The 68193-nt window shown below is 43.9% G+C and overlaps 1 protein-coding gene across 3 annotated transcripts; it reads left to right on the plus strand.

Annotated features, from left to right (window-relative positions):
• Positions 1-14646: 14646 nt before the first annotated feature.
• LOC124015571 (homeobox protein Meis1-like) lies at positions 14647-53630 on the plus strand. Of its 3 annotated transcripts, none has more exons than XM_046330887.1 (13): positions 14647-14711; positions 18773-18993; positions 19859-20000; positions 20216-20266; positions 20693-20743; positions 21307-21453; positions 23699-23810; positions 28548-28699; positions 37602-37678; positions 47969-48027; positions 49376-49465; positions 50034-50136; positions 52477-53630. In XM_046330887.1, exons 1-12 carry the CDS (start codon positions 14709-14711, stop codon positions 50111-50113), a joined length of 1185 nt encoding a protein of 394 aa, XP_046186843.1. In that variant the 5' UTR covers positions 14647-14708; the 3' UTR covers positions 50114-50136; positions 52477-53630. The 3 variants fall into 3 exon arrangements, with proteins under 3 accessions (XP_046186843.1, XP_046186842.1, XP_046186841.1); XM_046330886.1 differs by lacking the exon at positions 14647-14711 and adding an exon at positions 16758-17379 and having other exon boundaries at positions 52474-53630; XM_046330885.1 differs by lacking the exon at positions 14647-14711 and adding an exon at positions 16759-17379.
• The last annotated feature ends 14563 nt before the right edge of the window (positions 53631-68193 follow it).

Consider the following 68193-nt stretch of genomic DNA (forward strand, 5'->3'; position numbering starts at 1 on the left):
GAAAGGCACACACCTGTTTATATACACAGTTGACAGTGCATGTCAGAGCAAAAACCAAGCCACGAGGTCGAAGGAATTGTCTGTAGAGGTTCGAGACAGGATTGTGTCGAGGCACAGATCTGGGGTAGGGTAACAATAAATGTCTGCAGCATTGAAGATCAGCAAGAACAGTGGCCTCCATCCTTCTTAAATGGAAGAAATTTGTAACCACCAAGACTCTTCCTAGAGCTGGCCGCCCGGGCCAAACTGAGCAATCGGGGGAGAAGGGCCTTGATTTAGGTAGGTGACCAAGAACCCGATGGTAACTAACAGAGCTCGAGTTTCTCTGTGGAGATGGGAGAACCTTCCAGAAGGACAACCATCTCTGCAACACTCCACCAATCAGCTCTTTATGGTAGAGTGGCCAGATGGAAGCCACTCCACAGTAAAAGGCACATGACAGCCCTCTTGGAGTTTGCCAAAAAGGCACCTAAAGGACTCTCAGACCATGAGAAACAAGATTCTCTGGTCTGATGAAACCAAGATTGAACTCTTTGGCCTGAATGCCAAGCGTCGCGTCTGGATAAAACCTGGCACCATGCCTACGGTGAAGCATGGTGGTGGCAGCATCATGCTGTGGGGATATTTTTCAGTGGCAGTGACTGGAAGACTAGTCAGGATCGAGGGAAAGGTGAACGGAGCAAAGTTCAGCGAGATCATTGATGAAAACCTGATCCAGAGTGCTTAGGACCTCACTGGGGCATAAGGGTCACCTTCCAACAGGACAACAACCCTAAGCACACAGCCAAGACCATGCAGGTGTAACGGTTTTCATATGATGAAGGAGAGTCGGACCAAACTGCAGCATGTATATTGTGATCCATGTTTAATAAAACAAACGTAACACGAATCAATACAAAAACTCAACAAAACGTAATGAAAACCAAAACAGCCTAAACTGGTGCAAACTAACACAGAATAAGGATGTCAAGACACTAAGGACAATCACCCACAATACAACCAAAGAATATGGCTGCCTAAATATGGTTCCCAATCAGAGACAACGATAAGCACCTGCCTCTGATTGAGAACCACTCCAGACAGCCATAGACTTTGCTAGATAACCCCACTAGCTACAATCCCAAATACATACACACCAAAACCCCAAGACAAAACACACCACAATACAAAAACTCCATGCCACAACCTGGCCTGACCCAATACATGAAGAAAAACACAAACTACTTAGACCAGGGCGTGACAGCAGGAATGGCTTTGGGTCAAGTCTCTGAATGTCTTTGAGTGGCTCAGCCAGAGGTGCTTCAACAAAGTACTGAGTAAAGGATCTGAATATTTATGTAAATGTGATATTTCAGTTTTTTTGTATTTATTATTTGCTAAAATTTCTAAAAACCTGTTTTTGCTTTGTCATTATCGGATATTTTGTGTTTATTGACGAGGGGGGAAAAAACAATTTAATACATTTTAGAATAAGGAAAAATGTTGAGAGTCAAGGGGTCTGAATACTTTTCTGAATGCACTGTAAATCTGCTTGAAACTCTATGACAAGACCTGAAAATGGTTGTCTTAGCAATGATCAACAAACAATTTGACAGAGCTTGAAAAGAATAATGGGTAAACGTTGCACAATCCAGGTGTGGAAAGCTCTTAGAGACTTACCCAGAAACACTCAGCTTTAAAATCACTGCCAAAGGTGATTCTAACCTGTATTGACTCAGGGAGCTGAACAATATTCTAAGGATTGATCACCCTGTCGCTGGCCGCCTTTGAGGAGGGTGTATAGTGTGAAAGGCCGAAACACCCTAGGAAACACCCTAGGAACCAAAGGTACACTACTGACGATGCGCTCCCCAAATTTCACCACGCTCACTGTTCATTAACTCTTGGAAGTGCTTGCACAAAGGATAGTAACATCTCATCCTGTGTTCTTGGGAATCTGAATATCTGGACTTGTCCAGTGACTGCTGAGAAAGATCAGCTTTTAAATTCCGGAGTTCTAAATTGAGCAGCTGCTGAAAAATGAGCTCCTGTATTTATTGGGATTTAAATGTTTTTTTAGAGTGAAGTACATCGAAAAAATCAAGAGAAAACTGCAAGATTCAATAGAAGACAAAACAAGGAACAAACTAAACAAGACAGGCTTTTGAAAAATTAACTATTTTTTTCATAAAATTGTACAGTTATCTTAGCTAGGTGAATTGCTAGCAGAATTGTTTACTTGTTGCTAAGCAGTTGCTAGGGACTCTCCTGGAAGAAGCTAGCTAGCTTACAAAGAATAACAACAAAAAATATCTAGTTAACAGAAGAAAGGAAGACAAAATAAGGACAAAAGAAGGACAGAAGAAAAAGGAAAAGAAAGAGGACAACAAAGTGAAACAGTCAGCACTTCTATTGCAACTTCGATTTCGTCGTCCTAACGTAGTCTACACTGCTATCTGCCCAGCAGCTAGCCAGCTAGCAAACGTCCACCGTCTACCGAATAGCAGCACTGTAGAAACTATTACACTCAACTGAACGACTTGATTAGTGTAGTGTTAGCTAGCGACATAGTTGTCTTTGCTGTCTTCGTATCCAAGATAATTGTGTAGTTTAGAGCGTGTAGTCTTAGAGTGATTATCTTAATTTACCGAGGTTAGCTAGCCAGCTATTTGTCGTCCTTAACGTAGGAGACACTGCTAGCTAGCCAACAGCTAGCCAACGTCTACTGAATAGAACTTCCGCACTCAACAACCGGTTGCATTCCGCTTCGCTCCACAGGTAGTATCACATTTTTCATTTCATTTCATTACAGCACAACGGTTTGATTTGTTTGATCGTAGCTAGCTACATAGCTAGCTACATAGCCGTCTGTGTATCAAAGATAATTGTGTAGTCTAGAGCGATTTTCTAGGTTAGCTAGCCAGCTATTGTCGTTCTTTTAACGCAACGTAACGTAATCAACACTGCTAGCTAGCCAGCTAGCCCCGAATAGCAGCACTGTAGAAACTACTACACTCAACGGAACGACTTGATTAGTGTAGTGTCAACAACGCAGCCACTGTCAGCTAGCCTACAAAGTCAACAACGCAGCCACTGCCAGCTAGCCTACTTCAGCAGTACTGTATCATTTTTAATAATTTTAGTCAATAAGATTCTTGCTACGTAAGCTTAACTTTCTGAACATTCGAGACGTGTAGTCCACTTGTCATTCCAATCTCCTTGCATTAGCGTAGCCTCTTCTGTAGCCTGTCAACTATGTGTCTGTCTATCCCTGTTCTCTCCTCTCTGCACAGACCATACAAACGCTCCACACCGCGTGGCCGCTGCCACCCTAATCTGGTGGTCCCAGCGCGCACGACCCACGTGGAGTTCCAGGTCTCCGGTAGCCTCTGGAACTGCCGATCTGCAGCCAACAAGGCAGAGTTCATCTCAGCCTATGCCTCCCTCCAGTCCCTCGACTTCTTGGCACTGACAGAAACATGGATCACCACAGATAACACTGCTACTCCTACTGCTCTCTCTTCGTCCGCCCACGTGTTCTCGCACACCCCGAGAGCTTCTGGTCAGCGGGGTGGTGGCATAGGGATCCTTATCTCTCCCATGTGGTCATTCTCTCTTTCTCCTCTTACCCATCTGTCTATCGCCTCCTTTGAATTTCATGCTGTCACAGTTACCAGCCCTTTCAAGCTTAACATCCTTATCATTTATCGCCCTCCAGGTCCCCTCGGAGAGTTCATCAATGAGCTTGATGCCTTGATAAGCTCCTTTCCTGAGGACGGCTCACCTCTCACAGTTCTGGGCGACTTTAACCTCCCCACGTCTACCTTTGACTCATTCCTCTCTGCCTCCTTCTTTCCACTCCTCTCCTCTTTTGACCTCACCCTCTCACCTTCCCCCCTACTCACAAGGCAGGCAATACGCTCGACCTCATCTTTACTAGATGCTGTTCTTCCACTAACCTCATTGCAACTCCCCTCCAAGTCTCCGACCACTACCTTGTATCCTTTTCCCTCTCGCTCTCATCCAACACTTCCCACACTGCCCCTACTCGGATGGTATCGCGCCGTCCCAACCTTCGCTCTCTCTCCCCCGCTACTCTCTCCTCTTCCATCCTATCATCTCTTCCCTCTGCTCAAACCTTCTCCAACCTATCTCCTGATTCTGCCTCCTCAACCCTCCTCTCCTCCCTTTCTGCATCCTTTGACTCTCTATGTCCCCTATCTTCCAGGCCGGCTCGGTCCTCCCCTCCCGCCTCCGTGGCTTGACGACTCAATGCGAGCTCACAGAACAGGGCTCCGGAAGGCCGAGCGGAAATGGAGGAAAACTCGCCTCCCTGCGGACCTGGCATCCTTTCACTCCCTCCTCTCTACATTTTCCTCCTCTGTCTCTGCTGCTAAAGCCACTTTCTACCACTCTAAATTCCAAGCATCTGCCTCTAACCCTAGGAAGCTCTTTGCCACATTCTCCTCCCTCCTGAATCCTCCTCCCCCTCCCCCCCCTCCTCCCTCTCTGCAGATGACTTCGTCAACCATTTTGAAAAGAAGATCGACGACATCCGATCCTCGTTTGCTAAGTCAAACAACACCGCTGGTTCTGCTCACACTGCCCTACCCTGTGCTCTGACCTCTTTCTCCCTCTCTCTCCAGATGAAATCTCGCGTCTTGTGACGGCCGGCCGCCCAACAACCTGCCCGCTCGACCCTATCCCCTCCTCTCTTCTCCAGACCATTTCCGGAGACCTTCTCCCTTACCTCACCTCGCTCATCAACTTATCCCTGACCGCTGGCTACGTCCCTTCCGTCTTCAAGAGAGCGAGAGTTGCACCCCTTCTGAAAAAACCTACACTCGATCCCTCCGATGTCAACAACTACAGACCAGTATCCCTTCTTTCTTTTCTCTCCAAAACTCTTGAACGTGCTGTCCTTGGTCAGCTCTCCCGCTATCTCTCTCAGAATGACCTTCTTGATCCAAATCAGTCAGGTTTCAAGACTAGTCATTCAACTGAGACTGCTCTTCTCTGTATCACGGAGGCGCTCCGCACCGCTAAAGCTAACTCTCTCCTCTGCTCTCATCCTTCTAGACCTATCGGCTGCCTTCGATACTGTGAACCATCAGATCCTCCTCTCCACCCTCTCCGAGTTGGGCATCTCCGGCGGGGCCCACGCTTGGATTGCGTCCTACCTGACAGGTCGCTCCTACCAGGTGGCGTGGCGAGAATCTGTCTCCTCACCACGCGCTCTCACCACTGGTGTCCCCCAGGGCTCTGTTCTAGGCCCTCTCCTATCTCCTCTCGCTATACACCAAGTCACTTGGCTCTGTCATAACCTCACATGGTCTCTCCTATCATTGCTATGCAGACGACACACAATTAATCTTCTCCTTTCCCCCTTCTGATGACCAGGTGGCGAATCGCATCTCTGCATGTCTGGCAGACATATCAGTGTGGATGACGGATCACCACCTCAAGCTGAACTTCGGCAAGACGGAGCTGCTCTTCCTCCCGGGGAAGGACTGCCCGTTCCATGATCTCGCCATCACGGTTGACAACTCCATTGTGTCCTCCTCCCAGAGCGCTAAGAACCTTGGCGTGATCCTGGACAACAAACTGTCGTTCTCAACTAATATCAAGGCGGTGGCCCGTTCCTGTAGGTTCATGCTCTACAACATCCGCAGAGTACGACCCTGCCTCACACAGGAAGCGGCGCAGGTCCTAATCCAGGCACTTGTCATCTCCCGTCTGGATTACTGCAACTCGCTGTTGGCTGGGCTCCCTGCCTGTGCCATTAAACCCCTACAACTCATCCAGAACGCCGCAGCCCGTCTAGTGTTCAACCTTCCCAAGTTCTCTCACGTCACCCCGCTCCTCCGCTCTCTCCACTGGCTTCCAGTTGAAGCTCGCATCCGCTACAAGACCATGGTGCTTGCCTACGGAGCTGTGAGGGGAACGGCACCTCAGTACCTCCAGGCTCTGATCAGGCCCTACACCCAAATAAGGGCACTGCGTTCATCCACCTCTGGCCTGCTCGCCTCCCTACCACTGAGGAAGTACAGTTCCCGCTCAGCTCAGTCAAAACTGTTCGCTGCTCTGGCTCCCCAATGGTGGAACAAACTCCCTCACGACGCCAGGACAGCGGAGTCAATCACCACCTTCCGGAGACACCTGAAACCCCACCTCTTTAAGGAATACCTAGGATAGGATAAAGTAATCCTTCTCACCCCCCTTAAAATATTTAGATGCACTATTGTAAAGTGGTTGTTCCACTGGATGTCATAAGGTGAATGCACCAATTTGTAAGTCGCTCTGGATAAGAGCGTCTGCTAAATGACTTAAATGTAAATGTAAATCAGCTGACAACAGGGGAAAGTCCTTGTGGCGGCACGGAGAGACGGCTGACAGGAGGGAATAGACCCCACTGGGTCAGTCATGGGGTAGCTTCCCATTTCTGTAGTTTCCCATGCTTCGCAGTATGTTGGAAACACCCGCTTTAGCTACAGAAAGTCAAAATACGAGAATACCCCTAGAGTCTGCGAGAGCGGGGGCGGAAGATGACTCATCGGCTGACAACATGGTAACGACTGGACTGGAAACGACTACGAGTAATGAGAGCACAGCACAAGAGAACACCACAGCAACTGTCACAAGTTCTGCTGCAACAGTGGGCCATAAACAGATGCAGGTATGTGTCTGTGGTTGGAGGAAAGTTACATCACACCATGGGTTGAGGATCCACCAGGGGAAGAAGGGGTGTTTGGGTAAAGAGAGACAGAGAACTCGCATTGATTACTTTCTGCGAAAGCGATCAAATCAGTCGAATGAAGCACAGCAACTGGACGCAAACCATAGTTTGCAGTGCATCAGTACCACTGTCATGGAGGACGTAAACTCAAGCACCGAAGTAGCAACTGAGGTGGAACCAACAACAGGAGTGGAACTCACCCAGCCTCCCAGACCTGCAGTCGAGAGGAGACTACCAGGGCACAGACCGTATGTGAAGTGGCCTGGCGCCAGTGACAAGAAGTTGTGGGAAACAGTGAATACTGACCTTACCTTGACCCTCGAGAAACTTCAAGGCACAGTGGAGAAGAAGTTGGAGAGGATGGGGGACATCATCTATGAGTACAGGACAGAAAGATTTGGAGTGGAAGAGGCAAAAGGCGGGAGAAAGGTTCCAACCCCACCAGTTTCCAGAAGGCAACAAGAAATCAAGCGCCTCGTTCAAGAAAGGCGGCAGCTTAAGAAACAGTGGAAGAAGGCCTCGGAAGTGGAAAAGGAGGGCATAGAGGCACTTCAAGCTGACATCAAAACCCGGTTGGCATCCCTCCGTAGAGCAGAGAACCTACGGAAACGCAGAAGGAAAAAAGAACAAACTAGAACTCGATTCTATAAAGATCCCTTCAAGTTCCTTAAAAGTCTCTTCACAAAAGAAAAAAGTGGAGCTCTAAAAACAACAAAGAAAGACCTAGAGGAGCACCTGAGAATAACAAACGTTGACTCAAAGCGACATGAACATCTGGCCATCCCATCAGATATCCCACCCATTGAACCCCGGAACATCATATTGAGACCAGCCCTCCGACATGGAAAGAGGTGGAAGACACAGTTCGACGGGCAAGAACAGCATCAGGCCCGGGGCCAAATGGAGTCCCGTACAAAGTGTATAAGAACACACCAGACGTCCTGAGGTTCCTCTGGAGGCTTATGAGAACAGCTTGGCAGAAGAAGATAATACCCAAAGTGTGGCGTAGGGCAGGCGGGGTCCTGATCCCTAAGGAGAAGGATGCAGTGAACATCAGCCAATTCCGCCCAATCTCCTTACTGAATGTCGAGGGAAAAATCTTCTTTAGGGTCATTGCCCAGAGGATGGCCGAGTACCTACAAAGGAATACGTACGTCGATGCATCTGTACAGAAGGCAGGAATATCAGGGTTCTCTGGCTGCTTGGAACATTCCAGCATGATCTGGCATCAGATCCAAATGGCCAAGGTGGAGAAAAGGGACCTCCATGTAGTCTTCCTCAACCTCACCAATGCATTTGGCTCTGTGCCCCATGAACTCCTGTGGTCTGCCTTCAGATTTTTCCACATACCGGACACCATCACAAACCTGGTGAAGTCGTACTTCCAGGATCTGCAGTTCTGCTTCACCACCTCAGAGTTCACCACCTCATGGCAGTGCCTGAATGTAGGTATAATGGCGGGATGTACCATTTCTCCGTTGGCATTCACAATGGCAATGGAGGTTATCATCAGATCCTCAAAATGGGTTGCTGGTGGACAGCGAGTCGACTCTGGTTTCCGCCTCCCTCCACTCAGAGCCTACATGGACGACATTACAACATTGACCACCACTGTCCCATGCACCAGGAGACTGCTCAGAAAACTTGAGGAGAACATCAGCTGGGCCCGTATGAAGATTAAACCATCCAAGTCACGCAGCATCTCGATTGTGAAGGGAGTACTCTCTGACCTGAAATTCTTCATCGGAGATGACCAAATCCCAACAGTGTCTGAGCAGCCGGTAAAAAGCCTTGGAAGGTGGTATGATGCAAGCCTGAAGGACAAAGACCAGGTGCAACAGCTGCGCAAAGACATCAGTAGTAGCCTACAGTCCATCGACAACACCCAGCTACCTGGAAAGTTAAAGGCCTGGTGTCTGCAGTTTGGTCTCCTACCCCGGGTGTTGTGGCCCTTAGCACTGTATGAGGTTCCAATCTCAACAGTGGAGAAGATGGAAAGAGGAGTCACAGGCTACTTAAAGAAGTGGCTTGGAGTTCCATGATGCCTTACCACCATAGGCCTCTATGGAGATGGTGTCCTCAAGCTGCCCCTCACCAGTCTAACAGAGGAATTCAAGTGTGCAAAAACCAGGCTCCAAATGACACTGAATGAATCTCGAGACCCAGTGGTGAGCAACAACGCGCCGACCTTGGCAACTGGGCGCAAATGGAGGCCAGGAAAAGCAGTCCAGGAGGCAACAGCAGCCCTCAGACATGCTGACATTGTGGGTCATGTTCAGCAAGGGAGAGGAGGCCTTGGGCTAACTAGCCGTGCTGCTTGGAGTAAGGCCACTGCACCAGAGCGGCGGAAGATGGTAGTGCAGGAAGTACGCCATCAGGAGGAGGCTGCAAGGTGGGCCAAGGCAGTCTCTCTTGCCAAACAGGGACAGTGGACTCGATGGGACAGTGTGGAGAAGAGGAAGATCAGCTGGAAGGATCTGTGGGCCATGGAAGCGAGGCGGTTGAGCTTTTCCATCAGAGCAACATATGACGTCCTTCCAACACCAGTTAATCTTCACCAATGGTATGGTGAAGATCCGGACTGTGCCCTCTGTTCCATGCCAGCCAACCTCAGGCACATTCTCACAGGCTGTAAAACAAGCCTCGCCCAAGGACGCTACACTTGGCATCACAACCAAGTCCTTAAAAACCTTGCGTCCGCCCTGGAGGACAAGCGAGCTGCCACCAACTCCCTACCACCCACAGCAGCATCACACTCCTTACGGACAAACTTTGTCCGCGAAGGGGCTAAACCACCGAAGAGCGGCTCTACACCATTAGAGCGAGACCAGCTGCGCTTGGCCCGCGACTGGAAAATGCTAGCTGACATTGGCCGGCAACTTGTGTTTCCTCCGGAGATCGCAACCACCACCCTAAGACCTGACATGGTGCTCTGGTCCCGTTCACTCAATAAGGTCTTCATCATTGAGCTCACAGTACCCTGGGAAAACTCAGTAGATGAGGCTTATGAGCGAAAACATCTGCGCTATGCTGATCTAGCTGCCGAAGCACGGCATCATGGCTGGAACACAGAAGTCCGACCAGTGGAGGTGGGCTGCAGAGGTTTTGTGGCAACATCTACAACCAGACTGCTTAGAGACCTGGGAATTAAGGGCCAGAGCCAGCGTTCGGCAATCAAAGCTGTATCAGAGGCGGCAGAAGGCAGCAGTCAGTGGCTCTGGATGAAGAGGAAAGACCCCAGCTGGGCCCCGAAGTGAGAGGGCCAGGAGGTATGCGGTCAACAATGATTGACTCAGGGAGGAGGACGCCCCTGCCATGCATAGTCCCATGGGATGTTTGCTATCAACAACAAGGCAACTACTATGACTAATTGGGAATGGGACGCAAGCGTAGGATTGATCACCCTGTCGCTGGCCGCCTTTGAGGAGGGTGTATAGTGTGAAAGGCCGAAACACCCTAGGAACCAAAGGTACACTACTGACGATGCGCTCCCCAAATTTCACCACGCTCACTGTTCATTAACTCTTGGAAGTGCTTGCACAAAGGATAGTAACATCTCATCCTGTGTTCTTGGAATCTAATCAAGATATTAAGGAACACCTTCCTAATACTTAGTTGCACCACCTTTGGTCCGTAGAACAGCCTCTACAAGGAGTCGAAAGCGTTCCACAGGGATGCTGGCCCATGTTGACTCCAATGCTTCCCACAGTTGTGCCAAGTTGGCTGGATGTCCTTTGGTTGGTGGGCCATTCCTGATACACACGGAAAACTGTTAAGCGTGGAAACCCCAGCAGCAACACTCAAACCGGTGCGCCTGACATCTACTACCATACTCTGTTCAAAAGCACTTAAATATTTTGTCTTGCCCATTCACCTTCCGAATGGCACACATACATATTCGGTGTTATTCGGTGTCTCAATTGTCTCAATGCTTAAAATCCATCTTTAACCTGTCTCCTCTCCTTCATCTACACAGATTGAAGTGGATTTAACAGGTGATGAGGGATGATAGCTTTCACCTGGTCATTCTATGTCAAGGAATGAGCAGGTGTCCTTAATGTTTTGCTAACTCAGTGTTTTATTTTGTTTTCAAATGTTAGAATATTCTTCCACTTTGACATTACAGAGTATTTTGTGTAGATTGTTGGCACAATGACAATTCAATCCTTTTTAATCCCACTTTGCAACACAACAAAATGTGGAAAAAGTCATGGGGTGTGAATACTTTCTGAAGGCACTGTATGCATGGGTGTATTTGTCTGTGTGCACGCAATGTTTCATAATAATATATGCACAAACTGTCCCCATTCAGGTTTATCCTCAGCAGAAGCCTTTTCCGGGTAGCCTATTCGTATCTTTACACATTTTTATGATTCTTTAAAAGTACGAGAATAGCTACCAAGTCAGCCCATGGGGGTAAAGAAACATTGTCCATTTGGCCCCTAAAACAGCAACAGCAAACGACAACAGGAAGAATACCAGGCCTGCTCAGCTGTCCCTGTCAGGCCAAGGCCAGAGATAATTGTGGCTGTGACCTTTTTCTGTGGCCCTTAACTCACTCTTTTCACATTCCAGGGCAATCGGAATTGTCCCGCGGCTTGCGTCCAAAATGGCACCCCTATTCCCGATGTAGTGCACTACTTTTGACCATAGGGATCTGGTAAAAGGTAGTGCACTACATAGACAATAGGGTGCCATTTGGAATGAATCCCCATGTTGTAATAATAACAACACTGCAAACTCACCCACCTTGTCACTAGAATATCCCAACCGTCATTATCCACCCCTTGGGGCTCATTTTGTGGATGGAGGTGGGGGGTGGAGGATGTAAAGTCAAGGACATAAATAATACTGCATGAGTACAAGGCAAGTTGTATCTGTCTGTGGATTGTGACTGATGTACGTTTGAGGATTGTGTATTCTGATCATTTATTTGTACATGATTTTGGCACTTATCTGTCTCCATAAATGAATACTAGTGTGACATATTGCAGAATGAAACAGATACCATGTGTTGCTTGAGGCCACCTGTATTTAGCTCTGATGATGCAGTTTAGTTCACAACTTTGATCAGAGAACAGTCAATGTGGAAATCGTTCAGTTTAGGTCTTGACTATCTATGTATAATGAAATAATATTTTTATTTGAAATGTTCAGAGACAAGAACAATACCTACCATTTGTTGAAATTATTATTTTGGACCAGAGATAGGATATGCTGTGGTAAAATGGGATTCATGCATGTATAAAATGCATAGCTCATAAAACAGGGACATTCTTACTGTAGTATGCTAACTTTAGGAAGGAGGAATGTTTAACAGTTTTGATGGGTCCCCAAAAACACTTTACAAGTTGCTCTTATGCCATGTAAAAGCGTCTGTAGTTACACAGCAGCTGTACATGGTGAAAGCAAATACAGTTGAAGTCAGAAGTTTACATACACTTAGGTTGGCGTCATTAAAACTCGTTTTTTCCAACCACTCCGCAAATTTCTTGTTCACAAACTATAGTTTTGGCAAGTCGGTTAGGACATTTACTTTGTGCATTACACAAGTAATTTTTCCAACAATTGTTTACAGACAGATTATTTCACTTACAGTGAATTCTATCACAATTCCAGTGGGTCAAAAGTTGACATACACTAAGTTGACAGTGCCTTTAAAACAGCTCGGAAAATTCCAGAAAATGTCATGACTTTATAAGCTTTTGATAGGCTAATTTACATCATTTGAGTCAATTGGAGTTGTACCTGTGGATGTATTTCAAGGCTTACCTCAAACACAGTGCCTATTTGCTTGACATCATAGGAAAAATCGAAAGAAATCAGCCAAGACCTCAGAAACATAAAATTGTAGACCTCCAAAAGTCTGGTTCATCCTTGGGAGAAATGTCCAAACTCCTGAAGATACCACGTTCATCTGTACAAACAACAGTACGCAAGTATAAACACCATGGGACCACGCAGCCGTCATACCGCTCAGGAAGGAGACACGTTCTGTCTCCTAGAGATGAGCGTACAAACAAACAAACAAACAACAAACCGTTTCTACAGAAATGCTACGGGCAATAATGGGAATCATACAAAAACCCCATAGAAAATAAACCTAGAACCCCACATAGAAATAATAAACTAGACTAAAACCCCCTAGTCACGCCCTGACCTACTCTACCATAGAAAATACAGGCTTTCTATGGTCAGGACGTGACACATGGGGACAAAGATCATACTTTTTGGAGAAATGTACTCTGGTCTAATGAAAAAAAAATAGAACTGTTTGGCCATAATGTGACCATCATTATGTTGGGAGGAAAATGGGGGATGCCTGCAAGCTGAAGAACACCATCCCAACCGTGAAGCACGGGGGTGGCAGCAGCATGTAGTGGGGGTGCTTTGCTGCAGGAGGGAATGGTGCACTTCACAAAATAGATGGCATCATGAGGAGGAGAATTATGTGGATATATTGAAGCAACATCTCAAGACATCAGTCAGGAAGTTAAAGCGTTGTTGCAAATGGGTCTTCCAAATGGACAATGACCCCAATAATATTTCCAAAGTTGTGGCAAAATGGCTTAAGGACAACAAAGTCAAGGTATTGGAGTGGCCATCACAAAGCCCTGACCTCAATCCTATAGAAAATGTGTGGGCAGAGCTGAAAAAGCATGTGCGAGCAAGGAAGTCTACAAACCTGACTCAGTTACACCAGCTCTGTCAGGAGGAATGGGACAAAATTCATCCAACTTAGTGTGGGAAGCTTGTGGAAGGCTACCCGAAACATTTCAACCAAGTTAAACAATTTAAAGGCAATGGTACCAAATACTAATTGAGTGTATGTAAACTTCTGACCCACTGGGAATGTGATGAAAGAAAGAAAAGCTGAAATATATCATTCTCTCTACTATTATTTTGACATTTCACATTCTTAAAATAAAGTGGTGATCCTAACTGACCTAAAACAGAGAATTTGAACTAGGATTAAATGTCAGGAATTGTGAAAAACTGAGTTTAAATATTTTTGACTGAGGTGTGTGTAAACTTCAGACTTTAACTGTATATAAAAAATTATGTAATTGTTTTGAAAGGGAACTTTCCAAATTATGTTTCAAATGTGAACTAGTGCAGTTACTATGCATACCATCACATCAAGATATTACAATTCCATAGTGGTGTAAAGTACTTATGTAAATGTATTTTTAACTACTTAAGTAGTTTTTGAGGTATCTGTACTTTACTTTACTATTTATTTTTTTGACTACTTTTACTTCACTACATTCCTAAAGAAAATGTTGTACTTTTTACTCCATACATTTTCCCTGACACCCAAAAGTACTCGTTATATTTTGAATGCTTAGCAGGACAGGAATTGACCAATTTACAGGAATTGACCAATTTACATAGTTGTCAAGAGAGCATCTCTACTGAGTGTTGGAGTGTGCCCCTGGCTATCCATACATTTTAAAAACATGAACAATTATTATTTATATTTTACTTTTGATACTTTAGTACATTTTTGCAATAACATTTAGTGTTGATACTTAAGTATATTTAAAACCAAATACTTTTAGACTTTTACTCAAGTAGTATATTACTGGGTGTCTTTCACTTTTACTTGAGTCATTTCCTATTAAAGGTATCTTTACTTTTACTCAAGTATGACAATTGGGTACATTTTCCACCATTGCAATTCCATGTTGGCATAACTGTCTGTGGAACTCAGGTGTAACACCTGTATTTTGCTATACGTTTTGTCTGCATAAAATACGTTTCTATAAATTGAAACGTATATTTTCCGTCGCAAAGTGGCTACAACAACTCTATAACAAACCTATTACAATAAATGCCACAACTCAACACACATCTTAGTTGAACTTGCACTTGCCTAAGACTAGATGGCGCGAATGGTCCAGTAAACGACCAAACAAAATGATACCCAAACAGCATCAGTGAAAAACAGTGAGAACTTGTTAACCCATCTTTTGGTCGCAGAAGATATTTCATGGTAGGTTATGCATGCCTAAATCAGCTAGACCTGTGATGTAACAGATTGCTTCATTTGATAGTAACATTTTCTATAACATTATTAAGAATGGAGTAATTGTATAAGGGGAAGATACCAGTTCCTGTTAAATATTTCTTCCCGTACATACTTTCAGCTGTGAAAGGCTAATTTCATAAGCTACGTTTGCGTTTTCTGTGAAATGCAAGTTCATTTTGGCCTGTGTGTAAAAACATTTGAATGGTTTTCAAAAGAAAATCTGGTCACTCAACAGAACATTTGAGTTTGTTCAACAAACATTTGATGAGCTATTCCGAGATATAGATTCTTAAACAAACGGTCAAATGCGGGCTACTGTAAATTATGTGAACTTACAGTGTCTACAGCTATGTTTTTTTCTTGACCACAATACACGTGGGTCTTCCAAATGAGCTAATTAACGTTTTGGTTCGCCTAGACATGAAATTATTATATATATATTTTTATTTATTTTTATTTAACCTTTATTTAACTAGACATGAATAACCCTGCCGATTGTGGTCTGAGTAAATCTTATATCAAAACATGTTAGGGGTGTTAATAACGGCTGTAAAAGTAGCCTACAGACACAGATAAACGTTAATTACCTTTCTTACACTTTTGGTTTAGGCTCCTTCAAGTCCTTCCATAACTTCCAGAGTTTAGTCTAAGATTGGCAGAAAAAATACATGAATACTGGTACCTTCAAGAAATATATGTCATTATAAGGACATAATTGGATCGCTTCTTCATGCAACCAATTACAGAATAAATCAAAAGTTTGGTTTCAAAGCGGTTTTGCCTGCCTGCACGTCCTGCAGGCTAAGCTTCACTTCATCAAATATATTTTATAATCTGAAATAGCTTTAATATCCTACCGCCGAGGTATCTAATTCATTTAAAATGAATGAGATATGTTCTTAACCTCACATATTCCAAGTATTTAAGAGGTTGATAAGATTCCATCTACTCATAGGTAAATCCTCGAGAGAGATAAGGCCAAATTAATTTTCTATGGACAATGTAGCCACTCTCTCTGGGTAAAGCTACGGTATTTTGAAGGCAACCACCGACCAGCCTCCCAGTTTGAATCTTGGCAAGGCTATGCGTCTTTGGATAACACGTTGGACAAACTCTATACGGCTTTCATGCCATATTTAAATCACTGCTCCTCCAATCTTCATTTAAAGTTGACCCGATAACATTAATACTCTGTTGGTTCCCTACGTAAACGTCAAAGGGTTTACAGACCTCAACGTACAGTGAATAAAGACATTCTTCATTTTATGCACGGTCGGCGAGGGAACGTTAGTTATTGAACTTGATAGGCTGTAGTTCAGTGACTGTCTTTTGACACTTACAAGCACAGTAATCTATTTGCAAGCTCTCATTACACAATGTTGTCCATGTCCCCAAAGCACCAAACCATCAATGTTTGTATTGGAGAACAGAGGCCTGTGGCTTGATGTACGCTTAATTGCGCCCATTCTCTTCACACTTCTACTGTCATATTGGACAGAAGGTCTGTCAATCAATTATGCGAAGTTGTTTCAAATTCTGACACACAACCTCCAATAAAATAAATGTTTTAGAGTGCTATTATAAACCTGAGAAAATAAATAAGTGAATAGCTTATTTGTTAGACTACAATTATTTTTTTGGGGAAAATGGACAGCTGTTTCTATTCATGGTCAGTTATTTGCTTATTTATAGCCTATCTTTTGTTAATATGTATATGTATTTTTTAAATAACCTAAGGCGTGCTCGTTATTGCCACAGCAAAACTTCCAGTTGAGCACCAGATAATGCAACCCCTATCTGCGATTGAATATCTGCGATTGAATATCTGCTATTTTTACAGTTATCAAACGCCCCCACCTGGTTCTCCACTTGATGTGGCCCATTCCAATACGCGACCAGTTATGTCCACCACTACTTCCGGGTTTGCACAAATTGGTCAAAGCTACCCTCTCTGCGTTATGCGCCCTGCAACAACACACACACACACACACGCGCGCGCATTTGGAGACCCAAGCACGACATTCGCACTGCACATCGGGATCCACCAACACACCCACGGACAGTCGACGGCTCCTTTAAGAAAAACTAAGTAAGAAAATATCACCCCTCCTTCTTCAGATCTCCACTTGGATGGTATTGCATCAAAGAAAACCTTCACTGGAGTTGCAAGTGATCGAGGACACGATGGGGACTGTTTTTGAACATCTACATGAATATCTGAAGAATTCCAAGTGAGGGAAGAGCGCGACGAGTCATCATTAATTAAGCAACTTGACAACCTCGATATTGATTGACAGCTTGCTTGTTGAGCGAGACTAGAGTATCAATGTTTTTTTTTCTTCTGTAAGGGGCATTTTACACCAGTCTCAAGCGTGAAGTCGTAGCCGAGTGTCGCTTGTCTATGAACGGTCTCCAGGAGAAAGAGAAGGAGCTCTGTACTGGATTGTGGTGTTTTTATCTACTGCTGGATTTATGCTTGCAGTCTAGCAACCACCCTCTCTGGAGAGACGAGCACAATATTCTTAATCTTGCATTTGGAGTTAGGTGTTTATTTTCCCTCAGCCCTGGCCTCGTAGAATACGTTTAGAGTCCGATTGGAATCGGCGAGAGTGACAGGCCGATGGCGCAACGGGTGCGTATTGACAGAACTTTTAGCAATGGCAATAAAACTACAATTGAGACGTGACTTATTACTGTGCGCAATTATCCATTTGTATGGCAAAACAAGCAGGCAGCTATGCAATAAGAGGTTGTTTCGGCCCTTTGGTAGAGCTATACATGGTCAAATATACTTCTGCTACGTGCTAGCCTATACTATTCAGCATTTGAACGTGTGTGAGTAGAATAAACAATTGCATTTTCATATTGTCTAAAGAGCTATAGACTACAGACTGCAAACTTCATCGCATAATTCATTTTTACTATTATGACATGTGTTTTGATATTCTGCATTTCATAAACGCAGCATCCGTCTTTTTTGGGGGGGCAGTGTTTAATGTTTAATGTTGGGGGGGGCAGTGTTTAATGTTTAATGTTGGGGGGGCCAGTGTTCAATTTAAAATATTACAAAAAACATTATGTAGGTTTGGTAACAAGAACATGGACGACAATTCACAAATGTTTTGTGTGTATGCAATTTCAGTCTTTACAGATATGCGAATTATGTAAAGAATGTTCGCTTTGTGTTTCGTTTGTTGATATCTGTATTTTTCAACATTTCATAATATTTATACATTCTTATCTGATATATGACATACAAATAAATCAATTCAAGATTTAGAATAACAAATATTTGATTACTTCAGATAGATAGGCCACGTATAGCCATGCAGGAACAATTAGCCTATCTAAAAATGCATCTGTCATTTTAAATGTTTCTTTAAGCTATTAGTTTTGTCAAGATAACCAGAACAATATTTGATTTCTTTGAAATATTAGAAAGAATACAGACTGAAAAGTGTAGACATTTGTGATATTGTTTTGTCTAAGCAAGACCCTGTAGTTCTAATCGCCTGAAAGAATTACGCATACCAAAACCGTTTGAAAGTTGTAGACACATAAAAGTGAACTTCTTTTTTCACAACGTTTTAACATGTTAATGATTCAACACGAATCCACAAACAATGAACATTTTCCATTGATATTTAATTAGACGATCAACATAGGCTTTTATTGCCACTAATATTATTCCTACCACTAAACATACGATAGGCTACTATTAGCATCATGTACCTAACACATTAGCACTTATTTTATATACTAATTTAAAAGGCCTAGACTTAATTGCTATAATTAGTATAGACTGCCAACAACATAATTTAAGCTATTTTACCATTTTTGTTAATAGATTTTTCTCGTTATTAGTCTTTATAATAATATAATTCGTTTTTATTGTCAGTATTATTACATTATTACATTTAGTTGAGCTATTATCAACAAAGGCCTTAATTCAAAATCAGGAGAGGTAGCACAACAGTGTCATTGGTTATTCTTTTAGAATATTCTCTATCTTTCACTTTTGACAGTATGAAGACCTTCCCCACTATGGAATGGACGGAGTAGGGCTGCCCTCGACTATGTACGGGGACCCTCATGCAGCGCGCTCCATGCAGGCGGTTCACCTGAACCACGGGCCCCAGTTCCACTCGCACCAGTACCCGCACTCAACACACGCCAGTGCCATACCGCCCAGTATGGGCTCCTCCGTCAACGACGCTATAAAAAGAGACAAAGATGCCATTTACGGGTACGTTTATTTTACTGCCAACATAAAGTGTATAACCATTGGTTATATCAAGCACCACAAATGTGAGCGATGGAAGTTTAAGAGAGAGGGAGGCTTTGAGAAATTCTCGCTAATTATAACCTCTTCCGTGTTCGGTCATTACGCATGGTGCTATATAGGCTTGTTAAAAAGTATATCTGTTTTGAAATGTTAAATTATGACATTGTCCCCTGAGTTTTCGAAAAAAGATGCATAGGCTATGTTTGCATTTGGCTTTCAGTCTAAACTATAATGTTATTTCTCATTCACAAAATGAATGATTTGGATATATCCCATTGTTTAGCCGGAGTCAGTGGTCGAGATAGATAACCTAACTCCCTAAGTGTTTCTAAATCCAACTCTCAGAATTAAAAATTGTACATCAAACACATTCTCAAACTACCCTGCCTATACTTCAAAAAATGTATAGGCAGTGTTGTTTATATTTGTGTGCCATAATATAGGCCTATTTTCAGGCCAAGTTGAATAGTCGTATACTCTATTGGAAAGTTCATCATGTATTTCTTTGCCTGAGCTAATCTCACTGAAGAATGTGGCGTTATTTCGTTGTCCTACAATGTTGAATCGTGTTCTAAATAAGGCACTCGAGAGCTGAGGATGCCATACAGTATTTCATGCAGCAAGACTAGGCCTGCTTTTACGCAATTATTGTGCTGATACATTTCTGAATGTTTTATTAGTGCAATATTTATTCAATTTACAACTGAAGACAGTGGGCAATGTGAGTGAAAGTCGATGTAAACCTACTTTCTTAGTTTGGGCCTATACTGACTCGCAAACTTTCCAAGGCGGCGTACAGCGTTAATGTCCTCCCTCTTCCTTTTAGGCACCCTCTTTTCCCACTTCTAGCTCTGATTTTTGAAAAATGTGAATTAGCAACTTGCACGCCGAGGGAAACTGGGGTCGCTGGAGGCGACGTGTGTTCCTCGGAGTCTTTTAATGAGGATATAGCAGTATTTTCAAAACAGGTTGGACATATCTATTTACTTGTTTTGGTTGAATTTCAAATTCGTTCAAATTCGTATATTCTAGGGTAGATAACAGTTGTGCATATATAGATGTTTTGTCATTCTGCATTGTGGAAACTATGTAAGCGACAAACTGTCCTATGCATGTGAGCACCATGGTTATGAATGATGTATGACACTCAGTGAACAGTGAACTGCTAACACGTTTGTTTCAGATTCGATCAGAGAAGCCTATATTTTCATCAAATCCAGAAATTGATAACTTGGTAAGAACTCACTTGCTTTAGGCCCTTCACAGAAACAGTATCAAACCTATAAATACATTCACGAATTGTTTACAGTAGCCAACACTCTAGTGTGAATTGGACTTCATCACAGTCCATGTTGGTCTAATCGTAATCTGTCAAAACGATTTTCTTGTCATTAAGTTTGTTTGCGTTCATGCTAATTATTCTAATCCTAATGATCACACACACACACACACACACACACACACACACACACACACACACACACACACACACACACACACACACACACACACACACACACACACACACACACACACACACACACACACACACACACACACACACACACACACACACACACACACACACACGTAATGATAATAATAATGTGACGCTCCAAAATGTGAATAAGATGTTTTAATGCAAACGTTTTCCTTCTAGATGATACAAGCAATTCAAGTATTACGGTTTCATCTGCTCGAGCTGGAGAAGGTATATTTACTCATACCCATCTCATGCACGGTATATTTTATCACCATCGATTGCGACGATGCATAGCATTAGGCTATAACTCCGTAGTAGAGGTGTAATAGTGGTGGTAGTATATTTGGTTGCCCAAGTAAACGTTCATGTTGCGGAGTTGATAATGTTGTCATTGGTGGATGCGCTTGCAGAATATTAGGCGAGGGCGTTTATATAATAGTCGCCATATTGCTCATGTTAGGCCTGTATTGCAACTTTCATTAGTGAGGAGAATAAGTTGCTAAAGTAGCCTACAGTTCTCGCTCAATTATATACAAAAAATAAGACAAATAAAATAATCATTCGTTTTTCTACAAGTAATGTAAAATGCATGTGATGCAATGTAGTTCTGCTATTTTTTAAGCCAATGTGCTTGAATAGTATCTTAGGCCTGTCACAAGGCCAGGGATAGGCTATTCTTTATCATTACCATTCATTGCCACCATCTACATTTGATTTTTTAGGGCTTTCCCATATGGTATATAGTGCTCACTCAGTTTCCATACATGTTTGTTTGTCCTCTGTGTTTGCAGGTACACGAGTTATGCGATAATTTCTGTCATCGATACATCAGCTGCTTGAAAGGAAAAATGCCCATTGATTTGGTCATAGACGACAGGGACGGTGGAAATAAATCTGACAGTGAAGATTTTACAAGGTCGTCTGGGCCTCTTGATCAGGTAAGCTCTTGCCTATTACGTGCGTATTAATACAAGTGTCGTCTATTAAGTGCATTTGAATTGTAGGCCTATACAGAGAACATGTCGCACGCGTTTTATGCTGTCCAGATCGTTTAATCAAAATAGATAGGCCTATGGAAAACATATAATTCAGGAAATTGTTGGCCTCCTCTTAGTGATATAGATTAGCAAGCGATTTTAAAATAAATCAAATATCAAATGTAGGCCTAACATTTGACAAAATGACCACGAGAACAAAGTTTCTATTCCATTTCATTTCAAAGCATAATAAATTGTCTCATCTTTTTTCGGACATGAACATTAATATGTTTTGGAAAAAACGTGTTTGAAGTAAGGATCCCAGAAAACGGTTGCTTGGCTTTTATTATATAACGTCTTGAATGAGTGTTTTTGGGGGACTATGGGAAACATTTGAATTGTTATTATGCAATTTGATGGTGTTTTTATGTGTTAATTATGTTCATTGTGCTGCATGTGCTTGAAAAAAGATGCCATTGATCAAAAAAGGGACAAGAGGTGAAAAGTCAAGTCTGCTCCTTTTTCGTGTGAATGCAACCAAGCCAGTTTTCAAGTCACGTTGCACCCACTCTTTGAGCAAGGCTTTAAGAAAATGGAATCCCTTCCTCCGAGTGCAATGTCGGCCACACAGCAACTTGTTAACCATTTAACCCTTTAATTTACCAAAGCAACAAGCATAAACTCAGGCTTCCCCTAGCCTATGTTAGCCTGTTGTTGAGATGCTCTGAGTGTCCCATTCACTGTACTACAGGGTTCCAAGCTCTGTATTATAAAATAATCCTCTATCCAAGTCTATGTTGTATTCTAGTGTGAATCACACTACTCTATATCCACTAATGAACACGTATCCCCTTCAGTCCTCTCATTTCCATCAGATAGGGAGACTTCCATCCAGTAGTACTTCTGTCACATCTGCTGATTTGCACTTTGACGGTCATCTTTGACGGTGTGCTGCCACCTGCCAGAGTGTTTTTTTATTACCGATCAAACACCGCGATCAATGATGAGCACAGGTCCCCTGAGTCTTATAAGCACTCTTGATTTATGCTTTTGATTTAACAAATTGTGTGGCTCAGTTGGTAAGAGTGTGGCGCTAGCAAAGCCTGTCGTCGGCTCGATTCCCGCTGGGGTTACATATACTAACATGCAAGTCGCTTTGGATAAAAGTGTCTTCTAAATGGCATATGTTATGAAGCAGCACACTCAAGTGTAGCCCCTGGATGTGGAGGTCAACCCAATAACCAGTCCCACCAGCCTCTACTCTCCCACCCATAAGTCCATACATGGTACAGCACCCGCCCGACACCCACCCTACCTTACAGGCACTTTGTCCCCTCACCTCTAGCCCAATAGTGTACCCTTTTCACACTTAATCCCACACTTAGTTTCTCTTCTCAAGTGGGGCTGCATAGGCAGTACCTAACACTGATTATGGGTGAATAGTGGGAGGTGGTTGGCGGTGTGTGTGTGTGAATATGCATGTGTGTGTGTTCGTTTACATGCATGTGTGTGTGTGTGTGTGTGTCTCGGGTCTTGCCACCCTCGGTCTCTCAGGAGCGGTTCCATTCTGACTGAACCAATCTCTTCAGTCCTGTACTCACTTCCCTCTCTTCTATCCCCCTGGCTCGTTTCGTTGGGAGCCCCTCTTGTTGGAGTTGGCCATTGCTGCTTTAACCATTTGTGTTCCGAGCATGTGTTCTAGATTACCACAGCCTGACGGCATTCTCTTGGTATGCAGCGTAATACATGATATATATTTTTCATTTTTTTTCCTTCCCAAAGAGGACTTATTATTATCAATTTGCTGGTCAAAAACAATTCTGAGTAATAGGGTTTGCATTCTGACCTGGAGTTAGCATTGAGTTGGCCGCGATGCGCCAACTGAGGAGAGTAGCTAGCCAGTGTGTACAGGGCTGTTTACTACAGGCTACAGTGTTTCTCCTTTTCCCTCCACATGATATGTACTGCGTATGGTATGGATATGATATGTAAGGAAACTAAGAATGCGGCTTTCGTGCCGACGTACCTAGGGTCTCCATCCACATCTCTTTTAATCAGTCGGCCGTGGATGATTCTTTATGACTAACTCCTGTTAAAAGCCCTTGGTTTCTACATGGCGCATAGACAATTGGCGCGCTCTCTGTGGTAAATCGTATTCATACGGTAGTTTTTTTGGCTGATTGTCGGTGTCATGTCATCCAATCAGATCTCGTGGAGCAGAGACCACGATGACACGGCGTCAGTTCGCTCGGCGGGGACGCCCGGGCCCTCCAGTGGGGGACACACGTCACACAGTGGGGACAACAACAGTGAAGAAGGTAAGGACTCACTGATAGGTAGTAAGATAACAGGATAGGTGTCCATCACTATTGCTTTTGTCTTTCAAGTATACTTTCATATCAGTGGGAGGAACGAGGAAGCTATTTTAGAGTTCTGGGACAGATCAGATTCACCTACAGGTAGAAATACTAGAAAGGTGTCCACCATTATCGCTTTCGCCTATCAAGTACTTTCCGGTTAGCGAGACAGTGTTGGGACGGATCCGATGTCAAGCCAACGAGTGAGTGTCACGTGTTGTCGAGTTTGGATTGGATGTAATGTTGAACAGAAAGAGAGACAGCACAGAGAAAGAGAGAGTGAGTGATGAGGGTTGACAGAAAAATGTGAATGCGGAGCTCAGCCTGGGACTGGATCTGGAAGAAAGGGCGCATTATGTTCTTGTCGACTGAGCGACGATTTATATACCAGCCTCTGTGCCTCTTTTATTTGGACATGGGGAAAGAGTAATAACAGAGAGCAACACGCACACACGCACACACACACACACACACACACACACACACACACACACACACACACACACACACACACACACACACACACACACACACACACACACACACACACACACACACACACACACACACACACACACACACACACACACACACACACACACACACACACAAAATGCTAGGCTAGCTCCTAATGGTTGAGGTAGAGAAGAAGACTAAAAGGGACTCTCTCTCCTCTGCTATTGGCCGTCTTTATGAGCAGGGCTCTGTGTTTGTGGACTCCCACCACACTGTCCAAATAGTTTCAGTCAGATGTGTGTCACCTATTACCAGGGCCATTTGCAAAGTGCTGTTTGTGTGCCAAGTGCAACAAGCGTTCAGGGGTTTTGTTATCTCCCGAATACATTTTCAGTTTAGCACTGCCACGGGTGGACTGCATTGGGGACATCTGTGTGTTTTAACTCCCAAACACAAATACAGATACACAGCCAGAACACAAGGCCCAGAATACAAGGCCCAGAATACAAGGGAATACAAGGCCCAGAATACAAGGCCCAGAACACAAGGCCCAGAACACAAGGCCCAGAATACAAGGCCCAGAACACAAGGCCCAGAACACAAGGCCCAGAACACAAGGCCCAGAACACAAGGCCCAGAATACAAGGCCCAGAACACAAGGCCCAGAACACAAGGCCCAGAACACAAGGCCCAGAATACAAGGCCCAGAATACAAGGCCCAGAACACAAGGCCCAGAACACAAGGCCCAGAACACAAGGCCCAGAACACAAGGCCCAGAACACAAACACCCCTAATGTCCTTTTTATTCCCCATTTGGATGGTTGGGGAATTGTGGCTCCATCAAAGGAAGTATTTGACAGAAACGTATTGGTTGAGCTTCTGTTGGAAAGTGGATTCTTGGTTGATCCCTATTGGGGTATGTCGTCCAGGGATACCCTAACACGGGTTCCTTGCATCTCGTAGATAGTCCTACAGGACCAGAGAAGCTACCACTGGATAGTCATGGTTTTCTGACTTTTCAGGAAAAACCTGATTTACATACCTGAGGAGAGATTTGTTATCTCCCACTTTAACTGAAAGAAAAACCATCTCTCACCTGTAGGGAGGGGAGGTGTCATTGCCGGGAAAAAGAGGAGGAAGAAAGAAAACAAAGGGAAAGCTGGTAAATAATGTCCCAAAGAAGGCAAACTGTTTCAACGACTTAGTTCATCGCTATGGGGATGTCTGCGGTTTGGTCAAACATTTAGCTTCTGTTCATTTGAGCTTGCAGGTAGCCAATAGAGAAAGTCCATCCCAAGACAAGTGGTCAATTAATCTCAATCTTTTCTTTGTGCATTGTCCGTGTTTTGTTGTTTATGGTTGCCTGAAGTTATCACAAGCCTGGCCTGAGAAGCGAGGCCGTTCTTCACAGACCCTTGGATTGGCCAATGGTCAATGGACAATGGTCACATGGCTACCTTGCTCCTATAGGGAAGTGCGTCTTGCAAGAAATTACCAATGGTGGAAGCCTGGTGCAAAATTAAAGGTCCTCTCTCCTCCCAGGCCCCTTGCACCAGACCATGGCCAATAACATGTTGTGCAAACACTTCTGAAAGCTCAGCAATTGAGCAGGCCAGCAGCCGCTGCGAGCGCCGAGCTTTGGGAGCTCGACTTATAATGTGTGCGTGAAAAGTGCAAGTGGATTTTTGTGCCCCTTAACCTTGACGCTGGAAGAGAAAGGAGTAAGCAGCGATATTGAATGGTAAGCAGAAGAAAAAAGGCTGGGAATGGAATGAGGGCAAAGGGAATAAAAGAAAGAAGAGGGAGAGAGAGAGAGCGAGGGAAAGAGAGCGAGGGAAAGAGAGCGAGGGTGAGCAATGCATCCTTTGGTTTGGCGTGTGCATGGTCAAGGCTGCATAACCACAGCTGAGCTGACTTCATGTTCAGAGTTTTTTTTTTCTTCCAGGGGCAACACATTCCTTTGTATGGCCTCACTCCTCCACTGGATGCCAGACAGGAAAGCAGAGCGTAGCGGAGACTTCCCTTTGCCACTACCACTTTCTCCGGACCTCCCCAAGTCACTGCATTGCCTTGCTCCTTCCTTCGTCTTTTAACACAACCCCACCCCCCCCCTTTCACAGTCACACACAGCTGGATGTAGAGGAGGAGGAGGATTTGACATGTGCCGCTCTAGTCACTGTAGAGCGCGTGTCTCCCCGTCTCCGTCTCCACCCGCTACCCAAGTTGTCCCTGTGAAGCTCGGAGCTCTCACAAACCATTAGCAGGTTGGGCCCAAAGTCACCCCAGCGGCGGCATATCTCTCCTCGTGGCGTTTGGGCTCGAAAACGCTGCCGCAACGCGGCGCAGTGCGGAGTGTAAATCAGCCTGAGGGAGCCCGCCGTCGTCCCCCTAATGAGGCCGAGAGCTTGTTTATGGACTTCAGCATCATTTTTATGATTATTTCCACCTTCTCAGACTCTTGTCGGTCCCAGTAGAATCTCACCTCTGTTTTGGCGGTGGAGGTAATGGCAGGAGAAGCCTAAGCGAAGTCAACCTCCCAGCTAGTGAAGTTACCACTGATATTATACTCAGGTGGTCAGTAGTGGCTGCCATATGCCTGCTCTGCTCGGCTTTAACTGACTGTCTCTAACCTTGCCTGTTGCTGTTAAAAGGGGGGAAGGGGGTTAAATCAAATGAACCTCATTACATGGCACTTGACAAGAATACTGCGTACGACATGATTCGGAATTGCATTTGGGTGAAGAGGTTTGCAGTTAGTGGGGGCTTTGCTAAAGTTGAAATGGACTTAATGTTGGATCGAAGGAAGCCCGGTCCCAGATATGTTGTGCTGTCTTGCCAACTCCTATGATAGAGTTGGCAAGACAGTACAGCGTGATCCAGGGCCAGGCAACCTTCAATCCAGCATTTCATCCAGTTCGTCTTTAGCAAAGCCCTCGGTGTGCCCTAAACAATGACCATAGGAGTTGGCAAGGCAGCACAAACCGATCTGAGACCAGGCGAGATCGAAGGAGCATTCACTTCCAATGAGACATCTTGGATTATGAACCCAGGGCCAGCAGTGTAGCTCCCTCGGGCCAGATGGGAGCTAAGTAAACATAAGAGGTGGACTTTAGAGGAAAAAAACAGCGAGAGGAACAAACTGGGTATGAAATCATTGGCTGGTTTTGGACTGCGGGTGCATCCCAAATGGCACCCTATTCCTTACAGAGTGCAGCACTATGGACCCTGGTCAAAAAAGTAGTGCACTACGTAGGGAATAGGGTGCCATTTGGGACACACTCTAGGTCTGTGGTATCTTGGAGATGTACTGTATGGATTTTGGGGGTGGATAGATGGTGCTCTGGGTGGGTCATATCAAATCCACAGTACAGTGAGTCAGAGAGTTCAACCCCACAGTACTGTGAGTCAGAGAGTTCAACCCCTGGCTTAAAAGCTTTCTGAGATATATATATATATATAAGGATTTATGAATATACATATATTTGTTCTGGGGAGGTTTGGTGCATCACGTGTACAGTACATGGGAGTGTTTTGTATGGAACATTGAAGACTCAACCTATTCGTTCAGACACTCTCTTCTGATAAATATGTGAAGGTTTCTTGGATGAAGATGTTGATGAGTCAATCGTTTGAAATGTGGAGAGAAATAGATTTTTCCCCAGATCCATCCATATTTCAACTTTAGAGCTTTTTCTCCTCGCATTCTGAAAGACTGTGTAGCAGTAACTCTATTACGGCATCCTGCAGTTTGATCCATATGTTCAGAGCTGTGATGAAACTGTGTAAAAAGGGTAGAATGTCTGTAGAAAACATGATCAGTTGCTCTTTTGCCCCAGGATGCTGCAGCAGAATTCTCTCCTTTTGGTTGAAAACGTTTATCTTTTAATGCACTAACTCAACACATTGAGCTAAGCAAGGCCAGGAAAGCACGATCGCTGGCTAATCATGCAAAATATAAAGTTTGTCATTCCACAACAAGCAAAATGAGCAGTTGACTATTGTCCAAGAGAAGATAGTCGGTTGCCAGGTTGTAGCAGAATGGTCCGTCCTTATTCCCTACACAACCTGGGGAAATTTGTTTAAAAAAAATACAATTTCTGAAGTTAAACTAGAAGTTGTTTTCTGTTTGCCCAAGAGGAGATAGTCGTTTGCCAGGTTGGAGCCGAAATGTCCCAAACCTCCCTCCTTAGCTCCCCAACAGAACCACTCACCCACACAAACTGTCGCCTTTGTTTGTACAGGTGACTGCATGGACAACGGGGTGGCCTCTCCCAGCACTGGGGACGACGACGACCCTGAAAAGGAAAAGAGGGATCGTCACAACAAGAAGCGAGGCATCTTCCCTAAAGTGGCCACCAACATCATGAGGGCGTGGCTCTTCCAGCACTTAACGGTGAGTAAAGTGGTGGATCACCGTTACACTTCTTAGAAGCCAAGCAAGGGAGACCTCAATACCGGCGGTCATTTTGAGCTCCAAGTCATGCCCTTTAGCCTCAGTTATACTTTACGGGTGTTTAGCGTTGTTGTGACAAGTCTGAAATGTAGCAATGAGGGAGGGATTTTTCCACTGCTGCCTAGCAGGTTCAGAAGGATTTGGCTGTTGAAATGACTTTTGAATTGACTCCACCGAAGTTGTCATGCGGGTGTGTGTACGTGTGTGTGTTTGTTTGACAAGGCATATCAAAGCTATAGTGAAAGTTATTTTGTAGAGAACTTCTCCCCTAACTCTCCTGTCAGTCGCTACGAGTGAAGTGAGTTGTGATAAAAGACTTTGGTTAACATTCACATCAAATCAAACTATATTTGTCGCATGCGCCAAATACAACAAGACCTTACCGTGAAATGCTTACTTACAGGCCCTTAACCAACAGGGCAGTTCAAGAAGAGTCAAGAAAATATTTACCAAATAAACTAAAGTAAAAAATTGAATAAAAAAAATATAAAAAGTAACACAATAACATAACAATAACGAGGCTATATACAGGGGGTAGGGGTGAAGTCAGTGTGCGGGGGGGTGGGTGGGGGGGTGAAGTGACTATGCATAGATAATAAACAGCGCGTAGCAGCAGTGTACAAAACAAATGGGGGGAGGTCAATGTAAATAGTCGAGTGGCCATTTGATTAATTGTTCAGCAGTCCTATGGCTTGAGGGTAGAAGCTGTACCGAGCAGTTGCCATACCAGGTAGTGATGCAACTGGCCAGGATGCTCTCAACGGTGCAGCTGTAGAACATTTTGAGGATCTGTGGACCCATGCCAAATCTTTTCAGTCTCCTGGGGGGGGGAAAAGGTTTTGTCGTGTCCTCTTCACGACTGTCTTGGTGTGTTTGGACCATGATAGTTCGTTGGTGATGTGGACACCAAGGAACTTGAAACTCTCGACCCGCTCCACTAAGGCCCTGTTGATGTTAATGGGGGCCTGTTCGGCCCGCCTTTTCCTGTAGTCCACGATCAGCTCCTTTGTCTTGCTCACATTGAGGGAGAGGTTGTTGTCCTGGCATCACACTGCCAGTACTCTGACCTCCTCCCTATAGGCTGTCTCGTCATTGTCTGTGATCAGGCCTACCACTGTTGTGTCATCAGCAAACTTAATGATAGTGTTGGAGTGTTGGCCACGCAGGCAGTACAGGAGGGGACTAAGTACACACCCTTGAGGGGCCCCAGTGTTGAGGATCAGTGTGGCAGACGTGTTGTTGCCTACCCTTATCACCTGGGGGCGGCCCGTCAGGAAGTCCAGGATCGAGTTGCAGAGGGAGGTGTTTAGTCCCAGGGTCCTTTGCTTAGTGATGAGCTTTGTGGGCAACTATGGTGTTGAACGCTGAGCTGTAGTCAATGAACAGCATTCTCACATGTCCAGGTGTGAAAGGGCAGTGTGGAGTGCAATTGAGATTGCATCATCTGTGGATCTGTTGGGGCAGTATACGAATTGGAGTGGGTCTAGGGTATCCGGGAGGATGCTGTTGATGTGAGCCATGACCAGCCTTTCAAAGCACTTCATGGCTACCGACGTGAGTGAGAGCTAGAATGTAGTAGCAGCAAAAAGGGAGGCAATATTATCTGTGTCCATAGCCTCACAGATACAGACTGTTAAAGGGAGACATATCTGACATACACAGACATATCTGATTTGCAGCTTTGGCAAAAGTTAGCAAGCTAGTCAATTGGCCAGCAGGCACTGGGAGAGAAACACTGAGAGGATTTTGCTATGTAGGCATTTCCCCCCCTTTTCTGTCTGGGCTCCATACAAGGAGAGGCTAAATCGGGATGTCTCGATGGGGGTCAAGGTGGCCGCCAGGACCTACCACTGAACCTGGGTGGCTGCAGCCTGCAGCAGATGGGATATGGGAGAGAGGGAGGAGAGATAACTCAGGTAGAGATAGGGGGAGAGGAAGAGAGGTAGGGAGAGAGAGTTGACCATAGACATTCCCAGGTTCTCTAGAGAGTAAAATGTTTGTGTGTGTGTGTTTGTGTGCATGGTCAGTTAAGTGGTATTTAGAACTATGAGCACAGTGTCTTCCATTTACACTGTATCGATTCTCAAGGACTTGGTAAAGGTTCATGTATGAGGTCTAGCAAGCTGGCTGTGGATGTGTGTGTGTGTGTACCAGGAATCCTGGTGAGAAATGGGGCAGCACTCTTGCCCCTCCAGCAGGGAACCACAGGCCTTTTCTTCCTTTCACACCCCTATCTCCTCCACTCCCTCTCTTTACCCACTCACACAAATGTTCTTTTTCTTTTTAATTGATCAAGAAATTAGTGGTAAACGAAAGCCGTTGCCCCGAAAAGCCCAAAGGAGACCCTGATTGCGTCCCAAATGGCACCCCATTCCCTATACAGTGCGCTACCTATAACCAGGGCCCATAGAGCTCTGATCAAAAGTAGTGCACTATGTAGGAAATATGGTGCCATTTAGGAAACAGCCCCCTCTGCTTTTTTTCTGCACACGGGGCTCCCCAAAGAAAAGGTAATTATGTGATAGGGTAATGGGACGAAACCCAGGCGTTCAGATTGTTGCCATGCCCACTACATTGTGGGAGGATCCACTGGGATTTGGCGTGTCGTTACCACGGTGAGGGGGATCAGAGGCGGGGTGAGGAGTGAGGGAGGGGTTAGCAAGTTCCCTAATTTTTTATTCATTTTTTTTTTTTTTTTTTCATTTGAGATTTTTTAAACTTCTCTTAGTTGTGAACAGAATATTTAAGCCTGCGAGTGAGAGGGGAGCCACAGCTTGTAAAAGAGAAACCACCGCAGAACGTGCTGTTTTCTTCACATGTTTTTGCTTCTCTTTTTTACAAAGTGTTTCATGTAAAAAGCAAAAACCAAGTGGAAGGCATAATCCCTGTTAATGCAATTAGAGGCTAATTTGCCACCCTCTTGCTCACAGATGTGCTGTAATAATGACGCGTGCTCCAACCCTGAAAGCGCATTCTACCCAAACCTGAGCAGAAACGGGTGGGAAAGAAGTTGTACTGGGTCGCTAAGTGTACGGTAACTTTGTTCATTGAAGTTGGGTTTGAATAAATGTCAAGTTACCTGTAATTTAAAAAAACACCCACTTCTGTGAGTTATGGAATGCTCTGGTTACACAGAGGTGAAGAGAACTTCTGAACTGGGGTGGAGATGGCCTAATTCCCGAACCTTAGAGTTCGTAACCCATGCAATGCAGAAACATTTTCTATCCTGCTTTCCTGTCCTCTGGAAGAAAAAAAAGGAATGCCCTCCTAAGCAGAAAAAAGTGGAGTCTGGCTAGCGTTTCACAGGAAGCCCCTGGAATGACCTCATCCTCTCTCGCCCCGGGATCGTCAAAGGTCAAAGTTCGACAGGTCATTTGAACCCATTCGTCATTGGTTGTTTATTGCCAGAGCCCCCTTGGATGTTGACGTGCCAATCACCCATGGCAAACTATGGTGTGCCACACAGCAGCCTATATATACGCTGGCTGGGAATCCCTGTCCCATGGCAACGGCAGCCAGCCATACCCATCCCCGTTCCCCCTCCCCCCGTCTACACAGAGGCTCATTTATAATGCGGTCTTGCCCTGATGTCATTAGATCTGGGACATGAAATGATACAAATTAAATATTGACTATAGCCTGACTGGTCTCTCCTGCCCCCCCCCCCCCCCCCAAAAAAAGAGTCCCTGGACTTCCCAAGCTTTCCCCCTGTGTATTTACTGTCCCCCCCCACCCCCAAACCACCCCGACTAGCACCACTCATATACGTGTGACGAATCCATCTATCCATATTCATATTTGTAAATTCAATTTAGTCCCGGGACCTACGGTTCCTGATTATACCTTAATTCTATCCAAGCAAGCACTCAGAATCGTTGGCGCCACCCAATTAAAGAATAAAGAACATTACACATGGTGTATAATCACGTCTTGGCTTCTCAGAATAAAAATATGACCCTCCCTTTTTAGCTGAATGCGCCTCTTTGTTGGGGTAGTTGAAGTTCTTCTTGCCACTGTTTTTAAACCTTTCTTTTAGATCCTTTTTGTTCTCGATGCCCATTTGAGTTATTTGAGTTATTTGAGTTATTTGAGTTATTTGAGTTCCAGGGAAATATTTGGATGTAATGAGAAGACGATTATTGGAGTCGGTGGCAATCCAATTCCCTACATAGTGCACTACTAGCCTATATGGCTTTGGTCAAAAGTAGTGCACTATGTAGGGAATAGGGTACCATTTGAGACACATACAAAGAAGGGAGGAGCAGAAAGATAGGGCAGCCAAACAGGGTATTTTTAGGAGACCTGTGGGGCATCTGAGTTCATTTATCCAATGCTGGCGCCCCATTGTGTCAGGGGATGGTCTTCGCTCTTTCTCTGGGTCCCTCACCCTGCAGTGAAAACATCATCCATTACCTTTTTGACAGGTCCCCAAGGACCTCCAGGGGCTTGGGACTCAGCGCCCAGCGGGGGTCGCCTTTATTGACCTCCCCAGAAATCCAGCATGTGGTCACATACATCACTGGCTGGGGCCTTTTTCTCTGACAAGGTAAATGGACAGTGTTTAGTCCCGGAAGGATAATGAAGTGAGGAGAAGAGGGCCAATGGACCGAGGACGTTGGAGGAGATTGGCAGATGGCAGTACACAGTGAACGGGGGAAGCTTTAGTTTGATTGGGGATGCACTAGAGACGAGTTCAGCAGTTAAACCTGACTCGTTGGTGTTGCTCTGCAATTGATGTTTTGTCTTGATTGCTTTCCCCTACAGCAGCTGGACACACATTGGATATATTTTTTTGGAGTGTCCCTCTCCTTACCCATCTTTATTTTGCCCTTGCCAAAATGCCACAAATGGCAAAATGCTAACAAATCTGAGTTTGTTAAGATTTCGAATTCTTTGTGAAGTTTAGAATTTGGCCTTACTGTAGTTCAATTACACCCAGTCTAAAGCTAGCGCTCTCTCTAGGGATGTAGTGTTAAATAAAGATGGGTGAACTCTGCAGTCCGAGATGATGGTTCATATACAGTACGTTTACCCTCCTCTATTTTCGCCGCTCCTCTCACCTCACACCTCTCGCGCCCCGTCCTACTCAGCTGTGTCCGGTTGTGGGCGCGCTGGGCCGACCGCCCCTTGGTTAGCGGCTCCTCACTCCAAATGAGGAGTAATTACAACCTCCTAACAGGTTTACTGGTCCAGTAAACAACATAATCACCATCCCAAAACGTCCCCTGAATTGGCCCGGGCTGATCGTTCAGTCGTGAACTCAAAGAGCTCGCAGCTCAAACCCCCATTTGCTCACAGCAACCCTTCCCTCCACCCAGCTGGTGTGGAACAGAGTGGCAAGCCCCCTTGCCTCCCCTCTTACCCCATAGCCGTGAAATGCCACGTATTCTGTTACTGTCGTTTACTAATGAGACTGGTCAGTAGTAGGTACTCCCACTCATTAGAGGCCCTTGTTTGGGGGGGGTTGGGGGGTGGGGGGTTGGTTGACGTGCTCCATTGCTGGGGCTAGCAGCAGAGGAATGTAGCCTGGGGCTTTGGGCCCTGTTTAAGGCCTATATTGGCCTGCCTGCCTGCCTGGCTGGATGAATGGCTGCTAGGTGGGGGACTGGTACAGCTGGCCTGTCACCACCTAGGCTGCCTCACAACCCACAGCCCAGCGGCAGCCACTTAGTGGTCGACACCAGGCAAGTCAGGGCCCACTATGTGAGCTGTGGTGTAGTGTGTTGCAGAAGGGTGGAAGAGTGTATGATGTGTTTGTGCGTGTGCGTATATGTGTACATTATGCCCATGTGTGTATGTGTGAGTGCATTCTCGCACGTGTGCATGTGTGTGTTTACAAACCCCTCTGACCAACACCCCTCCAACACTGACTCTCTCGCCAGTTTGACAGTAGAGCCCCCTTTCCATTTGATGTGTTTAGACCTGCCTGCTAGGATTGGCCTGGTCGACGGCGCTTCCCTCTGTTGCTGTTAATGTGGTGCTGAAAGGCATGGCGACGAGGTGTTCCCCTCGGAGTGGTCAGGCTGGCTGTAAGTGGAGAGGGAGAGGGAGGGAAATAGAGGCCTGTTGACTGTTGGTAGTCTCGGTATCCCATGCTAACAGTTGAAAAGAAGTGACATTCATTTTGAGGTAGAGTCAATAGTGTTCGAAGCTAAGATAAGCTACGTTACATTTTCAGGTAGAGTCCGTTATTTTGGATACTAAGCCAAGTTATATTAATTATAAGGGAGAGTTAGTTGTTTGTAAAAGCTAGTTGCTTGGAAGATAAGACAATTTTGCTTTCAGTTTCAGGTAGAGTCAGTTGTTTGGAATTCTAAGCCAAGTTAGGCTCATTTTCAAGTTAGTTGTTTGGAAGCTAAGTCAAGTTACATTTATTTTCAGGTTAGTTGTGTCAGCTAAGCCTTAGCTCAGCTCTGATGCCCCTGAGTATTTGTGTTGCTTTTGGTGTCTTCTGTCTCCTTGGAGATTTGGTGTCTTATTAGCCATTCACCTGGAGGACATGGTTTCATTCTGTCCCAGCATGCTAGAGAGCAGTTCTTGCCTGAGCATGGAGTGGCTGCTAGCTGGCGGCAGACCTGTGTCGCCATTCATGCCAGAGTGCTCCGAGTATAATGTCCCTATAGGCACAAATCTAGGATCAGCTTTAAATGCTATAATCCTAATGGTAACCGTTATAGTGAAAAATCACAAACTGACCTTGGATCAGCGTTGAGAGGCAACTTCGTCTTCCTTGTGTCAGAACCAAGAGTCATGTCCAGTAGAGAGAAAGCTTTTGAAACAGAGCAAAAAGGGGAGATACTGAACTCGTCCAATATGGACACATATTTTACATTTTCGGTTGCAATGCGTTTTTCCACATGGTACCCTACTGAACAGGACCGAGGCCTCAGTGCTGATTACAGGGTTGGGGATGGCCCGGCCTTAACTCTGGGGCGGTTAGAGCCGCTAGTCCTTGCTAACAGGATTATAATTCATAATGAGCGGGTGGGTCGGGATTGGGGCCCAGAGTGGAAACTCTGAAATTAGGCCTGAGGTTACCAGCCTTTCCCATGTGTGTGTGTGTGTGTGTGTGTGTGTGTGTGTGTGTGTGTGTGTGTGTGTGTGTGTGTGTGTGTGTGTGTGTGTGTGTGTGTGCGGGTGTGTGTGTATGTGCGTGTGCATGTGTGTGACTGTGCGGGAGTGTGTGTATGTGCGTGTGCATGTGTGTGACTGTGCTTTCACTTTTGTGTTCCGGGAAGATGTTATGGTATCTTAACTTGCTTTTCCTTATGGATGTCATTGTAGAGATTGGTTCAAGGCAAGTTTTTAATTCACATTTTCTCAAAAATGTTTTGCTGCTATTTTTCCTTCTCTGAGTTGATAGAATTATCCACGTTATTCAGGAACAAAGGCCACTTGGAGGAACATGGAACATGGCCGACAGACAGCGAGGGACAATTTGATGAGGCGACACTGAGATTATCCCTTTCTGTGGCGAATTAGACTCCGTTTAGGCCAATGACCTACAATCAAATCACATGGAAACAAGAGGGAAAGGCATCCATTACCACTTGATTCAGCGTCAATGGGGAAAATAACTCAGTAACATCAAAGAGCCTCTCCCTGTCGCCACAGAAAAAGGATGTGGTAGATAAATGTTCTCCAGGTGTAAAGTGTGTCATTTATAGCTTTGTGCCCATGTGGAATTGGCCTGCATCTCAGATGGTTTGAACTGGTCACAGTGGAGGTCTGATTTCTGATTTGATGTTAAATAGCATTAGATGTCATTTTTTCCATTTAAAAAATGTAACCTATATTTAGCTAGGCAAGTCAGTTGAGAACAAATTCTTATTTACAATGACTGCCTACACCGGCCAAACACAGACGATGCTGGGGACAATTGTGCGCCGCCCTATGGGACTCCCAATCACGGTCGGATGTGGATACGGCCTATGAAGGGTTGGGACAGTAGATGTTTTCCTCTTCTGGTCAACCCATAGTTTGACCTACTTTCCTATATCGTAGCTCCCTTATTCTCACTGACTTGACAGGTCTGGAGGTGGTTGAAAACCATAGGCTTCGGTTTAGTTACTGACATAGTGCTCCCCTATCCAGTTCTGTCAGATTAGGGAGTAGGAGGGGAAAGTAAATAGAAAAGGGAGCGCTGTTAAATGCATTGGGATTCTTCCCGTGTGACTTACACTCCCATCTATACACACACACACACACACACACACACACACACACACACACACACACACACACACACACACACACACACACACACACACACACACACACACACACACACACACACACACACACACACACACACACACACACACACACACACACACACACACACGCCTGTATCTATATCCCCCCCACTGCTAAGAGAGCCAGCTCAACCTACTCTAGGAGCTTGTGTGTGTGTGTGCTGGTGTGTGTGTGTGTGTGTGTGTGTGTATGTGCAAAGCACTAGTATCACCCCTAATTAATATAGCTGTTTCTCCACTCTGGTAAACTCTTTAATTGGCTCACACACACACACACACACACACACACACACACACACACACACACACACACACACACACACACACACACACACACACACACACACACACACACACACACACACACACACACACACACACACACACACCATTAATTATCATTCCTTTTCATATTGCCCTAATGAGTCTTTGGAGCCACACCTCCATTTGTTCACACTAATTAGCAGCTGCCGCTGCTAGCACAGCCACAACGACACAAACAACACAAAAGCCATTTTTGTTTTCTTTCAGTTACTATTTCCTTTATATTCATATGGTCTTTCTTTTTCTTTTTCTCGTTGAAACAGCATCCTTACCCTTCGGAAGAGCAGAAGAAACAACTGGCCCAGGACACGGGGTTAACGATCCTACAAGTCAACAATTGGTGAGTTGGATCGGGGTTGTTTGGCGTCTGCGTGTGTTTACATGGCAGTAATACTTAGGCCGCGTCTTAAATGGCAACCTATTCCCCATAGGGCTCCTGTAAAAAGTAATGCACTATATAGGGAATGGGATGCCGTTTGGGATGCTGCCTTAGTTAGTTTACTCCACCCCAGGCAACCTGCATCTAATGATTTGAATGATTCATTCCTCGGGGAACACCCGGAAATATCACCCCTTACAGTCTGTTGGCTTCAGTTAATTGGAATGAGAGGAAACCTGTAGAATAGTTCCAGTGGTGCGGGGTGCATTTACTACAGTATTTACATATTTACTCATCTGAAAGAAGAAAGTAGGACATTTCACTGTACTTTGATCTATTTTATGAATAATTATCCACAGTTATTAACAAAGTATGAGGTAATAGCCTGCAAGGGGTTTAATGCTGTCTGGTTATGGAGGCAAAACATAGACAAGAATGATGATTCAATTACTCTATGAGAAATCTCAGTCTTCAGATGTACAGACATCCTATCCAATTGAACCCCAGCCTAGGCGAATATACGCAGCAATATACATGAGCAAATACAGAATACAGAAAATGCAATCAGTGGTTTGTGGTTTAACTCTACACCATTCCAACTACTGTTTAGCCTTTATATGTATGCACTATGCACAGTATTTCCCAAATATGTATCTGTCACAATCAATACCCACAGAACAATCCTCTGTCAATTCTACAGCTGTTGTATGCGCTAATCATCTGCCTATGCGCTAATCATCTGCCTAGTTATATTGTGAGCACTGAGGTAGCGTGCCCTAGTAGGGAGTCCACTGTGTGCAAGCTCACCCTGCACTATCAGCTCCAACAAAAATATCACTGTCATGTCGACCTCTGATAAGCCTCCCAGTAAAGCAATAAAAACAATCACGAATCTCAGAAGTGCTAAAAATAGCCCGCATCAACATGTGTAGCCTACCCTGATGACATTCAAAATCAAATCAAATCTATCAAATCAAATCAAATGTATTTGTCACATACACATGGTTAGCAGATGTTAATGCGAGTGTAGCGAAATGCTTGTGCTTCTAGTTCCGACAATGCAGTAATAACCAACGAGTAATCTAACTAACAATTCCAAAACTACTACCTTATACACACGAGTGTAAAGGGATAAAGAATATGTACATAAAGATATATGAATGAGTGATGGTACAGAACAGCATAGGCAAGATGCAGTAGATGCTATCGAGTACAGTATATACATATGAGATGAGTAATGTAGGGTATGTAAACAAAGTGACATAGTTTAAAGTGGCTAGTGGTACATGTATTACATAAAGATGCAGTAGATGATATAGAGTACAGTATATTCATATACATATAAGATGAGTAATGTAGGGTATGTAAACATTATATTAAGTAGCATTGTTTAAAGTGGCTAGTGATATATATTTTACATCAATTCCCATCAATTCCCATTATTAAAGTGGCTGGAGTTGAGTCAGTGTGTTGGCAGCAGCCACTCAATGTTAGTGGTGGCTGTTTAACAGTCTGACGGCCTTGAGATAGAAGCTGTTTTTCAGTCTCTCGGTCCCAGCTTTGACGCACCTGTTTCTGATGGTGAACAGGCAGTGGCTCGGGTGGTTGTTGTCCTTGATGATCTTTAATGGCCTTCCTGTGACATCGGGTGGTTGTTGTCCTTGATGATCTTTAATGGCCTTCCTGTGACATCGGGTGGTTGTTGTCCTTGATGATCTTTAATGGCCTTCCTGTGACATCGGGTGGTTGTTGTCCTTGATGATCTTTAATGGCCTTCCTGTGACATCGGGTGGTTGTTGTCCTTGATGATCTTTAATGGCCTTCCTGTGACATCGGGTGGTTGTTGTCCTTGATGATCTTTAATGGCCTTCCTGTGACATCGGGTGGTTGTTGTCCTTGATGATCTTTAATGGCCTTCCTGTGACATCGGGTGGTTGTTGTCCTTGATGATCTTTAATGGCCTTCCTGTGACATCGGGTGGTTGTTGTCCTTGATGATCTTTAATGGCCTTCCTGTGACATCGGGTGGTTGTTGTCCTTGATGATCTTTAATGGCCTTCCTGTGACATCGGGTGGTCCATTCATCGCTATTGCAGTTGTTAATGTATATTCTAACTTTTTTTGTCATTGCAATTTGTATTGTTTTCATTTCAGTCAATAGTCACGGTGCTCCCCCTATGGTCATTCCACCCCACCACTCCCCTTCAACAGTCTTTACTCTGCCTCCACCTCAATGTATTAATCGCTGCCACAGTTGTTATTATGCATATAGTGCTATTTCTATTTCTATCGTTGTTGTTTTATTGCCATTTTCATTATTTTATTTCACTAAGTCCTGCATGTTGAAGCGCGAAGCCTAAGATTTCTTTCACTGTACCCTGCAATCACACCTGCAATCACACCTGCAACCCTGTACATGTGACTATTAAACACTGCATATTTTTCATCTGAATCTGAAACAAGGTTCATGAAATCAATAACTCCCTAGTAACAGATATCATTCATTTACTGACTATCTCTGGAAACTCACTTAGATAATACCTTTAATTATACAGTGGTAGCAATACATGGTTTCAACATCTTCAGAAGAGACAGGAATGCCACTGGTGGAGGTGTTGCCATTTATGTTCAGAGTCATATTCCTGTAAAGCTTAGAGAGGATCTCATGTCAAATGCTGTTGAAGTAGTATGGCTGCAGGCTCACCTGCCTCAACTAAAGCCCATTCTTTTGGGAAGCTGCTATCGACCACCAATTGCTAACAGTCAGAATGTGGATAATATGTGAGAAATGCTTAATAATGTACAGTATGTGATATCAACAAAGAGGTCTATTTTTTGGGGGTGATGTAAATATTGACTGGCTTCCATCAAGCTGCCCACTCAAAAAAATATTCAACCTGGTTCAGGTTATCAGTCAACCTACCAGGGTATTTACAAACATCACAGGAAGGAAATCATCCACATGTGTTGGTCACATCTTTACCAATGCTGCAGAAATCTGCTCTTAAAGCAGTATCCAATTCCATCAGATGTAGTGATCATAATACTCTATAGTGGCTATATCAAGGAAAACCAAAGTTCCAAAGGCTGGGCCTAATATAATGTATAAGAGGTCATACATATATGTAAATAATATTTTCTGTTTAATGAGGAGCAACCAGATGCTGCACTTGACACATTTATGAAATTGCTTATTCCAGTTACTAATAAGCACGCACCCGTTAAGAAAAGCACTGTAAAAACGGTTAAATCCCTGTGGGCTGATGAGGAATTGAAAAATTGTATGGTTGAGAGGGATGAGGCTACAGGAATGGCAAATAAGTCTGGCTGCACAGCCAGAAACGTACTGTAAATTGAGAAATCATGTGACTAAACTGAACAAAAACAAGAAGAAACTGTACTATGAAACAAATATAAATTATATAAAGAATGATAGTAAAAAGCTTTGGAGCACCTTAAATTAAATCTTGGGCAAAAATAGTAACTTGGCTCCATTCACTGAATTAGATGGCTCATTCATCACAAAACCCACTGATATTGCCAACTACTTAAATTAGTATTTCATTGGCAAGATTAGTAAACGTAGGCATGACATGCCAACCACAAATTCTGAACCTACACATCCATGCATAACTGAACAAATTATGAAAGACAACTATTGTCATTTTTAATTCCTTAAAGTGAGTGTGGAAGAGGTGAAAATAGTATTGTTGTCTACCACCTGGGTCTGACAACTTGATGGAACATTTCTGAGGATGATAGCAGACTATATTGCCTCTCCTCTTTGCCATCTTTTCAATCTAAGACTACAGGAAAGTGTGTGCCCTCAGGCCTGGAGGGAAGCAACATTAATTATACTATCAAGAATAGCAAAGCACCCTTTACTGGATCAAACAGTCGACCAATCAGTCTGTTACCATTTCACAGTAGAGAAATTAACAACATATTTTCAGCACACTTATAGGGAAGGGCATTCGACATGTACGGCACTGTAACAAATGACTGATGATTGGCTGGGAGAAATTGAGAATATAAAGATTGTGGAAGCTGTTTTTTAAGACTTCAGTGCTACTTTTGACATTATTAATCATAATCTGCTGCTGGGAAAATGTGTGCGTTATGGATTTACATCCCCTGATGTATTGTGCATCGAGTTACCTGTCTTAACAGAACACAGAGGGTGTTCTTTAATGGAAGCCTCTCCAACATAATTCAGGTAATGTCAGGCAATCCCCAGGGCAGCTGTCTAGGGCCCTTACTTTAAAAAATCTTTACTAATGACCTGCAACTGGCTAATGACTCAACACTATACATGTCAGCTACTGAAATGACTGCAACACTTAACAAATAACTGCAGTCAGTTTCAGAATGTGTGGCAAGAAATATGTAAGTTAGTCCTAAATATTTAAAAAACTAAAAGCATTGTATTTGGGACAAATCATTCACTAAACCCTAAACCTCAACTAAATCTTGTAATGAATAATGTGGAAATTGAGCAAGTTGAGGAGACTAAACTGCTTGGAGTAACCCTGGATTGTAAACTGTCATGGTCAAAACACATTGATGCAACAGTAGCTAAGATGGGGAGAGGTCTGTCCATAATAAATTGCTGCTCTACCTTCTTAACAGCACTAGGGCCTGTAGCCAGGTCCTACAGGCCCTAGTTTTGTCACACCTGGACTGCAGTAGTGTGGCCAGGAGCCACAAAGAGGGACTTAAAACTGGCCCAGAACAGGGCAGCACGGCTGGCCCTTAAATGTACACAGAGAGCTAACATTTATAATATGCCATGCATAAGTAGATGAGAGATTGACTTCATCATTACTTGTACTTGTGAGAAGTATTGACATGTTGAATGCACCGAGCTGTCTTTTTAAACTACTAGCACACAGCTCAGACACCCATGCATACTCCACACGACATACCACCAGAGGTCTATTCACAGTCCCCAAGTCCAGGACAGACTATTGGAGGTGCACAGTACTAAATAGAGCCATGACTACATGGAACTCTATTCCACGTCAAGTCATTTGTGCAAGCAGTAAAATCTGATTTTAAAAAACCGAATTAAAATACATCTTATGTTACAGCCGGGCCCGTGAAGAGACACACACATACACACACATGATAACATACGCACTATTCAGACACTTACACATGGATTTTGTGTTGTATATGATATGTGGTAGTAGAGTAGTGGCCTGAGGGCACACACTTAATGTGTTCTGAAATCTGTAGTGAAATGTAATGTCATGTTTTTAATTGTACATAACTGCCTTAATTTGGCTGTAACCCAGGAAGAGGGGATCCACGATAAATACAAAATACATGCGCCACAAAGATCTGAAATCTCAAACTCACTCTTACCTGAATAGTGCAGTAATAATTAGCAAACACTGCCATGGTTATGCGGTGTGCCACACTGCCATGGTTATTGGGCGGAAGGTAATGGCTCACACAGAGAGGCCAGGTGCTGTAGCCAGGTAGAGAGGAGAACCCAGCATGTTCCTGCTCACTCAGCTGCAATCAGCACTTATGCCTGCCTGGGTCCTGTTCAGTCAGGCACACCGTAGAAAAATGTTTTACAATGGAAACGAAAATCTGCATTGCTATTGGACAGTTCACAGTAGTACCTTTCCGATTCACTCTGTTTCAAAACTCATACAGAAAGGACATGTGCTGTAGCCAGGTAGAGCGGAGAACCCAGCTTGTTGCTGGTCCACACTCAGCGACACACTTTTCCTCTTTCAAGGACGGCGAGGTCGTGAAACATTGTGTGTGTTCCAAATGGCACCCTATTCCCTTTATATTGCACTACTTTTGACCAGTGCCCCTTACACTCCTTTTGACCATAGGCTCTGGTCAAAAGTTGTGCACTATATAGGGAATAGGGTGCCATTAGGGACACAATCAGGATAGGTTCTCAGGGGCATTGGTTAGCTGCTCATCCTAGCATGCAGGTAGTAGTACCACACGGGCCCCATGGGAATCAGGGGTGTGAGAGAGGTGGGGTGGGGAATGGAGGGAGAGGAAGAATATAAATAGAGGGGTAGATAGGATGCTTGCACATTCTGGATGGGTGGTGAGGGGTGGGGTATGGGAAATATTGTTTCATTTGATGGAGATTGATGACTTCTTGCTATTAGTGTAGCAGCAACGCTAATATTGTGTCATATATTATTTGTCTGTTACCATGGTAACTTGGCTGGCGAGCTGATTTTCAGAGGGAGTCCAGGTTTTTCTCTTGCATTATGCTGAGAAATACAAATGAATTTGCAAGTTTAGCCAACTTTGCTTTCAGAAAACTGCAAATGAGGCCTTCTTGCTGGTGTCTCTCCCATATATGCTTTTAAGTGGACTTGTGCGTGTGTGTGTGTGCGTATTTCTATGTTCTACCAGTATCTGTGTGTGTGTCTGTCTGTGTATGGAGAGATGGCGGGTTCACAGTTTAGTTAATGGAAACACTCCTCTGAGTTTGGCGAGAGGTACCCACTGACGGTTGTAAGGGGGGTAAGGGGGGGTTTAGTGATGAGGTAATGGCCTCCCACTGTTCAACAACAGAGCCTAATGTTGCCGTGGGGAGTTGTAGGTGACGCCCGCGTATGTCCTTTTCGTTAAAAGCACCAACCTTTGAATCACACACAGACACACAAATGTGCACACTCACACACAGACACATGCATGGTTGTGCGTATGCACGTATGTATGTGTACAAGCACGCTGGCACACATGCGCACACACACACACACACACACACACACACACACACACACACACACACACACACACACACACACACACACACACACACACACACACACACACACACACACACACACACACACACACACACACACACACACACACACACACACACACACACACAAGTACTGTTCTTGGAATCGCCGGCTGCAGTGGAACGTTACACATATTCGAGCGTGTGTGTAGGAATTCAGAGCCGTTTGGCCTCTCAACTCAGCGGCTGGCGCTGACGTTTTTTCTCCCATTTCTTTCTATGTCCTCTTTGGAATTTATGTGGTGGAAAAAGTACTACATTGTCATACTTGAGTTAAAGTCAAGATACCTTAATAGAAAATGACTGAAGTAAAAGTGGAAGTCACCCAGTGAAATACTACTTGTGTAAAAAGTGTAAAAGTATTTGGTCAAAAAAATATACTTAAGTATCAAAAGTAAAAGCATAAAACATTTCAAATTCCATATTTGTATATAAATACATATACTTCTTCTTAACCAAAGAAGGCGACACCATTTTCTTGTTTTTTATTATTATGGAGAGACAGGAGCACACTCCAACACTCCCAACATAATTTACAAACAACGCATGTGTGTTTAGTGCACCAGATCAGCGGCAGTAGGGATGACCATGGATGTTCTCTTGATAAGTGTGTGAATTGGAGCATTTTCCTGTGCTGCTAAGTTTTCAAAGTACTTTTGGGTGTCAGGGAAAATAATGTATGAGTAAAAACTATATTATTTTCTTTAGGAATGTAGTGAAGTATAAGTAAAAATTGTCCAAAATAGAAATAGAAAAGCAAAGTACAGATACCACAAAAAACGACTTAAGTAGTACTTTAAAGTACTTTTACTTAAGTACTTTACACCACTGAGTTAAATGAAGCAGCAGCACATTCCATTTCCTCGACACACACATGCATTGCATAGTCATCGTTCAATTGACATTGCTGTTAGTGCTTTGAATATACTGTACATGCATGGGCTCGTTTATTAGTCACATACTAAGTGCAGTAGGATAGGTTGTGGAGAGGTCGTGGAGAGGTTGCTGAAGCGTTTAAGTCCCCCTACCTCATAACAGGGCCATATGCTGATTGGAACAGGTGAGAAGGGGGGGGGGTGATGTCAATGGCGTTTTCACGGCAAACAGCTGGACTGGTTTAATCAAACACACCCAAGGGCGGGCGTGCAAGGGGGGAGTTGTGGGGGGACCGAGGGGGAGGGGAGGGGGGTAGGGGGAAGCTGACCTGAGAATGACACCCGGGGAGGTGGGTTTAGGGGCCATTTTACGACCAGGGGAGCCCAGACTGGAGGGGAGCGCTCGTTTATTTTAATCCTCACAGGAGAGGCGTTTCACCGTGCTGAGGCTCCAGCTCTGCAGCCTGCAGTGGACGAGAACAGATGCCACCGCACCAAATTAGCTAAAGGATATTTCAGTTGTTGGGGTTGTCCTTTCTTGGGGGCATTACTTTAAACAGAAAATGCTTTTCGGTCTGTGTTTTTATGTGTACATTTGATGGTGCTTGGTGGTCAGGTAGTATTTATAAAGTTGTGGATCAGGGTTGGGGTCAATTCCATTTCAATTCAGGAAGTGAAAGTAAAGGGAAGGCTTTTCAATGCAATAGTTCCTGAGATGATTGAATTGAAATGGAATTGACCCTAACTCTATTGTGGATACCCTGGCTGAATCTAGAAGTGCTTACTTCACTACACGCTAAGCGCACAAGTTCATATCACACAAAGCCGTCGTAAAATAATGTTTTTCTTCAGAAAAACAACGCTTTTCAAAAGTGGAGGGTTTTTACAACACGTCTAGTCAGAAGAATAGTGGAAGCCAGAGAGGGGTGGATGGTCGCACTTATTGTACGGTGGGAAGAGGAGGGCTGAAGCAGGGCCATAAACGCAGTCCCATGGTGTGAAGGGTTCGCGGAGGGGTGAAACTTTTAACTCCCTAACAGAGGACGCAGCCTTGGCCGCGCCACATGGCGCTCTATTCCCCCTTTCATTGGCTGCTTAAAAGGCGGAGCTAGGGGGTGTGTGGTGGCGCCCGGGCTTTCACACAAACAGTGCGCCCCACAGCCTCTCCACCCCTTTCTCTCCCTCTATCTCTCTCTCCTTTGAGACCCCTAACACGACATACACCCCCTGTGCTCACCACCATGATTCGTCACAGTATCATCAAGGAAATGTCCTTCTTGTGGTTTTTTGTGGAAGCACTCTGGCCTAAGGGACTTTGCGCCTCATTTGTCAAGGCTTTGTTGATATGAAAGTAATTGGTTCCCCTTTATCTTTATGGTTCTATAACCCAAAACATCACCTAATAGCCACATTTTATTGTCTGATAGATATACAGTATGTTATTACACTGAAAAAGCATGCAGCTCTAGATAGGCTTCGTCATATGACTTGGTTTTTATCGTTCAGTTTCGGCCTCTTCTCCTCACTTCTCTCTTAGTGTCTTCTTCTCCCCCTCATCTTCACCCCCCCCACTCCTCCTCCCACTCCTCCGCCCCCCTGCCACCCCCTGCTTCTGCCTTTTTTCAGGCCATGCTGAAAGGAGTGTTGTGGCTTTTGTTTCCCTGAAAAGGAAACCCGTTCCTCCCCTTTTCTCTTCTCTCTTTTTTTTCCCGAAGAAAAAGATGAAATGGAACCATCCCGCCAGGGGTAAAAAGGCAGGGGGACATAAATCAAGTTGGAACCACTGAGCTTTCACTCCCTGGGTCGGCAGGGGTCACGGGGCGGGTTCACAAGGCTTTAGGCTGAGCAAGACCAGAGTGCTCCTCTGCCGAGGGCGCTGGGTCACGGGGCCGCCAGGGTCAAAGGTCAGGGATCATGCATACCAGAATGATGGCTTTCAAGAGCACATTTATACTTAGAGGGGACGTGTATGAATGTAGGACAACTCTCTGCAAAGGGGATAGTACACTAAAAAACTACACTAGTACTTGAGGACTTTACTGAATCAGTGCTTGATGTATTTTATGTATTGAAAAGCTAAATAGATTTTTGCTGTGACATGAAATGTTTTGGACTTAAAGGACCAACATTTTCAGAGACAGTATATCAAGTGTCTACTGTATTGGTGGATATCAAAGAAGTGTCTGCTTCCACCAGCAGCGGCCGTTTGCTATGAACTCATAGATATTCTAGGTGTTTGGTTTGATAAGAATCACAGTTACTGTCCAAGAAGCCATTTTCTTTTCTTTGAAAGCCACAGTTTGAGAGGAAGTTGAGGTTTCCGCGTTCTTTTAGTGAAGTGTTGACCAGACGCCTGGACAACGTCAGGCAACCATCGCTGACAGCGAGTCTTTATTTTCTTCTCGTAACGCCAAAGTTGAATGAATGCTTTTCCTCTGTGGTCCCAAAACAGTACATTGAAATCATATGCCGCTCGCCAGGCCTCATTTATAACGTGTTGCTGTCTTCTCTCTCTCCTCCACTGCCCTCCCCTGTTCCCTCCCTCCCCTGTTCCCTCCCTCCCCTATTCCCTCTCTTTCAGGTTCATCAACGCGAGACGAAGAATTGTACAGCCCATGATCGACCAGTCCAATAGAGCAGGCAAGTCTCCCGTCAAATTTGAGGGGTTTCAATTCATGCGGTACAGTTGTTTCACTTCAAGTCAACGCAGGAATATGAACTAGTCAAGTAAACAGGTCAACATAGATCAAAATAAATCTTCAAACATCTCAACATTTTTTTACATGAATTAAAACATAAGTGGTGTACTTCTCCTGCTTCTATCTCCAGTCTTGCCCATTCTGGTCTTCGATGTGTTTAACTGAACGAACGGACTTAACTACGGGAGTGAAGGGACACTAAAACCCAGAGGATTAGCCCAGACAAAGACGCTATAATCACCTTGACTAGCCAGCCCATTGAACGTTTAACCTTAGATTAAAAACAAACAAGGAGCAAGTGAAACTGAAGCTAAAATATGACCAGTCGTTTTCCTTAGCTATTTTACAAATTGAAATTTAATTTTAGAATTAAAACTTTTGATAAAAAAAACACGTTGTCTACTGTAAAAAAGTTGTTGAGTAGGTTTACTTCGCTAGTCTCTCTCTCTCTCTCTCTCTCTCTCTCTCTCTCTCTCTCTCTCTCTCTCTCTCTCTCTCTCTCTCTCTCTCTCTCTCTCTCTTTCCCCCTCTCTCTCTATCTTCCTCTCTCTCCCTCTCTGCTAAAGACAGAGCAGTCCCCTGGCACATGCCTTGTTTTGGAGCTGCTGTACAATTTATGACCTGTGATGAGGGTTAGGGGTTAGGGTTGCATTAGGGGGACTCTGTAAAGTTCAAAGACGGACCGAGGAGCTTGAACTGTTGCTCTGGCTCATGTAACCAGAACCAGCTCTCTACCTGAGGCTGCCTACACTTTATGATATGAGGGAGACAGAAAGCCGAATCACAGCCCCTTCCTCTGCCACTAATTGTTCCATAAGCGATAGTGGATGGATTAAATAGTAACCTGGTGGAAAAGTAGTTCCTTAATTACGTACTATAATCATGGTTAAGTGGTTCGCTTAAACGCGTGTTTAATGAGTCAAAGTGTTGTTATAAGTTACTTATCTCCCATTTACAGTGCTGCTGTGTATTTCGAGGTAATTACGTTCAAGTTGCCAGAACAGTAATCTATTTGCTGATATCAAGTTGCTCTTTCACAGCATAAGCCATAAGGACAACTTGATATTAACTCTTACCAATACAAACAAAGTCATTTGTTAGTAATTAAGCCTGTTGATGAAGAAAATTACCTACCAAATAATCTTGTAATTAGAGGATAATAGTGAGAGAATAATGAGGACAGACCAAACCGGGAGAGGGAACGTTTTATGGGGGCGCACCGGTAATTAAAACTTATGCAATATTCTAATTAGCAATTCCTTCTGTCTCGGCCTGTGTTTTTTCGCCAGTGACTGGAGGAGGGCCCTACACCCCAGATGGTCAACCAATGGGAGGGTTCGTTATGGACGGCCAGACACACATGGGAATCAGACCACCTGGTAAAGACTCCTATCTTTTAACTCCTACATCCCAGACACACACATACACACACGCGCATGCATGCACACATGCACGCACACACACGCAGGACCACACACACACACACACACACACACACACACACACACACACACACACACACACACACACACACACACACACACACACACACACACACACACACACACACACACACACACACACACACACACACACACACACACACACACACACACACACACACACACACACACACACACACACACACACACACACACACACACACACACACACACACACACACACACACACACACACACACACACACCATGGACCTGACTGTTTCCCATTCACCCCTCCCCTGTCACAGTATAGTTTACTCACCCTATCTCCCCTGCCCTCCCTCTCCCCCTACAGTCTTGACCAGGTGTGACCAGTCACATTGCAATATTTGCGTTGCCTCACCTCACTGACCCAAATAATAAGTCTTTGTCCTCCTCATCTCTATCCCCCTTCTCTTCCCCCATCCTCACAACTCTCTAATTTGTCCCTCTTCTCTCCCCGTAGGGCCCATGGGTGGGATGGGATGGGTATGGGTATGGGCGTGGAGGGACAGTGGCACTACATGTGACCCCTTGCGGACTTAGCACAGAGCCCAAAGGGACGCACTGTAAGTATCAAGCATCCACATTAATGTAGACGTGTTTAGAAACCTATTCTATTTGTATTTACAATAAAAGTGACTCCAAAATATCAATACATGATTTACCATTCATTTGGGCACAAAATAATCTTAAACACAATCAAAACAAACAGCAAATGCATCCAGTTTGTAGAGTCACAAGCTTGATGTAATCGTCGCGTACTAGGAATATGGGGCGAAATACCAAACTTTTGACTACTTCACATATAAGTGAATTTGTCCCAATACTTTTGAATTTCTAAACGGTTCGCCCGATATGGATGAAAATACCCTCAAATTAAAGCTGACAGTCTGCACTTTAACCCCACAGTCGTTGTATCATTTCAAATCCAATGTGCTGGAATAGAGAGCCAAAACGACAACAAATGTTTCACTGTCCCAAGACTTTCCCGAGCTCACAGCATCATGAAGAATGTATAAGGCATGCATACTAAGTGGTATGCTAGCACGGACACACCGAGACAGAGAGTGTACGGTACATAAATGCAGCATGAAGCTACTGCCACGTTGCAGCAGGATGAAAAGGCCGGCAAAAGCTAATTGACTTTGTCTAAATGAAACATGTACACGCCGGTGGTGTGACCAATTGATTTATTTGACTGGTCATGTGGACAGAAATAACGACCTTTCCTTGCTCCCGCTTCTCACACCCACTGTGGGAAAGAACTTGCTATGGCTGCCCACTGTCAAAGGGTCAACCATCGGAGAGAGGAAAAGAAAGAAAGCATAGTCGACTTCTCAGACGTGCATGTTTAGAAACAGCCGAAGTGAATGCTCGATGGAAAGCCATAGCGCTAACGAATTTGTCACGTGACAATTGTTCATGGGGTAGGAGGCGGCGTCCGAAATCCTACGGGAACAGAAGCAAGACAGACACAGGCCGAGAGTCAACCTTCCTCTGCCGTCTACTGAGTGACGGTGGCATCCAGCTCCCTCACAGTTGCATTTCGGGCCTTGTTGAGTGGCTAATGAAGGTAAAGCTCTCGAAGATTGCGGGGTCAATTTAATCATGAGAGATGAGCGATCTTCTTTTTACGTCCCATTGAATGAATTGATCATTAACGAGGGACATGAAATGGTTTCCCCGTCTTATTTGATTAAGGGCTCCAGTTCCTTCATAAGATATTTTCATTAAGCCCGGCAAACGGGGAAGATTAAGCGAGCCGCTCACGGCCGAGACTGGAGAGGGACTCGAGACTCGGCGGGTTTTTCTACTACGGTCACTCGGCGACATTACTTCGAACCAAAGACAATTAAAGACTCCTCAGAGGGAGCATTACGTTTTCTTCCCCTTGCGATTATTGAGCTTATGGGTCCTTGGGAAACAATGCACCTGTCAGTTCAGATCCGAAGCAAGCCATGCAGAAAGCCCCCGGACCCCTCTGCACTGCAGAAATGACTGTTCCCCGGTCGTTTGGCCCTCTTCTTTCTTTTCTTCTTATTCCGCAAAATTAGCCAAGGATGGGGCAAAATCGTCCTTTTCCCTTCCCAGACAATAGGCGATTACGGGCCCACAAATTAACGAGCGTACAGGATTATTCCCCCCCCCCGTACAAAATGTTTCTCTCTACCCAGAAACCCCCCTCAGGCATCCTTTGGTGAACTTCCTCACTGACCCCTGTGCGTTGCCCTAACACCGCTGGAGGCCATTGTTTAAAGGAGCCTCTCCGTCAATTATTCGGGCCGAGGTTTGCTAACATCGTTCCGAGGGGTCAGGGTTGCCATCTTTTGAGGGGAGGACCAGTGAAGGGACTCAGGAGAAAGAAAGAAAACGAAAGAGAAGAAAGAGAGAATAAGGCTTTGGGGGCGTGTAGCCTCTGCTCTCTATCGGGAAGTAGCGCCTGTTGATTGGGTCCCCTGGTGTCAGTGAAACAGAATGGGTCAGCCACGCTGCTCTCTTGCTCAGCCGCAGAGTGCTGCACTCTAGCCAGTTCTAAATTGCTCAACCAGTGGCCTCTATTTCCTCCCTCCTCCTCTCATTTCCTTCATGAACACTGATCTAAGAGTTAGTGGGATAGGTGAAATCCATTTGTCCCGACATGTCACCCCATTGTAGTGCCGCTTCACTGCACACAACACAACTGCTTCACATGACCTATTCTTTATGTATAGTACATGTATCTGTGGGATTTAAAGTAACAGTGCACAGTGCTGTAGTTTTTAACTAACACTACACAGTGTTATAGTGTTGAAGTAACACCACACAGTGTTATAGAGTTAAAGTAACACTACACAGTTTTATTGCTAAAGTAACTTCTACACACTGGTGTTGTTTTCAATTTTACTCATTGTTTGTTTCCCCAGCAGAACTGCCAGGTATTCCCGAGGACGGCGTGTCCCATGGCGGTCGGATCAGCACGGATATGGGCATCACTCTGACCTTCACTGGTGCCCCTACCATCACCTCTACCCTCACACCAACCACCCCCACCACTGGGGCATGATCTCTCAGTGTTGCCCCTCCCTCCGTGACTCTTCCGGGACCCAGCGATATCGATTGCGCTGGTGCCCAGCCCAAACTCACCACCATCACCTGACTGTTTGTCAGTAGGGCTGGTGCCCCCTCCCCCCTTTCCAACTTCCCCCATTTCCTTCAAGTGGTTCAGTCTGAGTAGCCACTGTTGCTGAACCACCATCGTGACTATGAGAGGCCTTGGAAACCCTATCATGCCTTGTGAAGACTTCTGACGTTGTGAAGACTTCTGACGTTGTGAGGACTTCTGACGTTGTGAGGACTGAGGACTTCTGACGTTGTGAGGACTTCTGACGTTGTGAGGACTTCTGACGTTGTGTGGACTTCTGACGTTGTGTGGACTTCTGACGTTGTGAGGACTTCTGACGTTGTGAAGACTTCTGACGTTGTGAGGACTTCTGACATTGTGAAGACTTCTGACGTTGTGAGGACTTCTGACGTTGTGAGGACTTCTGACGTTGTGAGGACTTCCCTTCTGGGGACTACAATTACTGGAGCTCTCCAGTGGATACTTCAATACTCTGTTAATTCAACCGATACAAACAAACACTTAGTCCTTCACTTTTCCCCCCTCTGCTGCATTGCATGGACAGTTATAGAGGGTGAAGACACTCTTGTCTTGGCAGTGGACTTGTAAGCAAGAGAAGAAGCCGATGTCCGTATTTGACTGGGGGGTCTTTTAAAAACAACAAACACCCCGGAAACCATTCTTCTTCTTTTTTTATAATGAAATTGTTGTAATTGTGGAAAATTACAATAAGGTGAGGCAATAGTGTCCTGTTTACAGTTTTACCACAAACTCTCTATGGACGAGTAACGATAACTATTGCAAGTGCTCTGGTATTGCTTTGCCGTACTGTGCTGTTTTTCAAAAAAAGGACTTGACTTGTCTAATTCACACTATGTGTGTGAGTCTTTTTTCATAGACTTTTATCTCCTACCCCCACGAATCTCTTTGCGTTTGAAAATAAAAAAATAAGTTACAGGACCAGTTTCTCTCAGTTTGCTGTATGAACAACACAGAAAGGAACCATTTCAATGCTTTGAGGTCCTGTCATACAATTTATATTATGTGGTAAAGAGCTTTGTAACACTTAAGTAACTCGAGTGTAATTACAGATTTCCTTGCTACATGTAGCCTATAAGAGTAGTAATTACAGGGCTACGACACCAGTATGAGTGCAACTCAATGTAAAGTGCTACCAAAACCCCAGTTAGTAACCCAGACAGTTAGTAGGAGGGTACAGCTTGGTAGAGTACAGTGATGGGAAAAATTACACGGTTGATTTCCTGCCTAGCGGCTGCCCCCTTCCCTGCTTCGCCTGGGTTGCTCTGTATTTACTGACTAATTACTTTGTTTGACTCACCCGACTGTGGTGAAAAGGGCTTATGCAGACACAGATTGTGTCCCAAATGGCACCCTACCGCCCTATATGGTGCACTTGTTTTGACTAGGCCTGATAGGGCTCTGGTCCAAAGTGGTGCCATTTGTGATCCATCCTGAGTGTTGGTGGTGTGGGTAAGAACAGAGAAGGGTCGCTATCTCTCGCTCTTTGGTTTCTCAGCTGCTGTATGAGGTGTGGCTGAAGGAAGCAGGCTGTTGAGGCCAAAAGGTTATTCTGCATGACGGACGCTGTGGTCACGTCCGAACCCCCGACGAGAACAGACCAGGTGGGCTTTGAAGGTCCACTAAATGAACAAGCACATTGCTCTATCTTCTTGTTCTTGTCTTTCAATATCTCGGAATAATACATTATAAACTTACCTAAGACCCATCGTCTCTCAGGTTTGAATCACAATGTGAGAAAACAAGGTTTAAACCAACATCAACTGTTGTGGCGAATAGAATGTTTGAGGATCTTTCTTTATTTTGGAAGAATAGAATATGCATTGAGGTTATACGGGGAAGCATAATGTGGTATAGATGTGAAACTCCCGCATCACTACTAATAAAATATCTGCTGAAATGCACTTCACTGAAATCCAACCCCTCCCAAGCTGTGGTACTCTTGCTGCAACAGGGACAAAAAAATATGCTGACGCTGAAACATGGTCTTGTACTATATATAGACAGAGGCCGACTATTTATATGACATATTGTTATTGTGGAATCCTCCAGCATGAGAAACATGACATACACTACACTATCCACTACCAACGATGCTTAATAGTGAGAAGGCCTATAATACAGCATATTTTCAGTCCCTCAAATTCCATGTCTTGCATGGAATTTGAGGGACTGAAACTATGCTGATACTTACTAAAACACAATCTTCTACTTTAGACATAGGCCTACGATTTACATGATATCCTTTTGTGAGACTCTCCAGAGACAAATTATATCCACTATCCACTACCAAGACACTCAATAGTGAGAAAGACCTAGCTATATACAAATGAGAGTCTTCCCTGGAATTTGAGGGGGGAAAAAGAGATTTGCGTCAATCTGCCCCAAACACTTAAATGGAGTGATTAGTTCCTCCTCACGCTCTACTTCACCCTCTCAATAGATGCACTCTCCCAATCCTCTGGGAGTTCCCTAGATACACCTTATTTCAAAGCCGGCGGCCACAAAAGGAATCATTTATCTTCCTCTTAAAATCAATTACTAATTTGGTTTGAGGACAGAAGGATATTGTGGAATTTTCGGTTGGTTATCGACTTTTATCAAGTGTCGAGATTATGAGAGAATGAGGCTGCCACAATTTTTTTTTTGTGCCACAAATGTAATAAAATAATCAAAATCAAAATAGCACCATAATGTTTATGAAAATGTAACTCATTCTTGTCAAGATTCCCCCCTCATCTCTGCTCCTCATGATTCCACTGCAAGTCTCACATTCCTGAGTGACATGGCTGTCTACTCCGATAAAGCCAACGTGAACTAAGCCCCATGTTTGACTGCCATCTTTAGGGGATTTTGGAAACTGCCTTCATCTGACTGTTTTTCACAACCAAGGGTAAGCGTTCCAAATGGCACCCTATTCACTACATAGTACACTATTTTTGACCAGGGCCCATAGGGCTCTGGTCAAAACTAGTGCACAATATAAAGAATAGGGTGCCGTTTAGGACACTACCCTAAATGTGTGATTATAGCAGATTTCCTCCAGCTGAGGATTCATCATGCCACTTCGTGTAAACAACAAATATAAAATACATAAAGTTTGTGTGGGGCCACTTTAGAGATTATGGTATGTGGCAATTGCAGTGTTGATTTATTACAAAGTAATAAATGAAGAGCTAAGCAAAAATCAATCAACAAAGTAGTGATATACAAAGCATTCATACCCCTTGACATTTTCTAAATTTTGTTGTGTTACAGCCTGCATTTTAAGTTGATTAAATATAGATGTTTTGTCACTGGCCTACACACAATACCCCATCATAATGTTAAAGTGGAATTACGTTTTTACAAGTTTTTACAAATTAATTAAAAATTAGCCAGTAAGTAGCAGGGCTGTCCCATTCTGTTTCACTGACACCACTGACACCCAGTCCCTACAAAGATACAGACGTCCTTCCTAACTCAGTTGCCGGTGATGAAGGAAACCACTCAGGGATTTCACCACTTTAAAACAGTTACAGAGTTTAATGGCTGTGATAGGAGAATATTTAGTATGGATCAACATTGTAGTTAGTCCACAATACTAACCTAATTGACAGAGTGAAAAGAAGGAAGCCTGTACCGTATACAAATATTCTGTTTCATAATAAGGCACCAAAGTAAAAAAATACATAACTTTATGTTTGGGGCACTTACAACACATCACTGAGTACAACTCTTCATTTTGTTCAGGCATGGTGGTGGCTGCATCATGTTATGGGTATACTTGTCATCGGCAAGGACTAGGGAGTAAAAAAAACTAAAAGGAATAGCGCTGAGCACAAGCAAAATCCTAGAGGAAAACCTTGTTCAGTCTGCTTTCCAACAGACACTGGGAGACAAATTCACCTTTCAGGAGGACAATTACCTAAAACACAAGAACAAATATACATTGGAGTTGCTTACCAAGACGACATTGAATGTTCCCGAGTGGCCTAGTTACAGTTTTGACTTAAAGCGGCTTGAAAATCTATGGCATGACTTGAAAATGACTGTCCAGTAATGATCATCAACCAACTTGACATTTTAAAAAGAATAATGTGCAAATATTGTACAATCCAGTTGTGCAAAGCTCTTAGAGACTTCATAAAGCTGTAATCGCTTTCAAAGGTAATTCTAACATGTATTGAATGCTTATGTAAATGAGATATTTCTGTATTTCATTTTCAATACATTTGCAAAAATTTCTAAAAACATGTTTACACTTTGTTAATATTAAAATCGATTTAATAAATTCTGAATTCACAACAAAATGTGGAATACGTCGAGGGTTATAAATACTTTTTGAAAGCACTGTATCTAGTCCATCTAATCCATCACAATTAAGTTTAATTTGAATTTAGATCTACAATGAAACCCAGACATAAACAGAATAAATCAGAGGCACACAAATCATGCTAATGGGAATCAAGATGAGGACTGGTGACATCTCCGAGCCAGTGTGTAAATAGCCTTTGTATTTGATGCAACTAGGAGAAGCAGTCACCCTGAAACAATGGATGGAATCAGCAGGCCACGACCCCTGGGGCCCGGGGGCCCGACATGCAGTGACGGATGACTTGGTCTCCTGAGGTGGGTCACTGCTCTGGTTCTCTATGTGTCAGGGTGCTGCAGGGCCCAAGGCATGGCCACCACCTCACCTCAGCCTGGACCTACCAGAGGAAAGAGGAGGAAGAGGAAGATTTCCACTGACCATGTAAATACTTTATCTGGGGAATATTTCATTTAGTTCACTTCAAATAAATTAAATTGGATGAAATGAAAAACTTTTTCATTTCAATTTCAATTCACTAAAACTCAATTAGATTCCATTCAAATGCATATCACAAGTTCAAAGGAACTGCAAACCACTGAAAGCTACACGACTAGTTTTGCCTTCTGAATTCTCCATATAGTCACATGCAGCGATTTCACAAGTCTTGACTAGTAAGGTCAATATCTCATTACTAATGTTGTAAAGTTCAGAAGTGAACATTCCGTTAAAGGTACAAAAGATTTTGACATAAAAATTCCTTGCAGACTGACGTGCAACTATGGCATGCTGGTACAAGCAGCAGAAACCTCCAGAACATTGAGAGATGGTCAGGTTAAAGTTGTTATCGGGTTCCGAGTGATGAAGTGAGTTAGACTGACAATGTTATCTCTGTGAGGACAGATAGAGTGGCTAATATCTGTGCTGGTTGGCCACCCAAGGCAACTAATACCTTTATGCCCTCAAGAAAATAGTTTGGTCGCTGTTTCAAACATGCACAAAAACAATCAATCCCTCTTGTCTGTGTTACATGTATTGGGCCCGTTTTTCAAAGTAAATGTAATGAAGGCTAATAGAAAAATGCAAAATGTCCGGAAAAAATTGTGGAAGAGGTATTTATGTTGAATGTGGTGCTCCTGCGAAAAAGGTCCTGCACAGTCAGATTACTGTTATATATTTATTTTTAAAAGAAAATGTATCAAATAAACCATTTTCCTTAATGATGCAATCTCAAATGTTTGTATAATTTCGGACAGTAGTTTTAAAAGTGGTTCTCACGAGACAAAACGGACCCTGTTTTTTTGTGTACTGCATCATTCATTTCGTGTGACGCTTTAAAGCTCTACAATATGTAACTTTTTGGGCCACCTGACCGAATTCACATGAACAAAAATGTGAGTTCTAGATCTGTCATTCTTATTAAAAGCAATTCTAAGAAGCGGTAGATCTATTATATGTGCCCTATTTCTGTGCTTTTTAAGTTTGTTTCGTCACAGTGATTTAGATGGTACAATAAATTCTCCACACAATGACTGTCGTTTTGTCACATAAACTGAAATTAGACTGAATTTTTGCAACCAGAAAATGGCAGATCGATTTCTGCATAGTGCACTTTTTAGAAATGTTACAATGTTTATGATATCATATTCATTTTGCAATTCATGTGATACAGTATGTTAATCCAATTTGTCAATATGTCACAAATTTGTTGCGCTTAAGATTCAGGACTTGTATATGTATATGTATATGCTTACAGATTCAAGATGTAATATTCTTGGATTTCCAAACCCCCAACCTGAATAAACAAGAATGCAGTGATGGAAAAAGTACCCAGTTGTCATACTTGAGTAAAAGTAAAGATACCTTAATAGAAAATGACTCAAGTAAAAGTGAAAGTCACCCAGTAAAATAATACTTGCGTAAAAGTCTAAAAGTATTTGGTTTTAAATATACTCAAGTATCAAAAGTAAATATAATTGCTAAGATATACTTAAGTATCAAAAGTAAAAATACAAATGATTTCAAATCCTTTATGTGAAGCTAACCATATGCTGCCTAATTGTTGTTTATAATTTATTTACGGAAAGCTAGGGGCACACTCCAACATTCAGACATCATTTACAAACGAAGCATGTGTGTTTAGTGAGTCCGCCAGATCAGATGCAGTAGGGATGACCAGGGATGTTGCCATGATAAGCGTGTGAATTGGACCCTTTTCCTGTCCTGCTAAGCATTCAAAATGTAACGAGTAATTTTGGGTGTCAGGGAAAATGTATGGAGTAAAAAGTAAATATTCCAAAAACATATAAATAGTAAGTACAGATACCCCAAAAAACTACTTAAGCAGTACTTTAAAGTATTTTTACTTAAGTACTTTACACCACTGCAAGGATGACAAGTTGAGATTAATGAAAGGCTGTCGGTGACAGGGCCATTTCTTATGAATTACTGAGGATAATAGTGGACGATATTGCCACTCCTATTCACCATATTTTTTATTTGAGCCTACTAGAAATTGTGTGCCACCAGGCTTGGAAGGAAGCAAAATCATTCCGCTACCTAAGATTAGTAAAGCCCCCTTTACTGGCTCAAATAGCTGACCAATCAGAATGTTACCAACCCTTAGTAAACTTCTGGAAAAAAATTGTGTTCGACCAGATACAATGTGATTTTACAGTAAAAAATTGATAACAAATTTTAAGCATGCTTATAGGGAAGGACATTCAACAAGCACAGCACTTACACAAATGACTGATGATTGGCTGAGAGAAATTGATGATAAAAAGATTGAGGGCTTTACACCCCCTGCTATATTGTGGATAAAGAGTTATCTGTCTAACAGAACTATCTGTCTAACAGAGGGCAGAAAACAGAGAGCCTCTCCAAAATAATCCAGGTAGAATCAGGAATTCCCCAAGGCAGCTGTAAAGGCCCATTACTTTTTTCAATCTTTACTAATGGCATGCCACAGGCTTTGAGTAAAGCCAGTGTGTCTATGTATGCAGATGACGCAACACTATACATGTCAGCTACTACAGCGACTGAAATGACTGCAACACTTAAGAGTTGCAGTTAGATTCAGAGTGGGTGGCAAGGAATAAGTTAGTCCTCAATATTTATCAAACTAAAAGCATTGTCTTTGGGACAAATCATTCACTAAGCCCTAAACCTCAACTAAATCTTGTAATAAATAATGTGGAAATTGAGCAAGTTGAGGTGACTAAACTGCTTCGCGGACCCTGGATTGTAAACTGTCATGGTGAAAACATATTGATACAACAGTAGCTAAGACGGCGAGAAGTTTGTCCATAATAAAGCACTGCTCTACCTTCTTAATAACAGGATTATCAACAAGGCCCTAGTTTTGTTGCACCTGGACTACTGTTCAGCCTTGTGGTCAGGTGACACAAAAAGGGACTTGGGAAAATTGCAATTGGCTCAAAACAGGGCAGCACGGCTGGCCCTTGAATGAACACAGAGAGCTAATATGAATAATATGCATGTCAATCTCTCCTGGCTCATCACTTCTTGTATTTCTGAGAGGTATTGATATGTTGAATGCATCGAGCTGTCTGTTTTAACTACTGGCGCACAGCTCGGACACCTATGCATACCCCACAAGACATGCCACAAGAGGTCTCTTCAAAGTCCCCAAGTCCAGAACAGACTATGCGAGGCGTACAGTACTACAAAGAGCCATGACTACATGGAACTCTATTCCACATCAAGTAACTGATGCAAGCAGTAAAATTAAATAAATAAATAAACTCATACCTACACGTACGCTACGGTCACAAGACGCAGGCCTCATAATTGTCCCTAGAATTTCTTAGCAAACAACTGGATGCAGGGCTTTCTCCTATAGAGCTCCATTTTTATGGAATGGTCTGCCTACCCATGTGAGAGACGCAAACTCGGTCTCAACCTTTAAGTCTTCACTGAAGACTCATCTCTTCAGTGGGTCATATGATTGAGTGTAGTCTGGCCCAGGAGTGTGAAGGTAAACGGAAAGGCTCTGGAGCAACGAACCGCCCTTGCTGTCTCTGCCTGGCCGGTTCCCCTCTTTCCACTGGGATTCTCTGCGTCTAACCCTATTACAGGGGCTGAGTCACTGGCTTACTAGGGATCTTTCATACCGTCCCTAGAAGGGTTGCGTCACTTGAGTGGGTTGAGTCACTGATGTGATCTTCCTGTCTGGGTTGGTGCCCCCCCCCTTGGGTTGTGCCGTGGCGGAGATCTTTGTGGGCTATACTCGGCCTTTTCTCAGGATGGTAAGTTGGTGGTTGAAGATATCCCTCTAGTGGTGTGGGGGCTGTGCTTTGGCAAAGTGGGTGGGGTTTTATCCTTCCTGTTTGGCCCTGTCCGGGGGTGTCATCGGATGGGGCCACAGTGTCTCCTGACCCCTCCTGTCTCAGCCTCCAGTATTTATGCTGCTGTAGTTTATGTGTCGGGGGCTAGGGTCAGTTTGTTATATCTGGAGTACTTCTCCTGTCCTATCCGGTGTCCTGTGTGAATTTAAGTATGCTCTGGCCTTTCTAGGGAGTTTTTCCTAGCCACCGTGCTTCTACACCTGCATTGCTTACTGTTTGAGGTTTTAGGCTGGGTTTCGGTACAGCACTTTGAGATATCAGCTGATGTATGAAGGGCTATATAAATACATTTGATTTGATTTGATAAAACTACACCTTATGGAACAGCGGGGACTGTGAAGCAACACAAACATAGGCACAGACATATGCATACACACACGATAACATACGCACTATACACACACGAACACATGGATTTTGTACTGTTGATATGTGGTAGTGGTGGAGTAGGGGCCTGAGGACACACAGTGTGTTGTGAAATCTGTGAATGTATTGTAATGTTTTTAAAATTGTATAAACTGCCTTCATTTTGCTGGACCCCAGGAAGAGATAATGGGGATCCATAATAAATACAAATACAACTATGGTGCTATTCAGACCCTTGTTTGTACTTCTTTTGATCAGAGCCCTATGTAGTGCACTACATTTGACTCGGGCCCAAAGGGCTAGGCTGAAAATAGTGCACTAGATAATCGCGTGCCTTTTTGGACACACCTTACTGACTCGAGAATAGTGCCCGTGGAATAGCTTCAATGTTAACGTCACGTCTCCCAATGACTTGGATTAACCATACTCACGCTACACTTACTTTAGCATACTTTTCTCAGTTGGTTTTCTAATCCTCTGCTAATGCTTTTGGTATGGAGGCGTGTCGATACAGGCACTCAAAACATCATGCAGTGTGCCTCCCAAATGGCACCCTTTCCCCTATATAGTGCACTACTACAAATGTAGTGCACTATATAGGGAACAGCGTGCCATTTGGCACACAAGCCCGCAGTGTGTACATGGTAAACCTATAGTCCTCTCGAACAGATAATAAGTCTCCGAGAGTTGATGGGGTGTATGATGGGATTTTGTCACCCTTTCGCAAGAGCGCAATCGGTAATGCACACGTAACCACTGGCCCAGGAGGTATGGAGATATTTGACTAGTCTCAACGTTGGAAAAAAGTGTCACGGGACGGATAATGAATAGGTTTGCAGTGTTTTCCTTTTTGCCGGCTTTTCCGGTTACGCTAAAGGCTAGGGCATTCCAGACTTCTCTCCATAAGGCACTTTCCCTCCACAAGTCCCCCAACGGCCTCTTGTCTGACAGGTCCGTCGTACTCAACAGGCTTCGGGGTGGAGGGAGGGAGGGAGAGAGGTGTGTGTATGTGTGTATGTGCACGTGTGCATGTGCGTTCACATATGCACATGTCCGTGTGTGCGTGCGTACTGCTCCTGCATGTGTGTGTTTGCGTGGTGAACTTTTGATTTGAAGCAACGCTCTTTGAGGCCCTTCTCCCCGCATTGTGCGTTCGCTCAATAGGAAAGAATGCGAGAGACACAGGCGGAGATATATATGCCTTCAAAATGATGGGAGTAGCGAGTGCCCATGGGATGACCCCTCTCTGGCTATAGGCGAAGAGCCCAGAGAGAGGTAAGGGGTTTATATAAACAAAGCAGCTCCTAATTTGGACTCACATAACCAACATTGGTCTGAACATACCCAAATTCCAGCAAGGCATCAATCTAAAGAGCAAGGTTTTCCCCTTCCACTCCTCCAGGTCTTGGTCTGGGTGCGTGACCCAGCCCATCAATAGTCTGCTTTAAGAATAACACTTGCCATGAGCTCATTCCCACTCTTGAAAAGTGTCCAATGTCTTTGTCTCGCTGAAAGTCTAGGACGTTTCCCGGCCGCCTGCAGAATCCAAGTGCGTTCAAGTAAAAATTGGATAATTTATTACTCTTAATTACATTCTTGATTTAAGATGGGATTAAATGTTGTACCGCCTTGCGCTAGTGGAGGGGGAAGGTATTGGATAACGGACAGAGGATCAAGGAATCCAGGGAGGCATGGATCATGGTTACCCACGGGAGAGGAAGGCGGGAGGTCGGGTTACCCCAACGGGAGACATTGACCCAGCAGGCAGGAAGTCACTGCATTTAAAGGAACAATTACAATGATTTACCCACCAAAGGCAAACATATCAAAGATGGCTGCCATTCCTGTAGGGCATACAGAGGGCAGCGGTACAGAGTGTGGTTTGAAATGAAGAAGAAGTTATAAAGCTTATAGACAGGTTGGTTGTTGAGCAGCAAAACCGACACCTGTGTAACTACGGGGCAAAACGGACAGGGTTGGATATGATTGTCAGCCAACCTGTCTTTATGAAGAATTTGTATATTACACATGTAATATATAAACGTTTCAGAAACCATTCACAAGCTACCATTGTACTTTAGTAGAGTGTTATGGCACACGATGTTGATGTTATGCTTGTCTAGTGTGTGTTACAGTAACCTACATTTTTGTGCATATGCCTCTGGAAAAAGGCATTGCAGGTTTAAAGAGCTCACATGAAATGTGCAGTTCAAAATAGCCGCCATTCCTTGGCACTTCGTAATCACCATCCCTTCCAGTCAATGATTCCTCCTTTGTTTGCACTCCCAGTCTGTCTAGACTCCGTTCCTTTTTCCTGTTTACCGATACACCTAATGACACCAAATGACAAATAATCGATAGCTAAGAGGAAAACTGGCATGCGGGGAAACTCAGAACAATCTCACTGATGACACTGACTGCCTTGGCCCAACGCTTGTCCATTTACCTTTAGCGATGGCTCAACTAGGTACGGTAGTTAGCTCAAACGCAAATTGCTTTGTCAATAGAAACCAAATATCCCGGAAGAGTATTCATGCTTTTGTCGCCTGCAGTGCAATGTGAGTTAAGAGATGTTTGATATCATACAGTATATGCGGAGAATATACTACTCATACTACTTGTTTGACGGTACTAATTTAAAGTAGGTGGGGACTGGGAGTAGTAGGCCGACATGCCGCCAGTGAGTTCAAATAGCCACTCAACATGGGTGAATGAGTGGAGGCAAATAGATGGGGGCAATGGTGGGGGGGTGACTGTAACACAAGCGCAATATAGAGTGTATATAATAAAGCACTGCATACATAAATAATCACCAGAATCAAGGTAATTAAGCTAAAAGCTCATAGTGCACACACACACATATGGTCTCACAAGTACCACTGATCAAAGGCACATCACCCCCCCCCCCCCCCATACTCCTCTGGACACCACAACAAAGAGCCACATCGGGGCTCAACGAACAAATGACCTTGGGGCTGACGACATCACGTGCCGCCGAGCGGAGCAGAGAGAGAAATTAAGCCATTAGCCCGGTGGCAGCCAGCCTTGCTGTAAATCAAGTCTTTTTCCAATAAGACTGCCTCGCTTTGTCATTCATCACGGGAGTGGTGCGCAGGCGAATCATGGCGACACAGGAGCCGGTCTGGCCCCGGGATGGAAGAGACATAAACAGTCATAATGACCCCTGTCGAAGTGGGTCACTGCCTGCCGCCCGCCGCAACCCCTGCAGGAAATAGAAACACAGAGGTGGGTTCTCTGCCATCTCTGATTGCGACATAGAGGTGATATTGAAAGGAGGAAAGCTAGTGGAGCCCGGTGACTGTATCAAACAGGGCGAAAGGCATGTAGTATGTATGGTTGGAGCAAAGGTTTTACGCATATCAAGGTGGATCTTTGCAGCTTTGATGCACCACCCATGATACGTTTATGGTATTGCTTGTAATTGATGGGATATGACAACACATGTAACCTTGTCCCCAGGCTAATTGCCATTCCAGATGGAGCTCCGGCTGGTGGATGAGACGGCACAACATGTACTATTAGAAACCTAAACCTGTTGCAATAGCATTACGCTGCAACATGTTTGTAGGCTACAGCAGGACAGCACCCCTGTTCTAAAAGTCATCCCTTCCCGTTAAGGAGGTTCATCTCCATTCACTTTTTTTTTTACATCTCTCTGATGGTAGCGCACGTTTACGTTCCTCTCTCAGGGGGCCGCCAGCAAGTGGAGAAATAGTGTCCATAAAAGTTGCACAGATGGATGAAACAGTCTTATCAAGACCAATATGACATGTGCGGGGAAATGTAATATCTCAAAGCTGTACAGTCAAAAAATCTAAGCAACTGCTGCCAAAGCCGGGATAATCTCAGTTTTTCATTGCAGTGCAGTGATTGCAGGCTGTTTCCCGATAGTCCAGTAAAGATTCTCCATAAATTGAAACAGCCCTTGGCCTGGAACAGCCAAGCAGGCTTCACCTTGACTCCGAAGGAGGTATCCTGGGAACCAGATATGAAATTAGTTTGGGAAACAAGTTATGCTGTTGTACAGAAAACACAGTGCTCCGTGGAACCTCTCAGAGTAGATCTGGGTCTGTGTTCATAAAGCAACTCAAGAGTAGGAGTGCTGTCCAACACTCAGGTCTCCCCTGTAATGTCATATGTTATGATCTAAAAGGCTAAACTGGTGCTAGAGTAGCACTCCTTTTCTGAGATGCTTTGTGGATACAGGTACTGTAGGTGTGAGAACATCACATCACAGGTGGCCTGGACGTTGGTGTTTCAGAACCTTGCTATTACAGTGTCTGACGTTTTTACTGAAGTCCTAACGAGCTCATTTGATTGAAATGGCTTCTGCTGCTATATACTGCAATGTATCCTAGGATGTACATGCTAGGGAATTAAACAACGCCCATAATAACCAGGTTCTCAATTATCCATCACGTGTAGGACCTATGGGCTCTGTTAAGAGTCAAGCTTGGACACTTCCTGCTTGCAGTGGAGGAGTACTGTTTTATCCAAAAGCAAACACAATAAGGCAATTCCTGTGCATGCAATGTCCTTTGCTTTAAACATAGTTTAAGGATGGCTGGAGATTTCACTGGCACCACTTGACATGACTGACAAATGCTGCCCTTTTCCCTCAGGACACGCTACTTTATTGAGTTGTGCTCTGTGTCTCCCATTCATTACGTCTCACAATACTAGGAACTGAAATCCATATGACATGCATTACATTGCATGACATTACAATAGAACAGACCAGTCAGTGGCAATAAATGCTGTATTAAACTCAACCTAAACACACGCATATCTTACAATGAAGCGAATAAGTGGGCACTTTCAGGGGGTAACTTTTTGGAGGGCTTTCAGTTGGGTCTGACTGAGCCACTTGTTATGTAATTTATGGTCCGGTAATGAAACTGTAGTCGAGAGTCATTTGCACACATTAAAGTGTGTGTGTTGAAGTGGAAATCTAAAGGGGGCTCTCGAAACATTATATTTCAAGTGCAGCGTGGGTAAACGGTAGGCCGACGCTCGGGGAGACTTAACAAATGTGTTTATTGATGAAGTTCCGTTTCAAGCGTGGCCAAAGGGTTTAGCTGCACATCTCCCACTATATTAAAAGTGATTCCTGTAGTCAAAGGAAGACATTCAATGTGGTTGTGGCATCGTGTCTGCTCGGTTGTTTTGTGCCAACACCCATATTTCATTGAGTTAAATGTTTTTCTATGAAAAAGTGCTTCATGCTTTTTCTCAGGCGACATTCTTTCCAGAAATGTCATTGTCTTTCAGTAGTTAAGCAATGACTCCACTGTTTTGAATTAGGACATCTTTATTTCTGATCACTTTGAAAATATTTTTTCTCTCTTTCTGGATGACACAATTTAGGGACAAATGTTTTCATGGAAGCAGACATTTTCCAGTTTGGGGGAATTCTGAGATTCTCAAAGGCAGCAAACCACAAAAGCTGCCTTTGCTAAACTGTATTTTTTTCTTCTACAAAGCACCCCATTTATCATAGCTGTTAAATTGCCTAATTATTCTCATTTCATTTTTCAAATAAATGTGGCCGAAACCCATTGACAGTTTCTTTGTGGCTTGGTTAAAAATACCAGGAAAAACTAAAGTAAACTTGTTGCAGCTCCCCGGAATAAATCTTGTCCACAGAGACTGTTACGTTGATAAACTTTATGATACAATCGTTACATTCCCACGAGCTTTGGGGGCCCCCAACCAAAAATACAAATATATTTTTTGTGGGTTTGGAGTCCCCACAGAGTTCAGGCCCCCCAGATAGCATGTGAACACGTCATAAGCCATGAAAGAAATGTTGAATTACAGGAAATTAGCTTTAAAACTGCACATTTTTCTCTCAGCCTGATGGCAAAATGTGTAGAACTTTACTTTTACAGCTAAACAAATGAGATTTTATTGCATTATTTGAGCTTAAATGTTACATTTAGCAGGATTTTGTAAGGGAAAGATTTGTTTGGGAATTTTCTAAATGCTATTATTTTTCACTTCCAAGTCGGCTCTATGCCTGAAAACTCTCCCAAAAAAGGTTTATTAACTGACAAATGATCTTATATAGTTTCTTGCAATAGATCTCTGTGATTCCTAAAAGACATGTCCGGATATTTGTGAACTCCGTCAGATTTGTCTAAAATCCTAAATGAACACTAAACAAAAATATAAATGCAACATGTAAAGTGTTGGTCCAATGTTTCATGAGCTGAAATGTTCCATTTGCACAAAAAGCTTATTTCTCTCAAATTCTGTGCACAAATTTGTTTATATCCCTGTTAATGAATTTATCCTTTGCCAAGATAATTCATCCACCTAACAGGTGTGGCATATCAAGAAGCTGAATAAACAGCATAATTATTACACAGGTGCACCTTGTTCTGGGGACAATAAGGCCACTCTAAAAGTTGCAGTTTTGTCACACAACACAATG

This window comes from Oncorhynchus gorbuscha, linkage group LG26 (genome assembly GCF_021184085.1).
Source record: "Oncorhynchus gorbuscha isolate QuinsamMale2020 ecotype Even-year linkage group LG26, OgorEven_v1.0, whole genome shotgun sequence".
Taxonomy (NCBI): domain Eukaryota; kingdom Metazoa; phylum Chordata; class Actinopteri; order Salmoniformes; family Salmonidae; genus Oncorhynchus; species Oncorhynchus gorbuscha.

Bases quoted from the DNA above. Each gene is read 5' to 3' on its own strand.
- LOC124015571 (XM_046330886.1), top strand. The intron at 23,811-28,547 runs GTAAGGACTCAC...TTGTTTGTACAG, and splicing joins GGACAACAACAGTGAAGAAG to GTGACTGCATGGACAACGGG. The intron at 37,679-47,968 runs GTGAGTTGGATC...CCTCTCTTTCAG, and splicing joins ATCCTACAAGTCAACAATTG to GTTCATCAACGCGAGACGAA.